Below are 72089 nucleotides of genomic sequence, written 5' to 3'. Positions count from 1 at the left end.
CTGCTCCTCCAATCATGTTTCAGTTCAGAACCAGAACCAAAGAACTAGAAACAGAACCAAACCCCGGAACCATCATCACTGCTGAGAGAAACTGAAGAAACCAAAAACACAACAGAGCCTCCATGTTCTGTTTTATGAGCCGACAGCACAGAGCAGCTGTGTGTGTGTGTGTGTGTGAGAGAGAGAGAAGTACTGTTGCCATGGCGACAGGCTGACCCTAAATGAGTTGGGGAGCTCCGGGTCTTCCATTTTATCTCCCTCTGCCATCGGACCAATCACATGACCCCACCTGAGAGAGATCAACTGTGTGGTTGGTTAAAGGTTTACTTTAGTTTGACTTTAAAGGGAGACTTGAGCGCCCCCTGCTGCTGACAACCAGCCTGAGAAACAGAGGATCTAAGTCTACGACACCTTTAGAACGTGTTCACGTCTTTATCTCACTGTGAACCACTCACTCTCATAGAGAAAGTCAGTGATTTTAACACACACACACGGGAGCTGCTGGTCTTCTGCTGCCTCGTGTGGTCACTTTGTGTCACTGAGTTAAGTCTAAATGAAAAAATACTTAAATGCCAAATTCACTAAAATACGACAATAGAACTTAGTGATGGAGGCAGCAGTGGATCAACAACTCCTGTGTGTGTGTGTGTGTGTGTGCGTGTGTGCGTGTGTGAGTGTGTGTGAGTGTGTGTGTGTGTGTGTGTGTGCGTGCGGGTATTACTAATGTTGTGGGGACCTAAACCTGTTTACACACTCACATTATGGGGACTTGTCTTCCTTGTGGGGACAAAAATCAAGTCCCCATAATGTAAATGACTACATTTTAAGGTGAAGATATGTTTTAAGGTTAGGCTGAGGTTAGGATTAGGATTAGGTCAGTAGTAATTGTGGTTAAGGTTAGAGTAAGTCTCCAGGAAATTAATGTAAATCAGTGCAATGTCCCCTCAAGTCATGAATGTCCAACTGTGTGTGTGTGCGTGTGTGTGTGTGTGTGTGTGTGTGTGTAAACTAGGTCAGCTAGTTCTGGTTTTGTTTGATTTTCCAATTATAATAATATAACACACACACACACACACAGTGCTTTGACCTAGTATTACTAAGATGCAGATTCTTTCAGCTCATTTTTCTTGTTAATATTAATTAAATCCAGTCATTCTTTTTATAAACAAACCCATGAAACTGCTGCTCAACACCAAATAGAAACATGAAACCACTCACACACACACACACACACGCACATACACGCACACACACACGCACACACGCGCACACACACACACTCACACACACACGCACACACGCAGGAGTTGTTGGCCTGGTGCGTTTCACTTCAGTGACCTGAGGGAAAAAAAAAAAAAAAGGAGCCTGAAGCTTCTGTGGAAACAAACGTCACCAAAATAAAAGACTTTGACATTCAGAGAATTATCTTTCTTTAGTTTTTTACATGTAAATATATACTGTTTATATGTGTGTGTGTATATCTATATCTATATACATAGATATAGATATCTATATATATATATCTATATATAGATAGATAGATAGATATACACACATACGATACAATATATCTTTATTGTCCCACAATGGGGAAATTCCCATTATTACATAGAATAGAGCATGTACATACACATATGTGTGTATTTGATTTAATGTGACTGTGAATCATCTTTGATTAATTGCTTTCCATGTTTAAGTTTTATTGTTTCTTAATGAGAACTCTCTGCTTTTATTCAGATGACAATCAATGAATCAATCATGAGCTTTGATAAATAAAAATGTCTGTAACTGTCTGCACAGTTTTACATGTTCACACATGCTGCCAATGATGTTGCCATGGTGACGACAGAAAGCCTAATGAGGAGTTGTCGGCTCTCGTCATGTTCACTGCTGGTGACAGAAAAACTACGACAGAGAATGTGTGAGATTATTTCCCATTAGAGAAGAAATACAAATATTATACATGCACACACGCACACATACACACGCACACACACACACAGACACATACACGCACACACACACACATACACACGCACACTCACACATACATGCACACATACACACGCACACACACATACACGCACACACATACACGCACACATACACACGCACACACACACATACATGCACACATACACACGCACGCACACACATACACACACACGCACACGCATGCACGCACGCACACACACACGCACGCACACACACACGCACACGCACATGCACATGCACACACGCACACACACGCACACACACATGCACACACACCCATACACTCACTCTCTCCAAACCTGCAGCCCCTGGGGGTCGCCACACACGTCACTGGTGTAAAAATCACAGAGATTCTTTAATTAAAGACTGAACAGAAAAGAAGCAGAGAAATCTACAAATAACCAGCAACACCTGTGTGTGTGTGTGTGTGTGTGCTGGAGGCTGCACAGGTGCATCATGGGAACAATGATGGTTGGATTCCTGCAGGTGAAGAACACAAGTTAATTCAGTTATCAGGTGTTAAATCCTCTACAGAGCTGTGAACCACTGCACTCTGTCACAGATGAGAAATGACTGAGTGAACGAGGACAAACTCACTTTCACACTCTGATGCCGTAAATGTCAGGAAAGAAAGAAATATCCTAGCAAAGGTTTTCCAGCTGATTGTGACGCTCTTTGTTTGTGTCTGTTCATTAATCACTGCTTCACTTCCTGCTTCACTTCCCGCTTCACTTCACTTCCTGCTTCACTTCCTGCTTCACTTCCCCCGTCGTCTCCTCGTTACATTTGTCTGTTTATTAGTTTAAAAACAAGCCGCAGAGAAACATGTGTCACCTCACTATCTGTTTACCACAAACTAGTTCATGTACTCACTCACTCACTCACTCACTGTTTAATGAACTTGTTATGAGTCGAAAGCTTTTGACACCTTTTCACCTTTGATGTCTCGCTCATTTACATAGGGTCCAAAATGGACGCCAAAATTCAGTTGGTTCCATGGTTACTGTGGATGTTTTTGTTGGTCTTGGTCTAGAACACCTTCCTGTCATATCTAGGAAGTTGTGTTAAGTTATGTTTAGTTTATGTTAAGTTTTGGCTGAAGAAACATAACCCGCACATTGACTGGAGTACTGGGAGGGTTTTGAACTGGGCAGAAGAATGTAAAACCAAGTGTTTAAAGTCATGTCATGATGTGAATGTGAAAACTGGTGATAACATTGTCTCTGTTCATGTCACAGACTCTGAAACTCCCGACCTGACTTCAGTCCCAAGATGTTACCACAATTTGAGTGAAGTATTTATTAAAAAGAAGGCAACTTCCCTTCCTCCCCACAGGCCTTATGATTCCTTATGAGGGCGGTTTGGGAGTATGTGGAGGCGTGTTCCATCTGTGCCCGCAACAAGACCTCCTCCAGAGCGCAGATGGGGTTGCTGCAGCCACTCCCTGTTCTGCGCTCGTCCGTGGGCTGAGATCTCACTCGACTTTGTCACGGGCTTGCGGTCTCTGAAGGAAACACCACTGTGCTCACAGTGGTAGACAGGAGTCGTGCTATTGGGTTCAAATCCTTGTTCGTTCGTGACACTCCCACCAAGCTTTGTGAAATCCGGTGGAGCTCGATGTGTGCTGAAGTCATAGGGCACTATCTGTTTCGTGACGAATGGTTGAAATTCGCCAAAACACAGAGGGTTGCCATGGCCACGCCGTTTTGAATCCGCAAAAACCTTTTGACACCTTTTCACCTTTGATGTGAGACACATGGGTTAGGGGTTAGCTAGCTAAGACGGCTTCTACTTACCCTAACTAGGACGGCTTCTACTAACCCTAACTAGGACGGCTTCTACTTACCCTACCTAGGACGGCTTCTACTTACCCTACCTAGGACGGCTTCTATTTACCCTAACTAGGACAGCTTCTACTTACCCTAACTAGGACGGCTTCTACTTACCCTAGCTAGGACGGCTTCTACTTACCGTAACTAGGACAGCTTCTACTTACCCTAACTAGGACGGCTTCTACTTACCCTACCTAGGACGGCTTCTACTTACCCTACCTAGGACGGCTTCTACTTACCCTAACTAGGACGGCTTCTACTTACCGTAACTAGGACAGCTTCTACTTACCCTACCTAGGACGGCTTCTACTTACCCTAACTAGGACGGCTTCTACTTACCCTAACTAGGACGGCTTCTACTTACCCTAACTAGGACGGCTTCTATTTCCCTATGCCAATATTGCATTTCACGGACCCGACCTGGGAAGTGTTTTTATTCACGTTAACTCCGCGCTGAACATCACGTCACAGTGATGTTCAGGCTGCTGACGGCAAAATCAACTCTTTGTTTCTCTCTTTTTTCGTGTGGTTTAAGAAGGGCGGTGCCCCCTATGGGCCAGCTGCCCCTGAACATTAGCAACACATCATTAGCTTTGCAAGCGAATTTAGCTGCAAAATCAATGATAGCCGCGCGTTATTTACTGTGTTTTAAAATAGAAAAATGTTCCATAAATATCATAAATATCATCTTTGCCAACAGAGGGAGCTAAAGATTCTATCTGAGTACTGTGAGCGAGTAAAACACCTTAACTATACTATATATATACATATACGTATATACGTATATGTATATATATACACAGTGGTGGGCTGTCAGGGCCAGCAGGGCCTTCTCTGCTGGCCCTGACAATATCAAAAAAGTATTTTTATTATTATTATTATTATTATTTTATTTTTTTAATAATCAAATGAATGTGTGTCTGAACATGTCTGAATTCAATTACTTTTTCAGTATGTTATGATTATATTTCCAGAAAGAATATGGTTATTTTTTGTGAAGCTGAGCTGGATTTTCCTGGATGTCATTAAACGCATCATAGCTCCGTGGACCTGCTCTAGTATCATTGCTGGCCTTTCGTTGAAGCTGCCATTTCCTACTTGGTTATAACTTTGACTGACGTGTGTCGTCAGCCAATCAAAATGTGATGCACAGTGACAGAACGCCCCAGGCCCAGTGATGTGTCTGGCGCTAGCCCCCGCTGTTGTCATCAACGACGTTTGAACCTTGGGCGGGTTTTGAAGTAAGCTATGGCCACTGCATTAACACCACCGATCCATCATGTTTCTGATCTCCTTCGTGTGAACTTTTCACGACGATCGTTTGGAGAAAAGAAGGAAATTATTTCAAGAGGAAGACCTTCACCGAAGAGGTACATCATCTACGGTAGTTGGAGTGTTAATGATAAATGTATAACATTTTTTAAAAGTGGTGAGGACAAAACTGTTGATCATAAATAGTACGGGGACGTGTTCCCCGCGTAGCTGACACCTATGCTTATGTGGAAGCTTGTTTTGTGTCATATGGTGGCTTGTGAAACTGCGTTTGCTGAGTGACATAACAGAAGATGTGGTGGTAATGATGCAGCAGCCTATAGATGCACAGTGGTGTGCGTGTGCGCTATGGTTGTTGCACATCAACTGTCTCGTCAATATAGTCGGTGTTTGTGCGTTTTTTTTTTTTTTTTTTTCTGAAGGCCCTGACTGAAACCCCACGGTACGCTACTGCATATACATATATATACATACGTATATACGTATATATATATACGTATATACGTATGTCAGTATACGAATATTTATATATATACGTATGTACGTATATGTATATTTACTCGCTCACAGTACTAGAATCTTTAGCTCCCTCTGTTGGCAGAGATGATATATATGTATACTGTATATGATCATGTTTTTGTTTATTTTTAATAAAGGAGGAGTGTGTGTGTGTGTGTGCAGGATATTATTGTCATAAATCACGTCTGCAGGCTAGTAACACACACACACACACACACACACACACACACACATGGCACCTGAAGAGAGATAACACATTCAAGGTTTTTATGGACTCGGTTGCCATGGTTTCCACTGAAATATCATTATGCTGAGGGGTTTTGATTCTGCACCGCAGTATTATGGGATATCACAGCTGAAAAACACTTCTGTTACTGTGTGTGTGTGTGTGTGTTTGTGTGTGTGTGTGTGTGTGTCAGAGTCTGAAGGACTGAACCATTCTAATCCACCATTCATCCAAAACGACTGCTTCACAAGTCGCTAGTTTGTGTCGCGGAGAAAACCCCGTCACCACAGTGATGTGATGACTCCGCCCACACAGAGGAGGAGGAGCTATGAAGTCATGGAAAACAAGGTGATGAAACTAAACTGAGTGGAGTTAGAAGTGTGTGATGGTTAGGGAATGTATTGTGTGTGTGTGTGTGTCTGTATGTTGTGCGTGCACGTGCGTGTGTGTGTCTGTGCGTGCGTGCGCGTGCGTGTGTGTGTGTGTGTGTGTGGACAGCTGGTGATCAGAGTTTGGTAAACGTCCAAACAGACGGAGGCAGCAACAATCTGCTGCGTTTCCAGAGGAAATGGTTGGTTATTTCTGAGCCTGATTTCACACGTTTGTTCTCAGTGAGAGAAACAAACGAATGTTCAGTTAAAAACACACGGTGGACAAACTCCCATGAGCCTTTGCAGCAGCAGCAGCAGCGGAGAGCGAGGTTTAGATTCAGGAAACAGAAACTTGATCAGTGATCAATTCACTTCATCTCAACATTGAGTGGTTTGACCTTTGACCTGCCACGCTGTAACGCTGAGGAAACCCATCATGCTAATTATCCACAGAGAGAAGGACGCACGAGACAGCTGAGGAAGGAAAGAGGGGAGGGGTGTTGCCATAGCGACTGTTCCCCACCCTCACCCTCTTACCTGTCATGACGCAGCTCACAGTTTACAGCAGTAATGAGATGCTGGCTCTGTTCTTAAACACTGTGAACGCCAGTCCTCCACCACTCTGCAGGGGATTGTGGGTAATGGGTTGGTAACAACATGTTTCACTGAGTGAGAAACTGTTACTGTTAACAACCACCGCTACAAGCTCAGCTATCTCAAACACAGTTTCAGTCTCACTGTAAAGGTCAAAGGTCAAAGGTCTCCATCAGAGTCTGAGGTCAGTCTGAACGAAGGAATTCAAACGCTCAAGTGCCAAAATATTCAAGACTACCGGCATATTGGTCACATGGTCTGGCGAGCTCAGTAATATGACATATGCACTGTGTGAGCAACTCCATAGGAATGAACGGAGCCAAAGGGGCGGAGCTCTATCCAGTTCTTATAATACATCCATAACAAAACCTCACTCCGTCACAAGTATCCATTCTTACGACACACAGAAGTCACATCTGAGCGTTCATGGTGTCATTTCCAGGTCACTCGCAGCAGTTTGGACGTTCTCTTTCTGTAAGAACTGTGGCTTTTGTTCACTTGTTTTGGTATTTGTAAAAGTGTTTTGTAATACTGGTTTGCACTTCCAGGCCACCGTAGTAAACCACTCACTCTCTCACACCAAACCTCATAGAGAAAATCAGTGATTTTAACGTCACACACACACAGGAGTTGTTGATCCACTGCTGCCTCCATCACTAAGTTCTAATGTCTTATTTTGTAAAATTCAGCTTTTAAAATATTTAATTTAGACTTACTTCAGTGACACAAAGTGACCACACGAGGCAGCAGAGTACCAGCAGCTCCTGTGTCCCTGCAGCTAAAATCACTGGTTTTCTCTCTGGACTTTGGTGTGGGAGAGTGAGTGGTTTACAAACTTCTGTCTCACAGTGAGATAAAGACGTGATCATGTGACGCAGACAAACTTAAACTGATGTGGATTTTATGACAAAAGTCTTTTGTTCAGAGGCTAAAACTTGCAGCCATGTTTTCACTGAGCTTGAGCGCCCCCTGGCTGCAGAGTGCAGTCATTAGTCATCATAACATAATTCCTTCATATACTTTATATTAGATGCTTCTGCTCCTCAGTAATAATTATGTATAATGAAAAGATTCACTGAGTTGTTTGTCACCTGCATGCTATGAATTGTGGGTAATCCCCTCAGGAAGAGTCTAGTGAAATGGTGACAAAATGGCTGCTGTCGTCACACACACATCTACTGCTCTTCCAGCAGGTGGCGCTCACACTTTGTGTCGCTGCAACTTCTTCATGACGACACAGTGTGTTCGGCCTAAAAGAGTCCCCGTGCCACAGAGCAGCAACTTAAACGCTGTGTTTGTGTGTGTATCTGCGTCATGACCTCGTTTATGAAACCCTAAAGTTTCAGAACAAACACTTCAGCCACTGCTGAGAAAATAGGCTTTAATTGTTTTCCTGGACTCAGTATACCTCACCACTCCTCCCAGTCCGGGCACACTCAGTTGCATACATTCAACCGCAGAAGAAGAAGAACTACTCTCGTTGTAGCTGCTGAGATGCAGAGCATCCACCGTGCCAGAGGGGGAGCTGTGTATCTGAGAGCTGGCCTATCTATTACGTCACTTCCAGGTACCTGGCCAATCACAGTACAGTAGGAAAGCTCTCGTTGGCTGGCCAATCACAACACAGTCCACATTCTAGGGGTGTGGTTTTGGTCTGAAACAGCGCGGCTGACGAGAGCGTCAGTGAGGAGATATTTTGATGGGCTCGTTTGCAGCGATTAGGAGGTTTTTAACCATGAAAACAAGTTTATATATGTAAGTAGACCTCCATAACTAACATATATGTGACCATGAAAACAAGTTAATATATGTAAGTAGACCTCCATAACTAACATATATGTGACCATGAAAACAAGTTAATATATGTAAGTAGACCTCCATAACTAACATATACGTGACCATGAAAACAAGTTAATATATGTAAGTAGACCTCCATAACTAACATATATGTGACCATGAAAACAAGTTAATATATGTAAGTAGACCTCCATAACTAACATATACGTGACCATGAAAACAAGTTAATATATGTAAGTAGACCTCCATAACTAACATATATGTGACCATGAAAACAAGTTAATATATGTAAGTAGACCTCCATAACTAACATATATATGTGACCGTGAAAACAAGTTAATATATGTAAGTAGACCTCCATAACTAACATATATGTGACCGTGAAAACAAGTTAATATATGTAAGTAGACCTCCATAACTAACATATATGTGACCGTGAAAACAAGTTAATATATGTTAGTAGACCTCCATAACTAACATATATGTGACCGTGAAAACAAGTTAATATATGTAAGTAGACCTCCATAACTAACATATATGTGACCATGAAAACAAGTTAATATATGTAAGTAGACCTCCATAACTAACATATATGTGACCATGAAAACAAGTTAATATATGTAAGTAGACCTCCATAACTAACATATATGTGACCGTGAAAACAAGTTAATATATGTAAGTAGACCTCCATAACTAACATATACGTGACCATGAAAACAAGTTAATATATGTAAGTAGACCTCCATAACTAACATATATGTGACCATGAAAACAAGTTAATATATGTAAGTAGACCTCCATAACTAACATATACGTGACCATGAAAACAAGTTAATATATGTAAGTAGACCTCCATAACTAACATATATGTGACCATGAAAACAAGTTAATATATGTAAGTAGACCTCCATAACTAACATATATATGTGACCGTGAAAACAAGTTAATATATGTAAGTAGACCTCCATAACTAACATATATGTGACCGTGAAAACAAGTTAATATATGTAAGTAGACCTCCATAACTAACATATATGTGACCGTGAAAACAAGTTAATATATGTAAGTAGACCTCCATAACTAACATATATATGTGACCATGAAAACAAGTTAATATATGTAAGTAGACCTCCATAACTAACATATATATGTGACCATGAAAACAAGTTAATATATGTAAGTAGACCTCCATAACTAACATATATATGTGACCATGAAAACAAGTTAATATATGTAAGTAGACCTCCATAACTAACATATATGTGTGACCATGAAAACAAGTGAATATATGTAAGTAGACCTCCATAACTAACATATATATGTGACCATGAAAACAAGTTAATATATGTAAGTAGACCTCCATAACTAACATATATGTGTGACCATGAAAACAAGTTTATATATGTAAGTAGACCTCCATAACTAACATATATGTGACCATGAAAACAAGTTAATATATGTAAGTAGACCTCCATAACTAACATATATGTGACCATGAAAACAAGTTAATATATGTAAGTAGACCTCCATAACTAACATATATGTGACCGTGAAAACAAGTTAATATATGTAAGTAGACCTCCATAACTAACATATATGTGACCGTGAAAACAAGTTAATATATGTAAGTAGACCTCCATAACTAACATATATGTGACCGTGAAAACAAGTTAATATATGTTAGTAGACCTCCATAACTAACATATATGTGACCGTGAAAACAAGTTAATATATGTAAGTAGACCTCCATAACTAACATATATGTGACCATGAAAACAAGTTAATATATGTAAGTAGACCTCCATAACTAACATATATGTGACCATGAAAACAAGTTAATATATGTAAGTAGACCTCCATAACTAACATATATGTGACCGTGAAAACAAGTTAATATATGTAAGTAGACCTCCATAACTAACATATACGTGACCATGAAAACAAGTTAATATATGTAAGTAGACCTCCATAACTAACATATATGTGACCATGAAAACAAGTTAATATATGTAAGTAGACCTCCATAACTAACATATACGTGACCATGAAAACAAGTTAATATATGTAAGTAGACCTCCATAACTAACATATATGTGACCATGAAAACAAGTTAATATATGTAAGTAGACCTCCATAACTAACATATATATGTGACCGTGAAAACAAGTTAATATATGTAAGTAGACCTCCATAACTAACATATATGTGACCGTGAAAACAAGTTAATATATGTAAGTAGACCTCCATAACTAACATATATGTGACCGTGAAAACAAGTTAATATATGTTAGTAGACCTCCATAACTAACATATATGTGACCGTGAAAACAAGTTAATATATGTAAGTAGACCTCCATAACTAACATATATGTGACCATGAAAACAAGTTAATATATGTAAGTAGACCTCCATAACTAACATATATGTGTGACCATGAAAACAAGTTAATATATGTAAGTAGACCTCCATAACTAACATATATGTGACCATGAAAACAAGTTAATATATGTAAGTAGACCTCCATAACTAACATATATGTGTGACCATGAAAACAAGTTAATATATGTAAGTAGACCTCCATAACTAACATATATGTGACCATGAAAACAAGTTAATATATGTAAGTAGACCTCCATAACTAACATATACGTGACCATGAAAACAAGTTAATATATGTAAGTAGACCTCCATAACTAACATATACGTGACCATGAAAACAAGTTAATATATGTAAGTAGACCTCCATAACTAACATATATGTGTGACCATGAAAACAAGTGAATATATGTAAGTAGACCTCCATAACTAACATATATATGTGACCATGAAAACAAGTTAATATATGTAAGTAGACCTCCATAACTAACATATATGTGTGACCATGAAAACAAGTTTATATATGTAAGTAGACCTCCATAACTAACATATATGTGACCATGAAAACAAGTTAATATATGTAAGTAGACCTCCATAACTAACATATATGTGACCATGAAAACAAGTTAATATATGTAAGTAGACCTCCATAACTAACATATATGTGACCATGAAAACAAGTTAATATATGTAAGTAGACCTCCATAACTAACATATATATGTGACCATGAAAACAAGTTAATATATGTAAGTAGACCTCCATAACTAACATATATATGTGACCATGAAAACAAGTTAATATATGTAAGTAGACCTCCATAACTAACATATATATGTGACCATGAAAACAAGTTAATATATGTAAGTAGACCTCCATAACTAACATATATGTGACCATGAAAACAAGTTAATATATGTAAGTAGACCTCCATACTAACATATATGTGTGACCATGAAAACAAGTTAATATATGTAAGTAGACCTCCATAACTCACATATATGTGTGACCATGAAAACAAGTTAATATATGTAAGTAGACCTCCATAACTAACATATATGTGACCATGAAAACAAGTTAATATATGTAAGTAGACCTCCATAACTAACATATATGTGACCATGAAAACAAGTTAATATATGTAAGTAGACCTCCATAACTAACATATATGTGACCATGAAAACAAGTTAATATATGTAAGTAGACCTCCATAACTAACATATATATGTGACCATGAAAACAAGTTAATATATGTAAGTAGACCTCCATAACTAACATATATGTGACCATGAAAACAAGTTAATATATGTAAGTAGACCTCCATAACTAACATATACGTGACCATGAAAACAAGTTAATATATGTAAGTAGACCTCCATAACTAACATATACGTGACCATGAAAACAAGTTAATATATGTAAGTAGACCTCCATAACTCACATATATGTGTGACCATGAAAACAAGTTAATATATGTAAGTAGACCTCCATAACTAACATATACGTGACCATGAGAACAAGTTAATATATGTAAGTAGACCTCCATAACTAACATATACGTGACCATGAAAACAAGTTAATATATGTAAGTAGACCTCCATAACTAACATATATGTGTGACCATGAAAACAAGTTAATATATGTAAGTAGACCTCCATAACTAACATATATGTGTGACCATGAAAACAAGTTAATATATGTAAGTAGACCTCCATAACTAACATATATGTGTGACCATGAAAACAAGTTAATATATGTAAGTAGACCTCCATAACTAACATATACGTGACCATGAAAACAAGTTAATATATGTAAGTAGACCTCCATAACTAACATATACGTGACCATGAAAACAAGTTAATATATGTAAGTAGACCTCCATAACTAACATATATGTGACCATGAAAACAAGTTAATATATGTAAGTAGACCTCCATAAATAACATATACGTGACCATGAAATCAAGTTAATATATGTAAGTAGACCTCCATAACTAAAATATATGTGACCATGAAAACAAGTTAATATATGTAAGTAGACCTCCATAACTAACATATACGTGACCATGAAAACAAGTTAATATATGTAAGTAGACCTCCATAACTAACATATACGTGACCATGAAAACAAGTTAATATATGTAAGTAGACCTCCATAACTAACATATATGTGACCATGAAAACAAGTTAATATATGTAAGTAGACCTCCATAACTCACATATATGTGTGACCATGAAAACAAGTTAATATATGTAAGTAGACCTCCATAACTAACATATACGTGACCATGAAAACAAGTTAATATATGTAAGTAGACCTCCATAACTAACATATACGTGACCATGAAAACAAGTTAATATATGTAAGTAGACCTCCATAACTAACATATATGTGTGACCATGAAAACAAGTTAATATATGTAAGTAGACCTCCATAACTAACATATATGTGTGACCATGAAAACAAGTTAATATATGTAAGTAGACCTCCATAACTAACATATATGTGACCATGAAAACAAGTTAATATATGTAAGTAGACCTCCATAACTAACATATACGTGACCATGAAAACAAGTTAATATATGTAAGTAGACCTCCATAACTAACATATATGTGACCATGAAAACAAGTTAATATATGTAAGTAGACCTCCATAACTAACATATACGTGACCATGAAAACAAGTTAATATATGTAAGTAGACCTCCATAACTAACATATATGTGTGACCATGAAAACAAGTTAATATATGTAAGTAGACCTCCATAACTAACATATTGTTATGTGCAGATCTGCTCCTTGTTTTGCAGTGCTCCTGGAGCTCCTCCTTCAGCCCCTCCTTCTCCTCGTTACCTGGCACCTGCTGCTGCCTTAAAAGCCTGGGAGGCTTCACTCATGGCTCTCTCTAGGCAGGGCCGGCCGCATGGCTCCCATTTACCAGTCTGATTACCATTCATAACAATAAACCCAGTTTTCTTATATTTAATCCTTGTTTGTCTACTTTATGTTACTTCCGTCGAGCCGGGTTGTAACATATTGGGGGCTCGTCCGGGATCAATCTGGATGAGTTTTGCAGAGTTATTTTTTTTTCTATTTTTCCCCTAGACAGAGTGGAAATGTGGAAATGCTTTGGTGGTGTTTGGTAGTGTGGCTGTGAGCAGCTTCTTGTCATGGTGAGTATGGTGAGCATTGAATCTGAGTGCTTTGATTTGAAGTTGTGAGTGATCTCCCTGGTTAGTTAGGGAGTGTGCCAGCTGGGCAGAGCAATCTGTCCTTCCATCGGTGCACTATTTGTTATATTTATTTATTTTATTTTATTTTTTTTTTTTTCTCGAGGTAATCCTGGGTGGAGACTTGTTCTCTGGTGGGGGCGAGCATTTCAGGGCCTTGGTCACATGGCTGAGGTTAACTGAGCTTTGCTTTAAAGAGGCCTCGAGCCCGGCACGCCTCAGAAGACAGTTAGGGTTAGTTTAAAGTTAGGCAGGTACCAGGGGGCTTGCTTAGATGATCATTTGCACTCGGAGGCTTGCTCACTGTGCTCAGCAGTGATTGATTTGTAAAGTTATTTGAGTTAGTGACTGCTTTATGGGAACAGTGTGGTAACATGTCCAGGGTCCTAACTTCGTTTTGTATAGCTTGTGGATGTGTCAGGTGCGGTGTGTGTGGTGTCTAGCTTGACTTTGTGGGCTAGTTCTCCCGGAGGTTGTTGTTGCCTTGGTCTTGATTACCAGCAGGGTCCATTTTGGTAATGGGTTTTTATGGGTAAAATTTTGTGCTACTTAGTAGCTAGATGGGAGTTACTAGGCCTATCTCTGTGATCATGGTTTCAAGAATCATTTAGTAGAGAGAATTTGTGATAAGCTGTAGTGTTGGATGAGGTGTGTACTGGTTTAAGTTGAAACCTTGGGTAACATCGATTGGTGTATTTTGATATGTTTGGTTACTGAAGTTATCTAGTATGGAGGCTATCGATGACTTTATTAGTGCACCCTCGGAGGAGTTGCTTTGTCAGCTCACTAAAGAACAGCTCCTTAGCCTTGCCAGCCATTATGACATTGAGATTGCCAGTGGTGATAAACGTCTTAAAGATAATTTAAGAGAAGCACTTAAGGCTAGCTTAGCAGAAGGAGGCGTCCTAAAGCCGTCTGCTTTACCAGCATATCAGCATCAACTTGATCTTCCTCAAATGTCAGATGCTGTGCTGGAGTTCAGGTTGAAGGAGTTGGCGTTTCGAGAATTAGAACTAGAGGATAAAGAAAAAGAGCGTATCCTTAAGGAAAGACAAATGCACCTAGAACATGAGCGTTTCCTAAAAGAGCTTGAATTTAAGCATGCTGCTTTGAGCTCATCCAGTTCTGCCTCGGCTCAGTTTAATGTAGCGAGCAACATCAGACTAGTACCTCCATTTGCTGAGAAAAATGTTGAGAGGTACTTCGCTCATTTTGAACGAGTGGCTACTGTTTCAGACTGGCCAATACATGCCTGGACATCGCTTTTGCAAAGCGTTCTGGTGGGAAAAGCACAAGACGCTTACACTGCTTTAAACATTGAGGATATCAAGGACTATGAAAAAGTTAAAGGTGCTATTCTAAGAACTTATGAGCTCATTCCTGAGGCGTACCGCCAGCGTTTTAGAGGCCTCAGTAAGCTGGATGAACAAACTTATGTTGAGTTTGCAAGAGAAAAGGAGATCAGTTTTAGCTCTTGGTGCAAGTCACAGAAGGCGGAAACTAAGGAAGATCTTAGACAATTAGTTCTGCTGGAGGACTTTAAAGATTGTCTGCCTACTGCCGTGTGTACTTATCTCAATCAGCAAGAAGTGACCACTCTTGATAAGGCTGCTGTTCTAGCAGACAAGTTTGTATTGACGCTCAAGGTAAACTTTGATAACGACCAAGGTGAGCGAAAAGGAAGGACTGGTTTTAATAGACCTCGGTTTCCAACCACTTCCTCACCAGCTCAAAACCTCCTCCCACCGTTTCTACAGCTTTCACTAGAAGATCGGCTACTGTGAGTACTCCGTTAGAGAGGACTTGTTTTTATTGCAAGAACAGTGGTCACTTCATTGCAGATTGCCCTGTCTTGAGTAAGAAACAAGAGTCTTATAAGCCTGTTGCCTTACTAAAAACTGTGAAAAATAGTGCTGTCATCCAAAACATCGACCAACCCGCTCAAAAGAGTGAGCTGCCTGGTTCTTCGTCTTTCCTTATGGATGGTTTTGTGTCTCTTGTCACTGATCCTTCAACCAAGCAACCGATTAAGATTTGGAGAGATAGTGGAGCTTTTCAGTCTTTGATTCTACAGGACCTCCTACCGTTTTCTGACCAGTCTAAGTTGGGTTCCAGTGTCCTCGTCCAAGGGTTTGGGGGGGGGGGTATCTGTCTCTGCCTATGCATAACCTTACACTTGAAACTGGTCTTGTTTCTGGGGAAGTAGCTGTAGCTGTGTGTTCAAGCATTCCCATTAAAGGGGTGTCCTTCATCTTGGGAAATGACCTAGCCGGTGGTAGGGTGCTTGCGGCTCCTGAGGTTGTTCCTTTTCCTGTAATGTCAAAATGCCCAGATGATCTTGAGAAGCAATACCCAGAAGCATTCCCTGTCTGTATCACTACCCGTGCCATGTCAAAGAAGAAGAAACAAGACAAAGAAGCCGATTCTGATATTGCACTGTTTGACACATTTTTGGCGAAGGGTGACATGTTGGGATTTGGTAAAGTGTTTCCCTCTTGTAACGAGCTCAAGTGTGAGCAGGGGGGAGATGAAACCTTATCTTCTCTTTTTGACCAGGTTGTTCCTGATGATGAGATGACAGCTGTGTCTTGTTGCTATTTTGTAAACAATGGTGTGTTAATGAGAAAGTGGAATTCTCCAAAACTGTCCTGTCATGATGATTGGAGTAGTGTGTTTCAAGTGGTAGTGCCAAGTGTCTATCGTCAGGATGTCTTGCAGTTGGCTCATGATCATTGTCTTGCTGGTCATATGGGGATTAAGAAAACTTTAGACAGAGTGCTGAGACATTTCTTTTGGCCTGGTGTGAACTCTGATGTTGCTGAGCATTGTAGAACATGTCATGTCGTGTGCCAAACTATTGGTAAGCCCAACCAGAAGATTCCCCCAGCTCCTTTACATCCTATCCCTGCCATAGGAGAGCCTTTTGAGCGTATTTTGATTGATAGTGTTGGTCCCCTTCCTCGTACCAAATCAGGTAACCAGTACTTATTGACAATCATGTGTACAGCTACCCGGTTTCCTGAAGCTATCCCTCTACGTAGAATCACTGCTTCAGCCATTTCCAAGGCCCTTATTAAGTTCTTTACAGTGTTTGGCCTGCCAAGAGTTATTCAGACCGACCAGGGTTCGAATTTTATGTCCCGTGTGTTCTCTCAGGTTCTCCAGCAGTTGTCTATTGAGCACCAGACTTCATCTGCTTACCATCCAGAGTCTCAAGGGGCCCTTGAGCGGTTTCATCAGACCCTAAAGTCCATGTTACGAGCCTACTGTAAGGAGTTTGAGAGAGATTGGGATGAGGGAACCCCTTTGCTCCTCTTTGCAGCTAGAGAGGTCACTCAAGAGTCCCTTGGCTTTAGTCCAGCTGAACTGGTGTTCGGTCATACTGTGAGGGGCCCTTTGAAACTTTTGAAAGAGAGATGGTTGGCAAACCAGTCCCCCGCCACAAATTTGCTAGACTTTGTTTGTCATTTTCGGTCAAAGCTGAACAAGGCATGTGAGCTGGCGAGGCAGAACTTGGGGGAAGCCCAAGGACGGATGAAGGGGTGGTATGACCAAAGGGCAAAGCATCGAGCGTTCTCTCCTGGTGACAAGGTGTTGGTGCTGCTGCCACTTCCGGGGTCTGCTTTGCAAGCTTGATTTAGCGGTCCATATGTGATTGAGCGTCGGGTGGGTGAGTTGGATTATTTGATAAAGACTCCAGAACGAAAGCGTAAAACACGTCTCTGTCATGTTAATCTGTTGAAACAGTACTGTGAGAGGAGCCAGGCTGGGCTCTCAGGGGTGAAGACGGTTGCTGTGCTGAGCACTTCGATTCCTGTGGGTGAAAAGGACATTGATGGTGTTGTTGAACGTGGGGTCTCTCGTGCTAGGCTTCCGAACTCAGAAATTGTAGCCAATTTGGAGGTCCATCTGTCTTATCTCGAGTCATCACATCGGTCCGACGTTATTGAGGTTATTTGTAAATATCCTGCCCTGTTCTCTGATGTGCCTACTTGTACCAATGTTCTCCAGCATGACATTGATGTAGGGGAGGCTGCACCTATTAGGCAACACCCTTACAGGGTAAATCCTGAGAAACGCCAGCTGATGAGCAAAGAAGTGGATTACATGTTGCAGCATGGCATTGCAGAACCTAGTGCTAGCCCATGGAGCTCCCCGTGTTTGCTGGTTGATAAGTCAAATCGCACACCTCGATTTTGTACTGATCTTCGCAAGGTAAACTCTGTCACAAAGCCTGATTGCTATCCTCTTCCCCGTCTAGATGATTGCATTGACAGAGTAGGGTGTGCAGCTTGTGTCACTAAGTTAGACCTCCTGAAAGGCTACTGGCAGGTCCCTCTTACTCAGAGAGCTCGTGAAATCTCTGCCTTTGTGACTCCAGATGACTTCTGTCAGTATACAGTTATGGCTTTTGGAATGCGAAATGCACCTGCCACATTCCAGCGGCTTGTTAACCTGGTGTTGAAAGGGGTTGCAGATTGTGAAGCATACCTTGATGACATAGTTATTTATAGCTCCACCTGGTCTCGGCACATAGCTCAGGTGGAGGAAGTATTTGGTAGGCTGGCTGCTGCCAATTTGACTGTGAACCTTGCCAAGTGTGAGTTTGGACAGGCCACTGTGACGTATCTAGGGAAGGTTGTTGGGCAGGGGGAAGTCTGTCCTATCGGCGCTAAAGTAGAGGCCATTTGCTGTTTCGGTGTTCCTACTTCTCGGCGTGAGCTGAAACGGTTTCTTGGCATGACCGGCTATTACAGAAGTTTTTGCAAGAACTTTGCTACTGCGGCTGCCCCCTTGACTAGCTTACTTAGCCCAAAGGTCCATTTTGTGTGGACAGAGATGTGTCAGTTGGCATTTGAGAATCTGAAGGCCCTGTTGGTCAGTGCCCCAGTCCTGGCTGCCCCTGACTTTAACAGGCCATTTAAACTGGCTGTCGATGCTAGTGATGCTGGGATTGGTGCTGCCCTACTTCAAGACGACTCGTCAGGGGTTGAGCATCCTGTTTGTTATTTTTCAAAGAAGTTTGACATTCATCAGATGCATTATTCTACCATTGAGAAAGAGGCCTTGGCTCTTATTTCTGCTCTGGACCACTTCGATGTGTATGTCTCTTCCAGTCAGGTCCTGGTGGTCTACACCGACCATAACCCACTTGTGTTCATCGGCAGAATGAGGAACTCCAACCACCGGCTGATGCGATGGAGTCTGTTTCTGCAGGGCTTTAACCTGGAAATAAAGTACATCCGTGGAAGGGACAATGTGCTCACAGATGCCCTTTCAAGGTCATAAGTGTCAGAAGCATATGGATGCAACATTTCATTTTATTTTGGTGTTAATTTGTTGTGTGTAACTTGGCGGTTGCCTAGAGCAACCGTTTTAAGGGGGGGGGGGGGGGTGTTATGTGCAGATCTGCTCCTTGTTTTGCAGTGCTCCTGGAGCTCCTCCTTCAGCCCCTCCTTCTCCTCGTTACCTGGCACCTGCTGCTGCCTTAAAAGCCTGGGAGGCTTCACTCATGGCTCTCTCTAGGCAGGGCCGGCCGCATGGCTCCCATTTACCAGTCTGATTACCATTCATAACAATAAACCCAGTTTTCTTATATTTAATCCTTGTTTGTCTACTTTATGTTACTTCCGTCGAGCCGGGTTGTAACACATATATGTGACCATGAAAACAAGTTAATATATGTAAGTAGACCTCCATAACTAACATATATGTGACCATGAAAACAAGTTAATATATGTAAGTAGACCTCCATAACTAACATATATGTGTGACCATGAAAACAAGTTAATATATGTAAGTAGACCTCCATAACTAACATATATGTGACCATGAAAACAAGTTAATATATGTAAGTAGACCTCCATAACTAACATATATGTGACCATGAAAACAAGTTAATATATGTAAGTAGACCTCCATAACTAAAATATATGTGACCGTGAAAACAAGTTAATATATGTAAGTAGACCTCATAACTAAAATATATGTGACCATGAAAACAAGTTAATATATGTAAGTAGACCTCCATAACTAACATATATGTGTGACCATGAAAACAAGTTAATATATGTAAGTAGACCTCCATAACTAACATATATGTGACCATGAAAACAAGTTAATATATGTAAGTAGACCTCCATAACTAACATATATGTGACCATGAAAACAAGTTAATATATGTAAGTAGACCTCCATAACTAAAATATATGTGACCATGAAAACAAGTTAATATATGTAAGTAGACCTCCATAACTAAAATATATGTGACCATGAAAACAAGTTAATATATGTAAGTAGACCTCCATAACTAACATATATGTGACCATGAAAACAAGTTAATATATGTAAGTAGACCTCTATAACTAACATACATGTGACCATGAAAACAAGTTAATATATGTAAGTAGACCTCCATAACTAACATATATGTGACCATGAAAACAAGTTAATATATGTAAGTAGACCTCATAACTAAAATATATGTGACCATGAAAACAAGTTAATATATGTAAGTAGACCTCCATAACTAACATATATGTGACCATGAAAACAAGTTAATATATGTAAGTAGACCTCCATAACTAACATATATGTGACCATGAAAACAAGTTAATATATGTAAGTAGACCTCCATAACTAACATATGTGTGACCATGAAAACAAGTTAATATATGTAAGTAGACCTCCATAACTAACATATATGTGACCGTGAAAACAAGTTAATATATGTAAGTAGACCTCCATAACTAACATATACGTGACCGTGAAGACGTTAATATATGTAAGTAGACCTCCATAACTAACATATATGTGACCGTGAAAACAAGTTAATATATGTAAGTAGACCTCCATAACTAACAAATATGTGACCGTGAAAACAAGTTAATATATGTAAGTAGACCTCCATAACTAACATATATGTGACCATGAAAACAAGTTAATATATGTAAGTAGACCTCCATAACTAACATATATGTGACCATGAAAACAAGTTAATATATGTAAGTAGACCTCCATAACTAACATATATGTGACCATGAAAACAAGTTAATATATGTAAGTAGACCTCCATAACTAACATATACGTGACCATGAGAACAAGTTAATATATGTAAGTAGACCTCCATAACTTACATATACGTGACCATGAAAACAAGTTAATATATGTAAGTAGACCTCCATAACTAACATATACGTGACCATGAAAACAAGTTAATATATGTAAGTAGACCTCCATAACTAACATATACGTGACCATGAAAACAAGTTAATATATGTAAGTAGACCTCCATAACTAACATATACGTGACCATGAAAACAAGTTAATATATGTAAGTAGACCTCCATAACTAACATATACGTGAGATACGAGCATTCCATGTCATCTTTAAAGGTTCCGAGTGGAAGAAACATCTGCTTTTCAAAAGGGGCGGGGCGTATGTAGAACCTTATAATGTAATAAATCCCTGATAATGTAATAAAAATTTGCACTTGAGTCCACTGAAAATGTATTAAAACCTGATAATGTATAACTTCCCGATAATGTAAGAAAGTGCATTTCCCAATAATGTAATACACTTTTTACCAAAAATGTAATAAGGTATTACATTAACGGGAGGTTATTACATTATCAGGTTATCCTTCATTTCGCAGGTCCTGATAATGTAATAATTCCCCAATATTGTAATAATTTAACAGCAGACCACCCGTTACTTGGGTTCAAGTGGTGATACTGTGTAAGCAACACAAGCCCGAGAGCTCTAGCGCCATCAACAGGACAAAGTAGGACATGCATGTATGTACATTAACGTTTGACTTGTTCATCCGTTTTTCACAAACAATGTATCACTGGAACCCTTGGGCCAAGCCGAGTTCAACGCATCCTTAATGTTTTTTTCTGCCATCTTTGATTTGATCCATAACCTTTCAAAGGCTTCTCTTGTCACACATTTTGTGTAATCTTCTCAAAACATCGTTCAGATGATCTTCAGACCATGCCACACGAATGCATTCAACATCTTGAAATTCAAAGGCACTTGGCCGTGGCAGCCAATCACACATGACGTTGAGGTCACCAAACAGGAAGTAAGCCAATTTCTCTGCAACCCTTTAACATATTTTAACCAAACTTTGTACATAGATTCATGACATCATCATTTGGTGACCTTTGACCTCTGGGAGGATGTTAAACAGGAAGTTAGCTCATAGCTCTGCAAGGTTTTTATTTATCCAAACCAAACTTGGCACATAGTCTTATGACCCCCATCCTGATGATGCACGAATAACTTGGTGACCTTGACCTCTATAAGAGCATTATAATCACAGTGAGTGTGATCATATCACAGTCGATCTATTACTTATTAATTATGAAACTGATGTTAGCATGTTCCATCCAGTTCAAATGCTTGTGCTTGGAGACCACAAGGAGTGGTGGAGGCCTGGATGCTGAAAGAAAGTTCAAATCCATGTTAAAAATAGTCATGATGAAGACATCAACCATAGAGTTCTAAGTTCTAAAATGATGGCTTTAAAATGAGGTTGCTTTTCTGGATATAAGTTATATAAGTGTGTTGTGTGTGTGTTGAAATTAAAGGGGACATATTATGCAAAATCTACTTTTTAACCATTTCAATACTTATATTTGGGACTCTGGAGGCCCTACCAGTCGCCAAAGTGTGGAAAAAAAATACTCAGTCATGTTTTCGTGGTCCCCTTTAGTGTAAGTGCTTATGACGGCAGCATGCGCATTTCACCGCGAATTTTACCGCCCCACCAGTAAGTTTACCTCGAGAGCTCCACCTTAGCTCCACCTTAGCTCCACCTTGTCCCTATATAATGCCAGAGTGCAGGCGAAGGAGGAAGAGCGGTATTATGTCAACGTGGAGGGACAAGTGTGCTGTTGGTGGCTGCACAGTGGAGCACAGTGTTTTACACAAACTTCCAGCCTCAGAGGATTTTATATATGAAGCTAATGTGCCGGATAAAGTCAGCAAACGTGTGTTCGTGTGTTCGCACCACTTCACATCAGACTGCAGCCAGCGGTCGCCGTATTTAGTCAGCGACCGTATTTCACCGACGTACAAACACATTTTTAAGAAAAGGTCAAATAGAGGTCATAACTGACCATTCTGACACGTCCTAATTAAACATATTTGTTCAGTACGTCCTCCATGACCGGAGCACAGACTCAGTCTGATACAGTCACATACAGCGGCAGTTTATGCAGCTCGCCGCTCACCGCTGGCGATCATGCACACCGGTGTATACATTCTGGTGTAGGGTATGCAAGGACCTCTCAGCATGTCTCGAATACACCATACCACCTTCCCCCACGCTATGCATACTGGGTGATTTAAACGGAATACATAAAGACATGAAAAAATCACACATATTAATCACTAGCCTAAGCATCGCCAAGAAAACTGACCTCCTGAATTGGATAAACAAGAAAAACTTGAAATTTAATTTTAGATCACATCTCTATGGAGAGAATGTCTGCTTCCATAAAGAAACAATTACCTATCTTTGATTTTACCTGGGCACCTCTAATTGATTATATATCCTAGGGCGGGTTGGTGACTGTGTCTTCTCTGGTCGGTCTGTGGTGCTGCGGGCCGTGCATCTGGGATGCCGGGGTTGTCTGGTGGTCTGTGTGGGTTGGTGGCCCTGGGCCTACCGTCCCTCAGTGGCTGTTGGTCTGTCCTGCGGGGGTCGGGGTGGATCTGTGGGGGGGCAGCCGTGGGGGTTGGGGGGGGGGCCTGTGGGCTCGGGCTGGGCTGGCGCCGTGCTGTGGGTGGGGGTAGGGGTTCTGGGTCTCTGCACGCAGAGCGCTGGAGGGTGAAGTTGGCCCCTAACGGGGGGGGGGGGGGTGTGATCCCCCCTGGGATCTGCCCTCCGGGGTGGCGGGGTGGTGCGTGCTGCTATGCCCCCGCTGCACTCTGGGGCAGACTTGTGCGTCCTCTGTCCCTTGGGAGGGGCCCCGATTCCTGTTGTCCGGGAGGCATGGCTGTGGCCCATCATGACGCACCTCCCTGAAGGTGCTGTGGTGGGCGGCGGTCTGCTTACCCGGTGGGGGTCGTCGGTGGGCGCAGACGCTCCTGGATGTTGGGGGACCCCTCTCTGGGGCACCGCAGGGTTGGGCGCAGCAGGTCCTTGGACCACTGGCCCTGCCTCTACCTGGGGAATCTGCCCTGGACCGGCTCAGGGGTCTGCCTCTCTTTCGTCTCTGGGGGCCCCCCTTGGCTGGTGGCCCTACGTGGGCCTCCGCCTGTCCCTCCCTGGGCTGGGGGGCGTGCGGTCGGCTTCTGGGGGGCGGTGGGGGTGACTGTGGTGGGTCTCTCTCACACTAACACACTAAGATAAATTAAACTTAACTGATATAACTGTTGTAAACTCGGACATAATCTCTTGATGTGGTTGTTAACAATTACTATAGAAACTGTACCTGAATATCAATCTATCATTGTCCATGTTTTGTCTTGCCAAGTATGTTCTGTATACGCTAAATAATTTCAACTGTTTAATGTTATTAACCTGTTATTAACACACTAATGTCATTCTAAAGTTGTCTATGTTCAGTCTTATCAAGTATGTTCTATTTTATATTATTTCAATTCAATGTTACTAACCCATGCATTATCGCTCTCTTTCTCTCTTTTTTTCTCCCTCTCTCTCAAGGCATGCAGTCAACCATATTACATGTCCTGGGTACTGGACAGGACAGGTTAAAAAACCCAAAAACAAAAACCCAAAGAACTTCAGGCCGCCGTCGTCACACTTTAAAGGATCAGAAGGTCAACCGTCTGCTGAAGCTCCGAGGATTCTGGGAAATCCTGATGTGTGATCTTCTTCTTTGTCAGTGAGCCACGAGCGGCGACTCTCTGTTGCTAGGCAACAGCAGCGCCTTCTGAAGTCAGGGCAGAGGATTGTGAAGTGGAACCAGGAAGCAGCAGAGACACCACCGTCCAATGACCTCAGGCTAAGAGGAGCGAGGGGGCGTGTCCATGACATAATTCATTCAGAAAAACAAAATAAAATAAACAAATCAATAACAAATAAATAAATAAGTTTAATTGACAAAGCCACTGAGACAGAGGGAGGAGCTACAGCTGATGACTGATCATGAAACATGAACTCTGACCTTCAACCTGAGGCCACCTCATTCCGTTTACAATCTTTTATGTGGTCAAGTAATCAGATTACAAACGACATACTTATGCAACCAGATTCCAATCATTAAATGCATAGTCAGGTAATCAGACTATATTTACATGTGATCAGGTAATCAGATTACAACATTTAGATGTGATCAGGTAATCAGATTACAACATTTACATGTGATCAGGTAATCAGATTACTATAATTTCAAAGTGATCAGGTAATCAGATTACAATATTAATACATTTGGGGATGTAATCAGATTACAATAGCACATTAAACACCAGGACCAGAATTAAAACCAGGACCAGAATGAAAACCCAGGACCAGGACTAGAACCAGGACCAGGACCAGAATGAAACCAGGACCAGAGGAGCCCCTCCTTCATCAGTTCTCAGAATAAAGCCAAATGATTTGTGAGCTTTATTTTCCATCTTTATCTGAACCTGAACTCTGAAGTTTGTATGAGTCAACGCTGCCATCTAATGGCATGTTACAGAACCGTTTCCTCCTCACACCAAACCTCAGAGAGAAAATCAGTGATTTTAGCTGGCGGGGACACAGGAGCTGCTGGTCCTCTGCTGCCTCATGTGGTCACTTTGTGTCACTGAGTTATGTCTTAGTGAAATATTTCAAAAGCCGAATTCACTAAAATCAGACATCTGAACTTAGTGATGGCGGCAGCAGTGGATCAACAACTCCTGTGTGTGTGATGTTAAAATCACTGATTTTCTCTCTGAGGTTTGGTGTGGGAGAGTGAGCGGTTTACAAACTTCAGTTTCCTGTTGGAAAAGTTGTCACAGTGAGATAAAGACAAGATTATTTTCTGTTATTATTCTGTGAAAACATCTTTTTTTCCCTTTGATTTTGTTTGACACAAACTTGACAGACACAGACAGAAATGGTGCAATGGGCCTTTAATTTACAACATGCAAAAAAAACACAACACAATTTGTACTTTAAACAAATGTTCTTAATAAAAGATAAAACCAAAAAGCACAGGTCATGTGATCTCTTTGTTCATGTGACTCATGGTTTAAGCGATAATTCAAAACAACAGTTAAGGCACTTTGAAGAAAAAGTAAAAAAGCAGATTCACGTTGTTTTATCTGTGTAATCTTTAATGAACGCACGTTATTAATAACACGTGTTCATTAATAACGCAAGCGTTCACGTCTCGGCCTTCGTGTGGATCAGAGCTTCAGTTTCAGAATTTAAAGAAAAGAAAATTAATAAATGATGTAAACAATCAGGTTTTGTGTCACCCGGAGACACAATGACTTTAAGATAACTCTACGATAACAGACATTTACCCGATTTTTTTCTGCGTCTTAACGTAAAAAAAATTTGTATTTTATTTCACAAGAATAATATAGCATGATCAGGTAATCAGATTACAACCATAAACACATGATCAGGTAATAAGATTACAACCATAAACCTGTGTTGAGGTAATCAGATTACTATCATAAACAAACACATGGTCAGATAATCAGATTACAATCATAAACACATGTTCAGAAAATCCGATTACAACCATAAACACGTGTTCAGGTAATCAGATTACAACCATAAACACGTGTTCAGGTAATCAGATTACAACCATAAACACGTGTTCAGGTAATCTGATTACAACCATAAACACATGGTCAGCTAATCAGATTACAACCATAAACACGTGTTCAGCTAATCAGACTACAACCATAAACACGTATTCAGGTAATCAGATTACAACCATCAACATGTATTCAGGTAATCAGACTACAACCATAAACATGTGTTCATGACTTTTTTATAATGAAACGTAGAATCGTCCCGATGTCTTTGAGAACTTGAACAAACAAAAAACGTAAACACATCGTTAGTTGATTGAAACGCTTCACACTGGATTTTTCTCACAAAAACTGCGATACAAATGTGTACGACTGATTAATGGTAAAAATCGCAGTGTTTGTGCGAGTGGTGGCCTTCTTGGAATCCTACATTGGGGTTTGTAAAGTGGCCCCGACTTTCAGAAACAGAAAGTCCCACTTCCAACTACAACTGGAACGCAGTGCGACATTTGTAATTACATTGTATTGCTATAAACATTTAACCATTGACTGTATAAACTTGTAACTTGATACAGTTGTTGTGTATCTGCTCCTGGTCTCTCTCTCTCTTCTGTCTCTACCTCATCTCCCTCTTGTCCTTTCCCTCCCCCCTTTCTGTCCCCCATCTCTCCTCTGTCCCCCATTTTTCCTTTCACCCCGATCAGTCGAGGCAGATGCTTCACATATCTGAGCCTGGTTCTGTTAGAGATTTCTGGGAGTTTTTTCTCTCCACTGATGCCTAGTGTTTGCTCATAGTGTGAACTGTTGTGTTTCTCTGCTCTCCTTGATGTTGTCTATGTACAGTGCCTTGAGATAATGTATGTTATGATTTAGCGCTATACAATAATAATTGAATTGAATTGAATTGTATGACGTCATCAAACGCACAACATTCACTGAGGTAAAATAAAAAAAATAAAAAAGATTCAACTAACATTTCAGTCATGTTTGGTGACGTCATGTAAAGTAGCGTCGTGATCGCTAACACTTGCAGATGTCACCAATAAAAGTGCAATTTTTATGTAAAAGCTTGAAATTGTACGTAAAGTTTCAGGTATCGTAGCTTTTCTTCATTAACGTTTGTTATTTTTGATTTGGAAAATGATTTCTTACTTTGTTGCATATTTAAATATCTGCAGCGAATATTTACACAAAGTTTGGTAAAAATTTGCAGTAGTAAAAAAAAAGAAAAAAAACCGCAGGAAAAACAAAACTTTGTAAAAACATGAATCCATTATGAAAAGAAACAAAAAATGCTAACTCAGCAGTTTTTTCCACCGATTCATTCAGTCACAAAGGTCACAGCAGACGTTAAGACAAAGATCATAATAATAACAACAATAATAATAATAATCTGAATACAGATACATGTGTTCACAGTTCAAAGTTTTTCAGTCCAATTAAGTTTCATTTGTGAAATGTTTGTTTGTTTTGACGTGTGCTTGCATGGTTGATTGACGGACAGGCAGTGATGTGTTTGTTTTCAGCACCATTTAGGATTTAAAAAAAATAATAAAATGGAAATAAATGTCAAAAATGTTCCGAGCCTTTTAAATATTTAGGTTTTAAACGTTATGATAAATGCGACATGAATGATCTGTCATTCAGATTAATGACATGTTATTATTTATTAACTTTGTTTTCAGTTGTAAACACAAACACGTTTAAAACAGGTGAACATTCGCTAACGAGGTGTTGTGTCGAAAAAAAGACCTTTTATGTTTATTATTGATGAAATGTGTGGGTTTTTTTTTAAATCGTTAAATGAGTGATTTTTCTGCTTCTAAAAAACTGAGAATATTTGAATGACGAATAACAAATGGTTTAATTCATTGTTGCAGCTCCTCAAAGATTTGACCTTTTATTGTATATATTTGATGAATCTAATCCAAACTCCAAACTCTATTCATTAATCTGTGAGAACGTTATGATTTATTAAAACTTTTTATTACCAAGTTCATGTAATTTATTTGTTAGTCAATCTGTGAAGAAGATTGTTCTTTTATTAAATTTAAACACATTTCATTTATCAGTCTGTGCACGTTAACTTTGACTGATTTTATGTGTCATGTAAACTTGATCAGTCTGATCATAATCTGATAATAATCTGCATGTGGTTTTATAATCCACAAAGACATGATGTGTTTCTATGACATGAACCTATTTCTCTCATCATCAGTGTTTAGGACGTACAAAAGAGGATTAGGGACACGTGTAAAATAAATAAAACAGCATGAATTCTAAAAATGGAAGTCGCAATTCTCCTACTTTATTCTCAGAATTCCAATTTATGTAAATCTCAGAATTCCGACTTTAATCTCAGACTTCCAATTTAAATCTCAGAATTCCGACTTTAATCTCAGAATTGACTTTGTACTCAGAATTCCGACTTAATCTCAGAATTTATTTCTCAGTATTCCAATTTTATCTCAAAACTCCAATTTAAATCACAGAATTCCAACTTTAATCACAGAATTCCAACTTTAATCACAGAACTCCAACTTTAATATCAGAATTCAAACTTTAATCTCAGAATTCATGATGTTTTCTCACGTGTCCTCTTCCATAGAGATGTGCTTTCTGAGTGAAGGAAAATAATTCAGATATTTAACAGTTTTGTTTAAAGCACCAAGGACATTTAAATATGTCCTGAATATATTTTAAACACGTTGGAAAGTCAGTGGAATAAAATAAAATAATTTTTCTGTTACAAATTTACTGAATGTAAAGACTGTGTTTTTGTTTGTTTTGTTTTTTTAAATGACCAACTAACCCCAGACATGCAGAGTAAAAGCAACAGTGTGTGAGTCAAAACCCGCCCTACCACTGATCCACCGCGGCTCAATCATAACTCCTCACTTTTTTAATACTTTTAATTTTACTTTACTTTTACTTTTGATAATTAAGTAAATGTCATACATTTGAAGACTTTTACTAAAGTCATATTATAATAAGTGTCAGCACTAAGGCAGCCTAAACAAATATATATACATATAAACAATATATCTATATATCTCTCTATCTCTCTCTCTCTATATATATATATATATATATATATATATATATATACATATATATGTATATATGTATATATGTATATTAGGACTGGGACTTTATTGCGTTAATTACAATTAATTAATTACAGAAAAATGAACGCGATAATAAAATAACACATTTAATCGCAATTTATTTTTGCACTCCAAACAGCACGGAACGCTGCTCATTGCACGAGTTCCCGGCCGGAATACCAATGCACAGGACAAAACACGAGAGAAATGGAAGTTGTTGCTGGGTTCCGTGGGCGGAAATTTTAGTTTTCAAATTCTACTGAGTGGAAACATGGATAAAAGGACAGTTGTGTGCAAAAGTGACAACCACCAGAGCACTGCAGCCTCCGCTACCACCTCGCGTAGCTGTGTGTCTGCGTGCGTGATCATGCGTGTGCACAGTGTGTGTGTGTGTGTGTGTGTGTGCGTGCATGACCATGCGTGTGTGCATAGTGTGTGTGTGTGTGCGTGCGTGCGTGATCATGCGTGTGTGCATAATGTGTGTGTGCGTGTGTGTGCATGCAGCTAGCACAGACAACGCTCCTCGTTGGAGCAGCAGTGTCGCCAATCCACACTCGACAAGATGACAGGGTTCAGAGCCAAAATGAGTAAGTTACTTGAACAGAAAAGTTACAGAACGTTTACAAAAAACTCCTGAAAAAGCTTGAATATAGCTAACTTGAATTTAAGAATTTATGAAAAATGCAATTATTTGGCACTTTATGTTAACACTCACTGATGAAAATAAACACAATGTTGTTTAAGCTCATTTATGTGTCTATTCATTGATTAAGTCATATACCAAAGTCCATTTAAATTGCAAAATCTTGCTTTTCGTGTCAAATATTCATATGCGATTAATCGCGATTAATTTTAATGGAGTCCCACCACTATTATTATGTTATGTATGTTATTATATTATTATGTGAATTTCTCTGTGAGATGAATAAAGTATCTATCTATCTATTAAAAATGCAACAATAGTAAAAATGTAAACACGAGGAAACCCGAACTATTTTCACTCCATTGCTGTTGTTTTTTCTCTGCACATGAAATGTTTGTTAGCATCGTTAATCCTAAACTTTAACCTTAATTTATTTCCCCTCAGAGACAAATGAATGAATGAATGTATGAATTAATCTGTCTATAATTTTTTTTAGCATGCTTTTGTTTTTAGCACGTTAGCCCCTGAGTGATGTTTTAGCATGCTAACAACGACATTAGCATGCAAGTGTTTATTTGCACATCAGAGTCAGTGTGAATGTTTTAATGCACTTAGCAACATTATCTTAGCAGGATAACCGAGTAATTTTGATTTTATTGATTTGGACTGAAAACGTTTTACTGAACTCTGTGAAGTCAAAATAAAGTGAAATAAACGTGTGAAGAGTGATTTATGGCACGTGACAGGAAGGGGGCGTAGTCTTATACAAGCAGGTTTGTTTGTTTAAGCTTAAGGGTCAAAGGTCATGTCGACAGCAGGAATGATGGGTAATGTAGTCATGACAGAAATACTGACTGTTTGCACCACAGTGACGATCACATGGTGGAAAATCGATGGCTGAGCCAATCACGTTCATTGTCCAGGTGGTTGCCGGGCAGAAAAACAGACCAGGACGCAGCCGTCGATTTCTTCAGAAATGAAACGATGTTTACACGGATGAACCTGGAGGGAGGGAGGAGAGAAGAGAGAAGAGAGAGAAGGAGAGAGGAGAGAAAAGGAGAGAGGAGAGAGGAGGGAGGAGGAAAGAGGAGAGAGGAAGAGAGGGGATAGAGGAGGAGAGAGGTTTGAGGTTTTCAAAGTCCCTTTATTACACACTTCAGGAAGGCCACCTACATCACTGTCCAATCAGAACAAAAAAAACGGGAACAACAAAATAACAGCAAAACAACAACCAAATGAGAACTTTCCCCAGATCACAAATTTACAAATAATCCCTTCCCACTGAACACAAAGCCCCCCCCAGAGAACACACACAGTTGAAATTTTCCATATTGTCTGTCACGTTATAGAAGGCATGTTCCACCCTCAGTCGGGCCTTCAATAGACCCTTCAGAACTGACACCGTGTCCACACTCCCAGAACCCTGGGCCCTGTTTCTGCGAGTCAGCCAAATAGCCAACTTGGCAGAGCCAGACAAAAGGTTCAACAATGTCAAAATAGGTTTTCTTTTTTCAGGATACTTTGGGCCAAAAATAAACAGAACAAAAGAAAAAGTCTCCCCAAGATCCTGAAACAACTTTTTAAGTAGAATAAACAAAGACACAAACCTATGACACTCAACAAACAAATGTGTGAGGGTTTCAGTCTGAAAACAAAACAAACACTCATCCCTAACCCCAGGATCGATGTGTGCTCTGTATCTGTTTGTAGCTATTGCTCCATGTACGATCCTCCACTGGAGGTCAGCCGTCCGCTTTTCAATGGGCAGCTTGTACAGAGACCGCCAGCTGCCTTTCGGAGAAGAGTCCGGGCCAAAGAACTCAGTCCACCTCGACTCCCGGACTTCCGACAACGACCGAAGATGAAGTAATTTGACACAGGCTTGATAAAGTTCCTTCTTGCCTACATCCTGAAACTTGCCAAGATGTGGTGTCGTGAGAGACAGCAGCTTACCCGCTCCTTCCTGCCACTCCCCCACAGCTGGGGAGACAGACAGACAGACAGAGATGGGAAGCTGTACTCACTGCCCTCACTCCACTGTTCACACAGAGTTTGGTCTCTCGCAAATGCTCCCAGATGTTGTGGCAGAGCAGCGCAGACTTCTTCTACCACCCTGTTGATCAGTCTGATGGAGGGGATTTTTCCTCTCCCCCTCAGGACGTCTTCAGATGAAGTGGTCCACTTCATTAGATGGCCCAGTTTGGTGCATCCTCCCTCTCTGATCCCCAAGCTGGCAGACTGAAGGGTTAAAAACCTGTTTGAAACCAAAGGCTCCTCAAAAACCCACATACCTGGAGTCTCAATGGCTTCACATTCAGTCTTTAAAATCTGCCAGGCCTGTAGTACAGAGCTGTAAAAGGAAGTTAGTCCTGTGTAATCCAGATCCTCTGACTGCATCAAAAAAAGTTGTTTTTCAAAGCCCAAGCGGCCGGCTCTCATGAGCAGTCGAGCCATTTCCAACCAGCTTGGACCATAGTTGTACAGAAATCTCTGTACTGTCTGCAGTCTGAAAGAGTCGATTCTAGACTGGAAGTCAACTGATGTCAACTCTCTATCTGCCCCCATTCAGCTACAGGCAGATAGAAAGTTGCTGCCTTGACTCAGTGTTTGCCGAACCAGAAAAACTCCAAGATGGCCTTCTGGATATCCTTTATCAAACCTCTTGATGGTCAAAGCTATAAATCTGTGCTAGAGGGTGGAAACAGCCAAATTGTTCGCAACCAAAACCCTCCACCTATAAGACAACTGGGGTAGCAACCATTTCCACTTAGACAACCGAGCGCACACTTTCTCCTTAACTCCCTCCCAGTTCTTAACTTTAAAACCCTCAGTTCTGAAAAAAAACTCCCAACACCTTCAACCCCTCCCTCCCCCAATCAAGTCCTCCTGGCAGACTGGGAATTGCCTGATCTTCCCATTGACCCAACAACAGTGCCTCATTCTTCTCCCAATTCACCCGTGCAGATGTTGCCTTCTCATACCAGGATAGAGTGTCCTGCAAACGTTGAACATCCCCCTGGCTGGACACATGGAAACATTTACATCATCCGCATATGCAGAAAGGGTTGGGGAACACTCAAGTCCACAGGACACTGGCAAAGACAACCCGCTGAGTCGTCCCTCAACCTGCACAGTAGAGGCTCAAAGGCTAAACTATACAGCTGGCCAGAAATGGGACAGCCCTGTCTTACCCGGCGCCGTGCAGGGAGTGGCCGACTCAGTCCTCCCCCTATCTTCACCAAACACTGTGCATTGTGATACAGCAAACCAAGCCAAGACACAAACCCATCACCAAAACCAAAAGCCCTGAGTGTAGAAAACAAATAAGAATGATCCACCCTATTAAATGCTTTCTCTTGGTCCAAAGAAATAATCACATTATTACATTACATTATAGCATTACACACATCAATGACATCTCTAATGAGAATCTATAATTGTCCTGTCTGAAATACAATAGTTCTGATCTGTATGTATGATATTCCCGAGAACTTCCTTGAGTCTGTTTGATAAAGCTCTGGAGAGTATTTTGTAGTTCGTACATAGTAAGGCAACTGGCAAGACTGAGTTTATCTCTGGCTTTGCTACTGAGCAATGCCTGGACTTCCTGGCTCTCACTGAGACTTGGATAACACCCTACAACACAGCCACCCCTGCGGCTCTCTCCTCCACCCACTCCTTTTCCAACACACCCAGATCCACTGGAAGAGGTGGCGGGACAGGTCTGCTCATCAACCCCAACTGGACTTTCACTCTTTACCCACTGCCACACTTCTCTTCACAGTCGTTTGAATTTCATGCTGTAACTGTAACTCACCCAGTCAAACTAATCATTGTTGTCATCTACCGTCCACCAGGCCCATTGGGACACTTCTTGGAGGAACTAGATGTCCTCCTCTCAAACATCCCAGAAAATGGACCACCACTTGTTCTTCTTGGTGACTTCAACATCCAGTCAGAGAAGTCATCTGATCTACTTCTTCTACTTTCGTCTCTTTCTCTCTCACTTGCTCCCTCTCCACCAACTCACAAAGCTGGCAACCACCTTGACCTCATCTTCACCAGAAACTGCTCCACCTCCAACCTCAAGGTAACTCCACTTCATGTCTCTGACCATTTCTTCATTTCCTACTCTCTCCCACTCTCCCAATCTGATGGTCTCATCTCATCAGATATTGTACTTGTCCGTCGTAACATTCGCTCTCTCTCTCCCTCCTATCTCTCCTCAACTGTTCTATCGGCACTTCCTTCAGCTGACTCCTTCTCCCTCATGCATCCCAACTCTGCGACAGACACCTTCCTCTCTACTCTGTCCTCCTATCTTGACTCTCTCTGTCCTCCTACTTCACGGCGGGTTCGTAAGTCCTCCCCAGCCCCGTGGCTGTCTGACTCAGTGCGCGCTGAGAGAGCCATGATACGGGCAGCAGAAAGGAAATGGAGGAAATCAAAACACCCTGACGACCTGCTTTCCTATCATTCTCTTCTCTCCACCTTCACTGCCTCCATCTCTGCAGCCAAACAAGCTTTCTATCAGACTAAAATTCAATCCTCTTTCTCTAACCCCAAAAAACTTTTCTCAATCTTCTCTAACCTCCTTGACCCCCCCACTCCCCCTCCTCCTTCCACCCTTCTACCAATTCACTTTGTCAACTACTTCACAAAAAAAGTAGATGACATTCGCTCTTCTTTCTCAACCCCACCTCCTGATCTCACCACTCTACCAACCACAAATTCAGCTCCTTCTCTATCCTCTTTCACCCCTTTATCTCATGATCAAATTCTTTCCCTGCCATACGACCTCTGCAACTCATCCAGAATGCAGCAGCTCGACTGGTCTTCAACTTACCAAAATTCTCCCAAACTACACCGCTCCTCCACTCCCTTCACTGGCTTCCTGTAGCTGCTCTCATCCGCTTCAAGACTCTAGTGCTTGCGTTCCATGCTACAAACGGATCCGGTCCAGCCTACATCCAGGACATGATCAAAACCTACACCCCAGCCCGCCCACTCCGCTCTGCATCAGCAAACCGGCTCGCTGCCCCCTCACTGAGAGGATCGCAGAGGCATTCGCAGAACTCGAGACTGTTCACTGTCCTAGCTCCCAAATGGTGGAACGAGCTCCCCATCGACATCCGGACAGCGGAAAGCCTCCACATCTTCCGCCGCCGACTAAAAACACATTTCTTCCGACTCTACCTTGACTTAGACGACGACAGGGAAAAAAAAACAAAAAAACAAACGTATACATCGCACTTATGACTAGCACTTCATAGTTTGGCTTACTTGAAGCTCTTTCTTACCTCTAGCTCTTATTTGTACCCAAATGTTTAAATGCACTTATTGTAAGTCGCTTTGGATAAAAGCGTCTGCTAAATGACATGTAATGTAATGTAATGGCCTCCAGTTCTTTAATAGTGCCAATTCACCTTTTTTGGGCAACAGGGAGAGTATTGCTCTTTGACAGGACACTGGGAGAGATTCTGTTCGCAACACTCCATCAGCACAATATGTAAGTCATGTCCCAGTATATTCCAGAAACATTTGGATAATCCATCGATTCCCGGTGCTCGCCCTGATGCCATCTGTTTTTACAGCCATAGTTAGCTCCTCAAGTGTCAGTTCACTATTGAGAGCAGTTTTTTCTTCCAGGCTTAGCTGGGGCAGTAGTGGCATTGGTGTTTCTATTCAACCTTTCCTCAATGTTTTTAAGTTCAGACTCAAGGTCTTTTATTTCAGTTTTTACTCTGGCAGAAGAGTGAGACGTGTACTGCTGACAGAAAACACCAATCAGGGCTTGTCTGACCTCCCACCACAATTTAAGGGAAGGGAATCAAAATCCTTTTAATTTTCCATTTTTTCCAGAATACTCCAAAACTTTGGCAGAAAGTTCTGTCTTGCAGTAATTTATTATTAAAACTCCAGCAGGACTTCACCGAAAATTACAAGTTCCGCTGTTAATAAGTGACGATCTGTAAAACCAACTGGTTGTATATTGCACTTGAGCAATCTGGGACTGACAGCTTTTGAGACTTAAAATATGTCCAGTCTCACGGCACACACCTGGTTATTGCAGACCCTGACCCATGTGTACTGTCGAGATTGTGGTTGACTGTGGGTGGGGTTAATACGATTAAAAGACGAGCATTTACCAAAAAGATCAGCAACCCCTGCACTGAAGTTTGTTCCATGGCTAAGGTTATAAGAACCATCACACCATATTCCCCAATCTGTCTCATCGGATGTATTTGTGTGTTTCTTGTACAAAACAACATCCCTTTTTGATTTGAGATCTCTGCAATAAGTGCCCTTTTCTGCCAATCCCTTCCACCATTTATGTCTTTTTTGCAGTTTACCTTTTCTTAGCGCGGTGATATGCTTTTTGAGACGGAAGTGCTTTTTTTCATCTAGGAGGTCAAAACCAACTTGTCTTTTCAGTACAGATCTGGTGAATTTTTCGGTGTCACTGAAACAATCACTCAAGTTTACTGATTTTTTTAAGTTTCACCAGCCACCGCCCCGATGTCTGCGGAGGCGCCCACCGGGCAGCCGGACACGGAGCCGGCCTCAGCCTCCACCACGCCGGACGCGACCATGTAAGTCTCACTCGTTGCAGTGGAGCCGCCTGTCATCTGTCCCGAACCGGCATACACGATATAGTAGCCTTCACAGTGCTTGACTCTGAAAGATATCCAGAGTCTGTGCGGGTGAGTCCAAAAACATCAACACCTGTCTCCGCAGAGACTGCACATGCTTAAGTTTAGGGTCTTTACACCCCAAAGTGACAGTTTTAAATGTGCTCGCAAATTTCTGGAACCGACGGAGCTCATTATCGAACAGCTCCCTAATAGATCCGTAATGAACACACCACTCTCTAACAGCTCGTAAACCAGTGGCTCAATCTTAAGGAACACAACCACAACTTTGTTCATACGAGATGCAGAAACCACATTGTCATGCCCTACCTGCTCACCTGCAGCCAGCAGAACTTCCTCGACAGTAACAGTACCATCCGGAGGGACTATCCGCACTCCGAGGACGCCATTCCTCCTGAACCACCCGACAGCAACGCCGATAATCACACCAACAACTATTAAAATACTATTTAAAGCAGCTAACCTGATCATGCAGTTAGAAACAGTGGAAGAACAGTTGAAAACCAGACACAAAAACCAATTCAATCTCCGCGCTACCCACACGTCCACCACCGTCACTCACGCTCACACTCACCGGAAACGGGAGGAGAGGAGAGGAGGTGAGAAGGAGAGGAGAGGAGAGGAGAGGAGATGTGTGTGTCATTAAAGTGACAATGTAAACCTAACCTAAACCAAAGGTTGTGTTTGTTCTTCTCATGTTGTTGTGTTAGCTTGTTAGCTTGTTAGCCACACCGTGAAAAACTCCACACTTTCATGTCAACCCTCTGCTCAAAGATCCGCCCCCAAAACACAGAAAGCCATCAGGTCACTAAAAATCGTTTCAGTGACTCAGACGTCTAAACTCATCACTCTCAGTTTGGACTTCGGAGTTCCGATGTAAATGTAACTGAGGTGGGGGCGCGGCCTTACCTGTCGGGTGAGGGCCACAGGTGACGCTGTAAGACGTCCACAAACTAACGGCCATCAGGAATGTTGTGATGAAACCAAACACCTGAGGAGAAAAAAAACACCTTTTTCTCCTCACAGTTTCTTTCCAAACAAAGAATCCATTTAGTGAATGAAGTGTGTTTGACTCCACTGCACTAGGTGGCGATATGTTCCTCAGTGTTAGGTTTTTGCTGATTGACCTTGTTGCGGTCTCATCTGTACTTGAAGACTTCGGCCCTTTCTCAATACTCAAGTACGCAAGTATGTACTTGCATACTTGAGAAGTGTTAAGCCTCATTACCGCCACCTACAGTGTTGATAAATGAATATATGAAATACTATCATACTGGGTAAAAATGGGCGGAGAGAGAACACTTCTGGGTTTGAGAACCGTCCTCGTTGTTCGCTTATTTAAGAATTGGAACAGAACTTGGACTGTAAGTACGTAAGTACAGACAAGTACAGACAAGTACAGACAAGTACACACAAGTACGCACAAATATGGATATTGAGAAACGGCCCTGATTTGTTCTGCACATGTCTGAACTTCCTGTGAAATTTTTGTTTACATTGGTTTCTACGATTTTTAAATAAAACGTGAGTTTTCATCACGTGATTGAACATTTATGTCGCGGACGCTCTTTTTTCAACATGTCTGTACCACTTGCTTTGATCCTGGCCTTCAAAATAAGAGCCAATGACTTTGGCTTTTTACTACTTCCTGTGCCGATGTTTCACCACAACACTTGGCGATAAATATATTCTGACTTTAATCTCAGAATTCTGACGTGTGTGTGCGCGTGTGTGTGTCTGTGTATGTGTGTGTGTGTGTGCGTGTGTGTATGTGTATGTGTATGTGTGCGTGTGTGTGTGTGTGCGTGTGTGTATGTGTGCGTGTGAGTCTGTGTGTGTGTGTGTGTGCGCGCGTGTGTACTCACTGAAGCAGCCACCAGTGCTGAAACTGATCCACTCTTCACTGCAGCGATGATGGAGGCGATGAGGATGAGGACGGTCCCAACTGAGTAATGAAAAAACTCCTGACAGACAGAAACAGAGAGAGAGACAGACAGACAGACAGAGAGAGCGAGACAGACAGAGAGAGAGGGACAGAGAGAGAGAGAGACAGACAGACAGACAGACAGACAGACAGACAGAGAGAGAGAGACAGACAGAGACAGACAGACAGAGAGAGAGAGACAGAGAGAGAGAGACAGACAGACAGACAGACAGACAGAGAGAGAGAGACAGAGAAAGACAGACAGAGAAAGAGAGAGGACTCAGCAACATTTATTCACTTAAAATAAATCACTGACATCACAATGTATCATCTCCACGTCTTTATCTCACTGTGAGACTTTTCTTTGTGTAAACTCAACTTTAAAAACCACTCTCCCTCCCACACACACACACACACACACACACACACACACACAGCAGTTGTTGATCCACTGCTGCCTCCATCACGAAGTTATAATGTCTGATTTTGTAGAATTCAGCTTTTAAAATATTTAATTTAGACTGTGACACAAAGTGACCACACGAGGCAGCAGAGGACCAGAAGCTCATGCTGCAACTGTTACTGTTATTGTTACTGCTGCTGTTACTTTTACTGTTATTGTTACTGCTGTTGTTACTGTTACTGCTGCTGTTACTGCTATTGTTACTGTTATTGCTGCTGTTACTGATGCTGTTTTTACTGCTGCTGTTATTGTTACTGCTGTTGTTACTGTTATTGCTGCTGTTACTGATGCTGTTTTTACTGCTGTTGTTACTGTTACTGCTGCTGTTGTTACTACTGCTGCTGTTACTGTTACTGCTGCTGTTGTTACTGTTACTTCTGCTGTTACTGTTACTGTTACTGTTACTGCTATTGTTACTGTTATTGCTGTTGTTACAGCTGCTGTTTACCGTCAGTGGCCAGTTGATGCAGGGCATCTTTTCTTGCAGCCTGCACAGGTGCATTAGGAAGAAGACGAGGAGGGCGATGAGGAACCACAGCGCCACCACCTCAAAGAACTGGAACGCCGCCCAGCTGGGCCAACCCCGAGCACAGTGCACGCACAGGAAGACGATGAGCAAAGCAAGCTGGGAAAAAAGACATGATCACTTTGATGGTTCATACAGCTGGGGTTTAATGATAAAAAAATTATTATTTTTATTATTATCTATGATTTTTTTAATTGACTTTTTACACAAAAAAACTTAAAAATTAAATAGTAAAGCAAATCATTATTAATATTATTATTACTGTTTTTATGGTAGACATTTGAACAAATAGTCTTATTTCACTGAAGGAACAAACGGTGAAGTTATTAATATAAACATTAGAAATTAATGAATGAACGTTTAACGTGTTCGAATATAACATTTGTTAGTTTTGATTTAAGGTCAAAGTTTATCACCAAAAAAAACACTTTACCATAATTCAGTCAATTCAAAGTCTCGGTTAACTCCAGCTTAACTCTAGTTTTAAATCCAGTTTAATTTTGGGTTAAATCTGGGTTAAACCCAGTTTAACACTGGGTGAAATCCGGGTTAAATGCGGTTCAACTTTTGGTTAAATCTGCGTTTAAATCCAGTTTAACTCTGGGATAAATGTGGTTTAATTCTGGGTTAAATCTGGGTTAAATCCAGGTTAAATCCGGGTTAAATGTGGTTTAACTCCGGGTTAAATCCGGATTAAATGTGGTTTATCTCCGGGTTAAATCCAGGTTAAATGTGGTTTAACTCTGGGTTTAATCCAGTTTAACTCCCGGTTAAATGCAATTTAACTCAGCATTAAATCCGGGTAAAATGTGGTTTAACTCTGGGTTAAATCCAGTTTAAATCCAGTTTAAATCCGGGATAAATCCGGTTTAACTCCGGGTTAACTCCGGGTTAAATGTGGTTTAACTCTGGGTTAAATCCGGGTTAACACCAGTGTAATTCCGGGTTAGATGTGGATTAAATTCAGTTTAAATCCGGTTGAACTCGGAGTGAACCTCCGCTACATTTCTCACCATCTGTCCCATCTTCAGCAGTCCCGGGATGGTCCGGGTGTAGCCCATGTTGAGGACACTGTCACCGGAAGTCCTGGTCGTCGTGCTCGTGGTCGTGATGACGGTGTGCGACATCTTTACGGTAAAAAACAAACAAGTAACGCGGTGTAAACAACAGAAGCGCGAGTTTAGTGCGGGTTAAACTGCGGCTGTGATGATAACACAGCAGTCAGTGTGTCACAGAGCCCCGCCCCGTCAACACACACCGGAAACTAATGCCCACTTCCTGTGACGGACTTCAGAATAAAATGAGTTCAGGAGGCTCAACGAAGAATTTGAATGTAATAAAATAAAACTATACAAAGAAAATAAGATGAATATTTCTTCAAATGTTTAATTCATAAAAGAAATTACAAAGTACATGTTGGGTTTTTCACAAAACAAATCCCTGGTTTTGAGTAAACCTTTACCTCAGGTAATTAATTTAACTGAATAGTTAATGTTGTTTGTTATGTTCTGAAACGTTCACCCAAATAAAGAAACAAAAACAAAAAAAACGTTTTTAATGATAAAATCCACCGTTTATTTTATGGTTTCTTTGTTTCTTTTATTTTGAAGGAAACATCCTCTACTTCCTGTTTCATTTTGGAGCGTGTGCGCTTTGATAAGTGTGTGTGTGTGTGTGTGTGTGTGTGTGTGTGGAGGTGTGGTCTCTGTCAGGAAAACACTGCAGAGGTGAGGTGTGAAGTTTCCGAGACACACAGACACGCACACACGCACGCACGCACACACCCACCCACACACACACACACAGACACACAGACACGCACACACGCACGCACACACCCACCCACACACACACACAAACACACAGACACGCACATACACACACACAGACAGGCACACAGACACACACACAAAATTACCTGTTTGAAAGATCAGCAGCTTCTTTTTTTTTTCATCTGTTACCATGGAGACATAAAAACACATGTGTGCAGCCACTTCCTGTGTGGCACCCCCACAAACAGGAAGTGAACTTGAAACCTGCAGCAGAGAACAGGAAGTGTGAGCGGTCACAGTGAAACCTCCGCTGATCCACCGCGCTCACCAAACCACTAAGGGTTACCGCTTCTCTCTGATTGGCTCCTCTACACTTCAGGGGGCGGAGACACAGAGAGGAGACATACTTCCAACGATTATTGATCAACATGATTTATTTCATTTATTGTTAATAATCATTGTTTCTTCATAGTAACAGCAGATTTGTCAGTGTGGAACAGTCACAGGTGAGTACAGCACATCTGAGGACAAAACAAACAAAAACAACCTGATTAAACTGTGTTAAAATAAATGTATTTAAGTCAATGTTATAAAGAGTCATAAATATATTCTAAATCAAAATACATGTTTTTTTTACCCACAAGCCATTACTACACTGAACACAAACAAACACTGACACACACACACACACACACACGCATGCACGCACGCACGCACGCACACGCACACACACACACACACACACACCACCCAAGAACAATGTGCATATATTGTAACAAGCACTGTACATACTATCTATTTATCTATTTTATATACCTTTTGCACTGAACACCTTGTTCCTTTTTTTATTGCCTGTACTTTTTTACGTACTTTGACACTCGGTTGCTGCTATAATTTCGTTGTACATGTGCAATGACAATAAAAGGATTCTGATTCTGATGTTTACATGTTACATGTTTACAATACCTGGGCCCACCCACTCCAATAATGTCCATTCACACCACGGTGTATACAGCAAAGTATACAGTGAAATACATCTATTTTTGCATTATCATGACATCATACTGAGAATATCACCATAATATCACATTGTGATACAATTGTGATAATATCGTATTATGATCATTTCGTATCGTGATAATATCGTATTGTGGCTTGTGTGTGTGTGTGTGTGTGTGTGAGAGGACTCACAGGAGGCGGGGCTTGGCAGAGTGACAGTTGAATAAACCAGCGACGTCTCATTATCTCCGTTGTCTGAGGTTTTTGTTTTTTATTTTGAACATGAAAACAAACGTGTGTTAAATGTCTTTGTTTCTGTCAAACATCACAAGTGTGTGTGTGTGTGTGACTGTGTGTGTGTGTGACTGTGTGTCTGTGTGTGTGTGTGTGTGTGTGTGCGTGACTGTGTGTGTGTGTGTGTGAGTGTGTCTGTGTGTGTGTGAGTGTGAGTGTGTCTGTGTGTGTGTGTGTAAGTGTCTGTGTGTGTGCGTGCGTGCGTGTGTGTGTGTGTGTGTGTGTGTGTGTAAGTGTCTGTGTGCGTGTGTGTGTGTGTGTCTCACCTGCTTCAGTGTTTTCATAAACATCAGCAGAGTTTCCTTCAGCTGAGGACAAATCACACATATTAAATTTTACATGATGATGATGACGATAATGGTGATGATGTCATTGTCCTGGTCAAATCTAAATCTTTGATCTCACCTCTGTTCCTCCTGCAGTACACGTTGCCTCCTGTAGAGAGCAGCAGCAGCACCACGACGCCACAAACCACCAGTGTTATCATCAGGGTCATGTGACAGGGTGGGTACATCCTCTCTGCGTCACCCAGCGCATTCTCCGCCCTGCAGATTAGCTCCTCCCCCTCCTTGGGATACGGCACAGAGCTGACGAGTCCGTACTGACCCGACTGCGACTCCGCCCCCTGGTTTTCCATCATTCGTTTGGAGGACGAGAGCCACACGATTTTGGGCCTCGGGTTTCCCTGCGCCTCACACCGCAGCCTCCGGGCGGCGCCATCAGGAGAAGAGTGAGCGTCCACCACTGAAAGACTGAGGATCTGAGGCTGGGCTGTAAACAGGAAGTGCTCTGACAGCTCAAATAATAACAATAATAATAACGTACATGTGTTTGGGGTTGTATGAATTTTAGAGGCGATCGGTCATAGGAGCCCCAATTCTCCGATGGTTGCCCGTTTTGCCTTTGATGCGTCTCGTAGAAACGGACAACATTCAAAATGGCTGACTCCCTGTTGAGTTGAGGCCGTGGTTACGTCGACCTTTTCCTGCGTCCTTGGCGATAACATCTTCCCACTAAGTTTCGGGAAATTGGGTGGAACTCACGGATCGTTTTCCTTCAGATTATTTTTATTATTCCATGTCCTGGTCATTAATGTGCGTAAAAAACTCTGGAAACTCAGGTTTGGCCAAAATGCGATATTGTCATAGTGCTCAGACTTGGTGTTGCACCTCTGTAGCGCCCCCTAAGGTGGAAACACGCCACAGCTCAAGATGAACAAAGAAGTCCACAAAACCTCACCTCAACAGGAAGTCAGCCATTTTGAGCAGTGTCGTTAAAATGAACAAACTCGTCAGGGCGTTGCTATGGAGACACTGAAAGGACTCACCTTTGACCTGAAGCTCTATCTTCTTGTAGGAAGTGGAGTCTTTCAGTTCCACTGTGCAGAAATATGAACCCTCATCGCCGAGCTGTGTGGTCCTGATCAGGAGGGACACGTCTCCTCGCCGCGGGTCTCCATTGAGAGAAAATCTGAATTCAGGGATTAAACAGCTGGTAAATCCCGGAGTGGAGTCTTTTATACCTGAGCAGGTGAGGAATGGAGCAGCATTTTGTTTTTTGGCCGACCAGTGGACTGTGATCTGTCCTGAATAATAACGCTGCTGTCTGGGGTCAGTAAAGGAGCAGCCGAGGACCGCGTCCTCTCCTCTGAGGACGGTGACGTCCGGAGACACCACCACCTTCACACGTCCTGACACACACCCTGAAAAACACGGCAAAGACAATGAAACCTAATGATGTAACAATGATCAGGTGTTACGATCATAACACCTCACCTGTGACGACCACACACACAATCAGCTCCAGTGTCTGTGGAGACATCATCCAGAAAAGTGAAGAGGAAGCAAATGTTTGAAGTCAAACAGAAACTTTTAATAAAGCGTGTCATTTCCTGTCACTGTCAGAAAAGTAGAAGTAGTGGAAGCTGCTGCTGCAAACACACACACATACGACGTCTTCACATGATCACGTCTTTATCTCACTGTTAGACAGACTGTCTTTGTGTAACCTGGAGTTTGTAAACCACTCACTCTCCCACACCAAACCCCATAGAGACAATCATTGATTTTAACATCACACACACACACACAGGAGTTGTTGATCCACTGTTGCCTCCATCACTAAGTTCAAATGTCTTATTTTGTCACTGCCGAAATATTTCATTTAGACTTAAGTCAGTGACACAAAGTGACCACACGAGGCAGCAGAGGACCAGCAGCTCCTGTGTCCCTGCAGCTAAAATCACTGATATACTCTCTGAGGTTTGGTGTGGGAGAGTGTCAGACAGTGGTGAACATGAGTCAGCATGAACTGACATGACTCAGCATTACCTGACATGACTCAGCATTAACTGACACGAGTCAGCATTAACTGACACGACTCAGTATTAACTGACACGAGTCAGCATTAACTGACACGAGTCAGCATTAACTGACATGAGTAAGCATTAACTAACACATGTCAGCATTAACTGACATGACTCATCATTAACGGACACGTGTCAGCATTAACTGACACGTGTCAGCATTAACTGACATGAGTCAGCATTAACTGGCATGAGTCAGCATTAACTGACATGACTCATCATTAACTGACACGAGTCAGCATTAACTGGAATGAGTCAGCATTAACTGACATGAGTCAGCATTAACTGACATGACTCAGCATTAACTGACATGAGTCAGCATTAACTGACTTGACTCAGCATTAACTGACACGAGTCAGCATTAACTGGCATGAGTAAGCATTAACTAACACATGTCAGCATTAACTGACATGAGTCACCGCCTCATATATAAATATAAATTGCAGCACTTTGGGCTGCAGTTACAGACGTCACAGATTAATTTGGGATTAGGGAAGAACCTGTGTGTGACTGACTGTTTCCTCATGATAAAAAAGCCCAAACATTCAGAAGTGGGAAGAAGCACAGTGAGACACTGAGTCACACACACACACACACACACAGACACACACACAGTCGCATCATGGACGCTGGTCTGACCTGCAGGACCAGGACCAGGACCAGGATTCTGACTCTGCTGTTCTTTGCTGTTGCAGGTGAGATGATTTATCTCATGTGACTGATGTTTGTGTACAATAAGATGATCACATGTTCACTGTTATACTTAACTGAATCAGATTATGAGGAACAGAGAAAGGTAAAGTCCAGTGTAAACCTCAGAAATATCACTAAACCAGGTTTCTTACATGTTTCATTGTCCACTCTAACAATGTCTGTTTGTAATCAGATTACAGAACATTCACTGACAGTTAGGTTATCCGATTAGAATCATAATCACATGTTCAGATAATCCCACTACAGCCATAAAACCATGTTAATGTAAACAGATTACAATCATAAACATGTGTTCAGATAATCAGATTACAACCATACACACGTCAGATAATCAGATTAAAATCACAAACACAAGGTCATGTAATCAGATTACAACCATAAACACATGGTCAGGTAATCAGATTACAATCACAAACACATGTTTAGGTAATCAGATTACAATCATAAACACATGGTCAGGTAATCAGATTGCAATCACAAACACATGTTTAGGTAATCAGATTGCAATCATAAACACATGGTCAGGTAATCAGATTGCAATCATAAACACATGGTCAGGTAATCAGATTGCAATCATAAACACATGGTCAGGTAATCAGATTGCAATCATAAACACATGGTCAGGTAATCAGATTACAATCATAAACACATGGTCAGATAATCAGATTACAACCATAAACACACGGCCAGGTAATCAGATTACATCAGTTATCTGCTCTCAGTTTTCACGACATCGCGTTTTGCAAACAACAATCTTTTCACGTCTCCTCGACGTCTGACCTGACTCGTCCTGAGGTCACCTGACTCAAACCCCTCCCCATCTCCCTCCCACAGGCCTCAGCTCTGGAGATGACGGCTGGTCCATAAACGTGCAGCCGGAGGTTCGAGCGATGGACGGTTACCCAGTGGTGCTGCCCTGCACCTTCAGCCACCCGCAGCACTCCCAGCATGCCTCGCTGCAGGTGCTGTGGCGTCTTGGTCACGGGCCGAGCGCCACCGTCCTGTTCCGATGCACCTGCCGCGCAGGGGCCCCCACCTGCGAGCCGGGGCCCCAGCAGGACCAGCGCTACCGGCTGGAGGGAAACCCCCGAGAACACGACCTGTCGCTGCGCATCAACAGCGCCACCCTGCAGGACAGCGGGCGCTACTTCTGCAGGGTGGAGGTCCAGGGACGAGAACACGTCAGCTTTGAGGACAAGATGGGGACAAGACTCAGAGTGGAGGGTAAGATGATGTGCTACGACTTTTCTAAGCATTTTAAGTAACTATGGTGACAAAAATCGCAAAAAACTGCAAATAATTTCCACATACACACAAATGGAAAACAAGTGGAAAAACGATCAGAACGCAGCCCTCGTTGGAGCCTCACAGTGTCGTCAAACTTTAACGTAGAGGCGTGGTTCAAACTTTAAACTTCTCACAAGACTGGAGACTTTTCTCACCTCAATTCCTCACCTTCATACATATTAAGATTTTTAAACAATCACAGTTTAAGTTTTGCACTTTTTTTTTGGACGTTTTCAGATTTGATAATGACTGTGTGTTGCGTTGTTAGAGTGGTGATGTCACTCACTCATTTCCTGGTAACATATTTGAATGCTTACTCAAGTTTCACTTTAAAGTACTTCATACAAACCTGGCTGTAAATCCACACGAGTGCTGCTAACATGAGATAAACTGTGTCTTAATTAATGGCCTTTTCCTGATTATACTCAGCATTATTTGTGTGTGTGTGTCACGCAGCGCCTCCAAAGATCCTGGCTCTGTCAGTAGAGGGCAGCGTTGAGTCCGGGTACACGGCTCTGTGCAGGGTTCAGGGTTCACCACTGCCGGACGTCCAGTGGCTCGGCCCGGATGACCTCCTGCAGGGGTCGCTGCTCGGCCCGCCGGTCCACCCGCTGGGTCAGGGCGCCGCCACTCACTACCACACCGTGAGTCAGCTGAGAGACGTGGAGGCGGGGCAACAGTACACCTGCAGCGCCTCCAACCCTCTGGGCAAAGAGCAGGCCACACTGTATGTCCTGACCCCGCGACCCCCGCCATCCGTGGGCGGGGCTTCACCCACTCTCCTTCTACTCCTGTCTGTGTCTGTGGGGGCAAAGGTCGTCCTGCTGGTGGGGATGGGGGTGTGGCTTGTGCAGGGCAGAACTCTGCAGGGGGTCAGCTGCTGGAGGAAGTGACATCACTGTCACTGTGTTCAAATGTTGTTGGGGATTTTTAAAAGTGTGGTTGTATGAGCGACTGACACATTTTCACTGTAAGGTGAGCGCCCCCTGCTGGCTGCCAGTGGAGACACAAGGAACACAGATTTTGGCCACTTTACAAAAGACTCTCTCACACCAAACCGCAGAGAGAAAATCAGTGATTTTAGCTGCGGGGACACAGGAGCTGCTGGTCCTCTGCTGCCTCATGTGGTCACTTTGTGTCACTGAGGTCAATCTGAACAAAGGATTTCAAACACTGAAGTGACAAAATAAGACATTAGAACTTAGTGATGGAGGCAGCAGTGGATCAACAACTCCTGTGTGTGTGTGTGTGTGTGATGTTAAAATCATTGATTTTCTCTCTGAGGTTTGGTGTGAGAGAGTGAGTGCTTTACAAACTTCAGTCTGTCTCACGGTGAGATAAAGACGTGATCATGTGACGTAGATATCGTAGACTTATACTGACGTAAATTTGGTGAATTTAGTGGCTAAAATCACAGTGTCAGCCTCTGTGTTAGTGTGACTGTGTCAGTTCCTCATATATCACAAATCTATCCCTCCATGTTTATTTATATTCTGTTTGATTTTCTTCAAATGTGATGAATTATTACAACATTATTATTACAATAAAAATATGTTGATGTCTTGGAAACTGTGCTTCTTATCTATTGTTGTCTATCTTCACACCTGGGAACACCTGGGAACACCTCAGGATGCCTCTGGAGGAGCTGGGTCGAGGACAGTCTGGGCTGATGTCCTCCACAAAGACAACCAAATGGAACGGAACATGTTGTGTTGTTTATATACTGCTGGTTATAAATGTCTCTGGATGTGAACAGCGCCAGCTACTGCCAAAATGACCTCATGTCCAACAAATCACAAACAGCTGAAAGTGACAAACGCACAGTGGTGTCATTTTACGACAAGTAACAACCTCAACCAATACAAAATACAATACAATACAAAAGGAATAAAAACAACAAAAACATGTTAAAGGAATAAAAATATCAAAAACATCTCCATTAAGGAATAAAAACATAAAAAAACATGTTAATAAAGTAATAAAAACATCAAAAACATCAATAATAAAGGATTACAACATCAAAAGGGCACCCTGTGGCCAAGTGAAAAGGGAACTTGGCTTGTAACCGGAAGGTCGCCGGTTCAAGTCCTCACCAGGTCAAAAGGGCTGGGGTACCTGAGCAAGCTCCATTGCTTCTTGGGTGCTACTCAGTGTGGCAGCCCACTGTTCCTAATTCTAGGATGGGTCAAATGCAGAGAAACAATTTATAGATTAAAATGTCAAAAACATCTTAATAAAGGAATAAAAATATCAAAAACGTGTTGATAGAAGAATAAAAACATCAAATACATCTTCATTAAGGAATTAAAAACATCTTAATGAAGGAATAAAAACATCAAACACATCTTATAAAAGGAATAAAAACATCAAAAACATGTTAACAAAAGAATAAAAACATATTAATAAAGGAAAAAAAACATCAAAAACATCTTAATAACGGAATAAAAACATCTAAAACATGTTCACAAAGGAATAAAAACATCAAAAACATATTAATAAAGGAATAAAAACATATTAATAAGGGAATAAAAACATCAAAAACATCTTCATTAAGGAATAAAAACATCAAAAACTTATTAATAAAGGAATAAAAACATTAATAAAGGAATAAAAACATCAAAAACATCTTCATTAAGGAATAAAAAACATATTAAAGGCGACATAGAATGCTTGTATCACACATATATGTTAGTTATGGAGGTCTACTTACATATATTAACTTGTTTTCATGGTCACATATATGTTAGTTATGGAGGTCTACTTACATATATTAGCTTGTTTTCACGGTCACATATATGTTAGTTATGGAGGTCTACTTACATATATTAACTTGTTTTCATGGTCACACATATGTTAGTTATGGAGGTCTACTTACATATATTAACTTGTTTTCATGGTCACATATATGTTAGTTATGGAGGTCTACTTACATATATTAACTTGTTTTCATGGTCACGTATATGTTAGTTATGGAGGTCTACTTACATATATTAACTTGTTTTCATGGTCACGTATATGTTAGTTATGGAGGTCTACTTACATATATTAACTTGTTTTCATGGTCACATATATATGTTAGTTATGGAGGTCTACTTACATATATTAACTTGTTTTCATGGTCACATATATGTTAGTTATGGAGGTCTACTTACATATATTAACTTGTTTTCATGGTCACATATATGTTAGTTATGGAGGTCTACTTACATATATTAACTTGTTTTCATGGTCACATATATGTTAGTTATGGAGGTCTACTTACATATATTAACTTGTTTTCACGGTCACATATATGTTAGTTATGGAGGTCTACTTACATATATTAACTTGTTTTCACGGTCACATATATGTAGTTATGGAGGTCTACTTACATATATTAACTTGTTTTCATGGTCACATATATATGTTAGTTATGGAGGTCTACTTACATATATTAACATGTTTTCATGGTCACGTATATGTTAGTTATGGAGGTCTACTTACATATATTAACTACTGTTCACGGTCACGTATATATGTTAGTTATGGAGGTCTACTTACATATATTAACTTGTTTTCATGGTCACGTATATGTTAGTTATGGAGGTCTACTTACATATATGAACTTGTTTTCACGGTCACGTATATGTTAGTTATGGAGGTCTACTTACATAAATTAACTTGTTTTCATGGTCACGTATATGTGAGTTATGGAGGTCTACTTACATATATTAACTTGTTTTCATGGTCACATATATGTTAGTTATGGAGGTCTACTTACATATATTAGCTTGTTTTCATGGTCACATATATGTTAGTTATGGAGGTCTACTTACATATATTAACTTGTTTTCATGGTCACGTATATGTTAGTTATGGAGGTCTACTTACATATATTAACTTGTTTTCATGGTCACATATATATGTTAGTTATGGAGGTCTACTTACATATATTAACTTGTTTTCATGGTCACATATATGTTAGTTATGGAGGTCTACTTACATATATTAACTTGTTTTCATGGTCACATATATGTTAGTTATGGAGGTCTACTTACATATATTAACTTGTTTTCATGGTCACATATATGTTAGTTATGGAGGTCTACTTACATATAATCAGAATCAGAATCAGAATCAGAATCAGAATCAGCTTTATTGGCCAAGTATGTAACACATACAAGGAATTCGACTCCGGTTTTTCAAACACACGCTGTACATGAAACGTAGACATTAACATAACTTAACATATATTTGACAACAGTGAATAAAAAAGGTGACCAGAGGTCCGGTTTATTTTTTAAATATATACAGTATATATAAACGATAAGGTGCAGATAGTGAATAAATAAACAAATAAACAAATAACCAAATAAACTGGTCAAGTGTTCTGTAGTGCGACGGCCTGGGGGAAGAAACTGTTCTTGTGTCTAGCAGTTTTGGTGTACAGTGTTCTGTAACGCCTGCCAGAGGGAAGAAGAACAAACAGGTTATTTCCGGGATGTGATGGATCAGCAGAGATACTACCTGCCCGTTTCTTGACTCTGGATGTGTTCAAGTCCTGGATGGTGGGCAGTTTAACACCAATGATTCTCTCTGCAGTCCTGATGGTGCGATTCAGTCTGTTTCTGTCCTGTTTGGTGGCTGATGCAAACCAAACGATGATGGAGGTGCAGAGAACAGACTGGACTATTGCTGTGTAGAACTGGATCAGCAGCTCCTGGGGCAGGTTGTACTTCCTGAGCTGTCGCAGGAAGTACAGCCTCTGCTGGGCCTTTTTGACTATGGAGTCAATGTTTGGTGCCCACTTTAGGTCATGGGAGATGGTGGATCCTAGAAACCTGAAGGTTTTCACAGCAGACACAGTGTTATTGAGGATGGTGAGGGGGGGCAGAGCAGGGGAGTTACTCCTGAAGTCCACTGTCATCTCCACAGTTTTGAGCGTGTTCAGCTCCAGGTTGTTCTGACCACACCAGAGGACCAGTTGTTCCACCTCCCGTCTGTATGCAGACTCGTCACCGTCCCGGATGAGGCCGATGACTGTTGTGTCGTCTGCAAACTTCAGGAGTTTGACAGATGGGTCACTCGAGGTGCAGTCGTTAGTGTAGAGGGAGAAGAGCAGTGGGGAGAGCACACATCCCTGGGGGGCGCCAGTGCTGATTGTCCGGGTGCTGGAAGTGATTTTCCCCAGTCTCACCTGCTGGCTCCTCTCTGTGAGGAAGTTTGTAATCCACTGACAGGTGGGGGCTGAGACGGAGAGCTGGGTGAGTTTGGAGTGCAGGATGTCCGGGATGATGGTGTTGAACGCCGAGCTGAAGTCCACAAACAGGATCCTAGCATATGTCCCTGGGGAGTCGAGGTGATGCAGGATGTAATGCAGACCCATATTGATGGCATCATCCACTGACCTGTTTGCCCGATATGCAAACTGCAGGGGGTCCAGCAGGGGGCCTGTGATGTCCTTCAGGTGGCACAACACCAGTCTCTCGAAGGCCTTCATGACCACAGACGTCAGGGCCACGGGCCTGTAATCATTTAGACCTGAGATTGCTGGTTTCTTGGGGACCGGGATTATTGTAGAGTGTTTGAAGCAGGAGGGGACTTCACACAGCTCCAGTGATCTGTTGAAGATCTGGGTAAAGATGGGGGCCAGCTGGTCGGCACAGACCTTCAGACAGGAGGGTGACACGCCGTCTGGGCCTGGAGCTTTCCTGGACTTCTGTTTCCTGAAGAGCTGACACACATCTTCTTCACAGATCCTGAGTGATTGTGGGGGGTCAGGAGGGAGGGGTGATGGTGGTGCAGGGGGAGATGAGGGTTGTTTGATGTTGGATCGGGTGATGGGTGTGAATGTTGGCTTCTCAAACCTGCAGTAGAAGACATTCAGGTCGTCAGCCAGTTCACGGTTCGCTGCTATGTGGGGGGATGGTCTCCTGTAGTTGGTGAGCTCTTGTAGACCACTCCACACCGACGCAGGATTGTTAGCTGAGAACCTGTTTTTCAGCTTCTCAGTGTAACACCTCTTTGCCACTTTGATCTCCTTTGTCAGTGAGTTCCTGGTAGTATTGTACAGGACTCTGTCCCCATTTCTGTAGGCCTCCTCTTTGGCCTGACGAAGCATCCTAAGTTTAGCAGTGAACCAAGGTTTATTATTGTTGTATGTGCAGAAGGTTTTGGTCGGCACACACATGTATATTAACTTGTTTTCACGGTCACATATATGTTAGTTATGGAGGTCTACTTACATATATTAACTTGTTTTCACGGTCACATATATGTTAGTTATGGAGGTCTACTTACATATATTAACTTGTTTTCATGGTCACATATATATGTTAGTTATGGAGGTCTACTTACATATATTAACATGTTTTCATGGTCACGTATATGTTAGTTATGGAGGTCTACTTACATATATTAACTTGTGTTCACGGTCACGTATATATGTTAGTTATGGAGGTCTACTTACATATATTAACTTGTTTTCATGGTCACGTATATGTTAGTTATGGAGGTCTACTTACATATATTAACTTGTGTTCACGGTCACGTATATATGTTAGTTATGGAGGTCTACTTACATATATTAACTTGTTTTCATGGTCACATATATGTTAGTTATGGAGGTCTACTTACATATATTAACTTGTTTTCACGGTCACATATATGTTAGTTATGGAGGTCTACTTACATATATTAACTTGTTTTCACGGTCACATATATGTTAGTTATGGAGGTCTACTTACATATATTAACTTGTTTTCATGGTCACATATATATGTTAGTTATGGAGGTCTACTTACATATATTAACATGTTTTCATGGTCACGTATATGTTAGTTATGGAGGTCTACTTACATATATTAACTACTGTTCACGGTCACGTATATATGTTAGTTATGGAGGTCTACTTACATATATTAACTTGTTTTCATGGTCACGTATATGTTAGTTATGGAGGTCTACTAACATATATTAACTTGTTTTCACGGTCACGTATATGTTAGTTATGGAGGTCTACTTACATATATTAACTTGTTTTCATGGTCACATATGTTAGTTATGGAGGTCTACTTACATATATTAACTTGTTTTCACGGTCACTTATATGTTAGTTATGGAGGTCTACTTACATATATTAACTTGTTTTCATGGTCACATATATATGGTAGTTATGGAGGTCTACTTACATATATTAACTTGTTTTCATGGTCACATATATGTTAGTTATGGAGGTCTACTTACATATATTAACTTGTTTTCACGGTCACTTATATGTTAGTTATGGAGGTCTACTTACATATATTAACTTGTTTTCATGGTCACATATATGTTAGTTATGGAGGTCTACTTACATATATTAACTTGTTTTCATGGTCACGTATATGTTAGTTATGGAGGTCTACTTACATATATTAACTTGTTTTCATGGTCACATATATATGTTAGTTATGGAGGTCTACTTACATATATTAACTTGTTTTCATGGTCACATATATGTTAGTTATGGAGGTCTACTTACATATATTAACTTGTTTTCATGGTCACATATATGTTAGTTATGGAGGTCTACTTACATATATTAACTTGTTTTCATGGTCACATATATGTTAGTTATGGAGGTCTACTTACATATAATCAGAATCAGAATCAGAATCAGAATCAGCTTTATTGGCCAAGTATGTAACACATACAAGGAATTCGACTCCGGTTTTTCAAACACACGCTGTACATGAAACGTAGACATTAACATAACTTAACATATATTTGACAACAGTGAATAAAAAAGGTGACCAGAGGTCCGGTTTATTTTTTAAATATATACAGTATATATAAACGATAAGGTGCAGATAGTGAATAAATAAACAAATAAACAAATAACCAAATAAACTGGTCAAGTGTTCTGTAGTGCGACGGCCTGGGGGAAGAAACTGTTCTTGTGTCTAGCAGTTTTGGTGTACAGTGTTCTGTAACGCCTGCCAGAGGGAAGAAGAACAAACAGGTTATTTCCGGGATGTGATGGATCAGCAGAGATACTACCTGCCCGTTTCTTGACTCTGGATGTGTTCAAGTCCTGGATGGTGGGCAGTTTAACACCAATGATTCTCTCTGCAGTCCTGATGGTGCGATTCAGTCTGTTTCTGTCCTGTTTGGTGGCTGATGCAAACCAAACGATGATGGAGGTGCAGAGAACAGACTGGACTATTGCTGTGTAGAACTGGATCAGCAGCTCCTGGGGCAGGTTGTACTTCCTGAGCTGTCGCAGGAAGTACAGCCTCTGCTGGGCCTTTTTGACTATGGAGTCAATGTTTGGTGCCCACTTTAGGTCATGGGAGATGGTGGATCCTAGAAACCTGAAGGTTTTCACAGCAGACACAGTGTTATTGAGGATGGTGAGGGGGGGCAGAGCAGGGGAGTTACTCCTGAAGTCCACTGTCATCTCCACAGTTTTGAGCGTGTTCAGCTCCAGGTTGTTCTGACCACACCAGAGGACCAGTTGTTCCACCTCCCGTCTGTATGCAGACTCGTCACCGTCCCGGATGAGGCCGATGACTGTTGTGTCGTCTGCAAACTTCAGGAGTTTGACAGATGGGTCACTCGAGGTGCAGTCGTTAGTGTAGAGGGAGAAGAGCAGTGGGGAGAGCACACATCCCTGGGGGGCGCCAGTGCTGATTGTCCGGGTGCTGGAAGTGATTTTCCCCAGTCTCACCTGCTGGCTCCTCTCTGTGAGGAAGTTTGTAATCCACTGACAGGTGGGGGCTGAGACGGAGAGCTGGGTGAGTTTGGAGTGCAGGATGTCCGGGATGATGGTGTTGAACGCCGAGCTGAAGTCCACAAACAGGATCCTAGCATATGTCCCTGGGGAGTCGAGGTGATGCAGGATGTAATGCAGACCCATATTGATGGCATCATCCACTGACCTGTTTGCCCGATATGCAAACTGCAGGGGGTCCAGCAGGGGGCCTGTGATGTCCTTCAGGTGGCACAACACCAGTCTCTCGAAGGCCTTCATGACCACAGACGTCAGGGCCACGGGCCTGTAATCATTTAGACCTGAGATTGCTGGTTTCTTGGGGACCGGGATTATTGTAGAGTGTTTGAAGCAGGAGGGGACTTCACACAGCTCCAGTGATCTGTTGAAGATCTGGGTAAAGATGGGGGCCAGCTGGTCGGCACAGACCTTCAGACAGGAGGGTGACACGCCGTCTGGGCCTGGAGCTTTCCTGGACTTCTGTTTCCTGAAGAGCTGACACACATCTTCTTCACAGATCCTGAGTGATTGTGGGGGGTCAGGAGGGAGGGGTGATGGTGGTGCAGGGGGAGATGAGGGTTGTTTGATGTTGGATCGGGTGATGGGTGTGAATGTTGGCTTCTCAAACCTGCAGTAGAAGACATTCAGGTCGTCAGCCAGTTCACGGTTCGCTGCTATGTGGGGGGATGGTCTCCTGTAGTTGGTGAGCTCTTGTAGACCACTCCACACCGACGCAGGATTGTTAGCTGAGAACCTGTTTTTCAGCTTCTCAGTGTAACACCTCTTTGCCACTTTGATCTCCTTTGTCAGTGAGTTCCTGGTAGTATTGTACAGGACTCTGTCCCCATTTCTGTAGGCCTCCTCTTTGGCCTGACGAAGCATCCTAAGTTTAGCAGTGAACCAAGGTTTATTATTGTTGTATGTGCAGAAGGTTTTGGTCGGCACACACATGTATATTAACTTGTTTTCACGGTCACATATATGTTAGTTATGGAGGTCTACTTACATATATTAACTTGTTTTCACGGTCACATATATGTTAGTTATGGAGGTCTACTTACATATATTAACTTGTTTTCATGGTCACATATATATGTTAGTTATGGAGGTCTACTTACATATATTAACATGTTTTCATGGTCACGTATATGTTAGTTATGGAGGTCTACTTACATATATTAACTTGTGTTCACGGTCACGTATATATGTTAGTTATGGAGGTCTACTTACATATATTAACTTGTTTTCATGGTCACGTATATGTTAGTTATGGAGGTCTACTTACATATATTAACTTGTGTTCACGGTCACGTATATATGTTAGTTATGGAGGTCTACTTACATATATTAACTTGTTTTCATGGTCACATATATGTTAGTTATGGAGGTCTACTTACATATATTAACATGTTTTCATGGTCACGTATATGTTAGTTATGGAGGTCTACTTACATATATTAACATGTTTTCATGGTCACGTATATGTTAGTTATGGAGGTCTACTTACATATATTAACTTGTTTTCATGGTCACATATATGTTAGTTATGGAGGTCTACTTACATATATTAACTTGTTTTCATGGTCACATATATGTTAGTTATGGAGGTCTACTTACATATATTAACTTGTTTTCATGGTCACGTATATGTTAGTTATGGAGGTCTACTTACATATATTAACTTGTTTTCATGGTCACGTATATGTTAGTTATGGAGGTCTACTTACATATATTAACTTGTTTTCATGGTCACATATATATGTTAGTTATGGAGGTCTACTTACATATATTAACTTGTTTTCATGGTCACATATATGTTAGTTATGGAGGTCTACTTACATATATTAACTTGTTTTCATGGTCACATATATGTTAGTTATGGAGGTCTACTTACATATATTAACTTGTTTTCATGGTCACATATATGTTAGTTATGGAGGTCTACTTACATATATTAACTTGTTTTCACGGTCACGTATATGTTAGTTATGGAGGTCTACTTACATATATTAACTTGTTTTCACGGTCACGTATATGTTAGTTATGGAGGTCTACTTACATATATTAACTTGTTTTCACGGTCACGTATATGTTAGTTATGGAGGTCTACTTACATATATTAACTTGTTTTCACGGTCACGTATATGTTAGTTATGGAGGTATACTTACATATATTAACTTGTTTTCACGGTCACATATATGTTAGTTATGGAGGTCTACTTACATATATTAACTTGTTTTCATGGTCACGTATATGTTAGTTATGGAGGTCTACTTACATATATTAACTTGTTTTCATGGTCACGTATATGTTAGTTATGGAGGTCTACTTAAATATATTAACTTGTTTTCATGGTCACGTATATGTTAGTTATGGAGGTCTACTTAAATATATTAACTTGTTTTCATGGTCACGTATATGTTAGTTATGGAGGTCTACTTACATATATTAACTTGTTTTCATGGTCACATATATGTTAGTTATGGAGGTCTACTTACATATATTAACTTGTTTTCATGGTCACGTATATGTTAGTTATGGAGGTCTACTTACATATATTAACTTGTTTTCACGGTCACGTATATGTTAGTTATGGAGGTCTACTTACATATATTAACTTGTTTTCACGGTCACGTATATGTTAGTTATGGAGGTCTACTTACATATATTAACTTGTTTTCACGGTCACGTATATGTTAGTTATGGAGGTCTACTTACATATATTAACTTGTTTTCACGGTCACGTATATGTTAGTTATGGAGGTCTACTTACATATATTAACTTGTTTTCATGGTCACATATATGTTAGTTATGGAGGTCTACTTACATATATTAACTTGTTTTCATGGTCACATATATGTTAGTTATGGAGGTCTACTTACATATATTAACTTGTTTTCATGGTCACATATATGTTAGTTATGGAGGTCTACTTACATATATTAACTTGTTTTCATGGTCACATATATGTTAGTTATGGAGGTCTACTTACATATATTAACTTGTTTTCATGGTCATATATGTTAGTTATGGAGGTCTACTTACATATATTAACTTGTTTTCATGGTCACGTATATGTTAGTTATGGAGGTCTACTTACATATATTAACTTGTTTTCATGGTCATATATGTTAGTTATGGAGGTCTACTTACATATATTAACTTGTTTTCATGGTCACATATGTTAGTTATGGAGGTCTACTTACATATATTAACTTGTTTTCACGGTCACTTATATGTTAGTTATGGAGGTCTACTTACATATATTAACTTGTTTTCACGGTCACATATATATGGTAGTTATGGAGGTCTACTTACATATATTAACTTGTTTTCACGGTCACATATATGTTAGTTATGGAGGTCTACTTACATATATTAACTTGTTTTCATGGTCACATATATGTTAGTTATGGAGGTCTACTTACATATATTAACTTGTTTTCATGGTCACATATATATGTTAGTTGTGGAGGTCTACTTACATATATTAACTTGTTTTCATGGTCACGTATATGTTAGTTATGGAGGTCTACTTACATATATTAACTTGTTTTCACGGTCACGTATATGTTAGTTATGGAGGTCTACTTACATATATTAACTTGTTTTCACGGTCACGTATATGTTAGTTATGGAGGTCTACTTACATATATTAACTTGTTTTCACGGTCACATATATGTTAGTTATGGAGGTCTACTTACATATATTAACTTGTTTTCACGGTCACATATATGTTAGTTATGGAGGTCTACTTACATATATTAACTTGTTTTCACGGTCACATATATGTTAGTTATGGAGGTCTACTTACATATATTAACTTGTTTTCACGGTCACATATATGTTAGTTATGGAGGTCTACTTACATATATTAACTTGTTTTCACGGTCACATATATGTTAGTTATGGAGGTCTACTTACATATATTAACTTGTTTTCATGGTCACATATGTTAGTTATGGAGGTCTACTTACATATATTAACTTGTTTTCACGGTCACTTATATGTTAGTTATGGAGGTCTACTTACATATATTAACTTGTTTTCATGGTCACATATATATGGTAGTTATGGAGGTCTACTTACATATATTAACTTGTTTTCATGGTCACATATATGTTAGTTATGGAGGTCTACTTACATATATTAACTTGTTTTCACGGTCACTTATATGTTAGTTATGGAGGTCTACTTACATATATTAACTTGTTTTCATGGTCACATATATGTTAGTTATGGAGGTCTACTTACATATATTAACTTGTCTTCATGGTCACATATATGTTAGTTATGGAGGTCTACTTACATATATTAACTTGTCTTCATGGTCACATATATGTTAGTTATGGAGGTCTACTTACATATATTAACTTGTTTTCATGGTCACATATATATGTTAGTTGTGGAGGTCTACTTACATATATTAACTTGTTTTCACGGTCACTTATATGTTAGTTATGGAGGTCTACTTACTTATATTAACTTGTTTTCACGGTCACGTATATGTGAGTTATGGAGGTCTACTTACATATATCAACTTGTTTTCACGGTCACATATATGTTAGTTATGGAGGTCGACTTACATATATTAACTTGTTTTCATGGTCACATATGTTAGTTATGGAGGTCTACTTACATATATTAACTTGTTTTCACGGTCACTTATATGTTAGTTATGGAGGTCTACTTACATATGTATATTAACTTGTTTTCATGGTCACATATATATGGTAGTTATGGAGGTCTACTTACATATATTAACTTGTTTTCATGGTCACATATATGTTAGTTATGGAGGTCTACTTACATATATTAACTTGTTTTCACGGTCACTTATATGTTAGTTATGGAGGTCTACTTACATATATTAACTTGTTTTCACGGTCACATATATGTTAGTTATGGAGGTCTACTTACATATATTAACTTGTCTTCACGGTCACGTATATGTTAGTTATGGAGGTCTACTTACATATATTAACTTGTTTTCATGGTCACATATATGTTAGTTATGGAGGTCTACTTACATATATTAACTTGTCTTCATGGTCACATATATGTTAGTTATGGAGGTCTACTTACATATATTAACTTGTTTTCATGGTCACATATATGTTAGTTATGGAGGTCTACTTACATATATTAACTTGTTTTCATGGTCATATATATGTTAGTTATGGAGGTCTACTTACATATATTAACTTGTTTTCATGGTTAAAAACCTCCTAATCGCTGCAAACGAGCCGATCAAAATATCTCCTCACTGACGCTCTTGTCAGCTGCGCTGTTTCAGACCAAAACCACACCCCCAGAACGTGGACTGTGTTGTGATTGGCCAGCCAACGAGAGCTTTCCTACTGTCCTGTGATTGGCCAGGTACCTGGAAGTGACGTAATAGATAGGCCAGCTCTCAGATACACAGCTCCCCCTCTGGCACGGTGGATGCTCTGCATCTCAGCAGCTTCAACGAGAGTAGTTCTTCTTCTTCTGCGGTTGAATGTACGCAAAACCGGATGTGCCCGGACTAGTGCCCGCACCAGGAGGCGCTACGGTGGTGAGAAGAGTGGTGAGGATTTGTGATGACAACATCAAACTACGGAAGTGTCGATCCGCTTCGCAGAGCCCAGGAAAACAATACAACACTATTTTCTCAGCAGTGGCTGAACTGTTTGTTCTGAAACTTTAGTGTTTCATAAACGAGGTAATGACGCAGATACACACACAAACGCAGCGTTAATTGAATCTTCCGGTTATGTGGCCTTTAATAAAGGAATAAAAACATATTGATAAAGAAATAAAAACATCAAAAACATATTAATAAAGGAATAAAGCATCACAAACATCAATAAAAAGGAATACAACATCAAAAACATCTTAAAGGATAAAAACATCAAAAACATCTAAAAGGAATAAAAACATCAAAGCAGAGACCAAAAGGAAACATCAAAGAACCTTACTGTTACCGTTTCATCATCATGCATGTGACGCACTGGCATCTTCCATATATGGTCATAAGCAGTTAGGCAGAAGGGAGGGGTGTGTCAGGTCGGGCAGGTGAGAGCTGAAGGGGCGGGGCCTGGCACATATAGCTAAAACAGGTGCTGGTTGTTTTAAAAGTCAGTGAAAAGAATCAATAAAAGACGTGTGATGGTTTGATAGTTTTAATAGTCATGTGATCACACATTAAAGGGACAATTGCGGAATATTAAGTTAGGTATTTGTTAAAAAACAGCTTACTGCACTGAGAGCGCCCCCTGTTGCTGAGACTCAGGCGCTCTGTGTGAAACAATCTTCGTGTCACAGTCTACGTTATCTACATTACATGTTCACGTCTTAATCTCACTGTGAGACTTTTCCAACAGGAAACTGAAGTTTGTAAACCACTCACTCTCTCACACCAAAGTCAGATTTAGCTCAGTGACACAAAGTGACCACACGAGGCAGCAGAGGACCAGCAGCTCCTGTGTCCCCGCCAGTTAATAATCACTGATGTGTTAGGGTTAGCACTTAGGGTTATTAGAGTTATTATGATTAACAGTTACCAGGATGTAAAGATTATGTTTCTAAATGCTTTTGCACAAACCTCACAGCTACATGACTACCACAGGTCACATGACATCACTCATGGCATGACTGACGCCGTGCCGGACTGTACCACTACAGAGGGAAGAGGAGGGGCTTCCTGTAGCAGACAGGACGTGCAGCTATGCAGCAGTCGTCGTCCCTCAACCGAAGGTTATTGCCACTCTTCAGACTCATGATGGCGCACTGACCGGCATTCATGGCGCCGGGTTCTCCGTCGTCCCATTTGACGTCGTCGACGTCCTCGCCGTTCAGCCAGTACCACTCGCCGTTGTGGGAGCTGCGGCGCAGGCCGATCCACGCGTCCTCCTCACTGCCGTTCTTGGCTTTTTCTATCTCTGTGTAGATGTGTGTTATGTTTTCAGAGCTGGAGAGGCTGACCAGCTCCAGGTCTCTGTCCCGGCAGAACTTCACCGACTCACGCCAACCGGCCGCCACGTCTCCGATTAACAAGACCTCTGGAATCACGACACAACCTCTGAAATCTGAGGGTCAAAAGACAACACACTTAATCTGTCATCTGTAATCTGGATTATGCATAACAATACGTCCTCTGAATGAATGAATGTGAGCGTGAGTGAATGAGTGAATGAATGAATGTGAGAGTGGGTGAATGAATGTGAGAGCAAATGAATGTGAGAGTGAATGGTTGAATGTGAGAGTGAATAAATGAATATGAGAGTGAATGAATAATGTGAGAGGGAATGAATGAATGTGAGAGTGAATGAATGAATGTAAGAGTGAATGAAGGACTGTGAGAATGAATGGTTGAATGTGAGAGTGAGTGAATGAATGTGAGAGTGAATGGCTGAATGTAAGAGTGGGTGAATGAATGTGAGAGTGGATGGTTGAATGTGAGAGTGAATGGTTGAATGTGAGAGTGAATGAATGGTTGAATGTGAGAGTGAATGAATGAATGTGAGAGTGAATGGCTGAATGTGCGAGTAAATGAATGAATGTGAGAGTGAATGAATGAATGTAAGAGTGAATGAAGGAATGTGAGAGTGAATGGTTGAATGTGAGAGTGAGTGAATGAATGTGAGAGTGAATGGTTGAATGAGACCCTCATGTGGAGCACAAAGTCATGGACCAGGACATACTTGATGTGAGACAGTAGAAGTTTGATTGACAGTGTTGGGTTCTGACCTGGGCTGGTGCTGATGGCGGCTGCTGGATTACCATACGGAACGTCACTTTTGCTCCCTAAAAAGTAGACGGCCATGTTGGCGTACGTGTGCCACACGACGTGCTTCCCTGGCTCCACAACGACGTCTGTTGACATGTAATCGGTTCCTTGCAGCTTCTGCCAGCCCGGACTCGACAGAGAAGCGTCTCCAAGTCGAACCCCGTCTGTGAAATCCTTGTGGATTACAATCACAATGGAGTTCTCCATCAAACTGATGCCATTGACCACAAAGCAGGAGGCGAAGTCCGTCTCTGGGATCAGGTTGAGGAGTAAACCCGGGCGGTAGAGGATGGCTGCACCGCTCGTCTCCAGCAGTGGGGAGGTTGGGTCATAGTCCACTAATAAGGAGGAACTCACAAGAATCGATGTGTTGCTTGTACTACTGGCCAGAGCAGGAGGAATGAAGAACCTCAGGGTGTGGTTTTTAGCGGGCGACAGCGTGCTCTGCAGAAGTCCACAAGTGCAGCTGCTTCTCAGAACACAAGCATGAGAGAGAAGGACGGCCACCGGATGGTCAGTTTGCACTTCTTTTAGTTTGTCCTCCTTTTTGACCAGGATCTGAGCCACCTGCTGAGGCTGAAGTGAGAATTCTTGGGGGTTTTCTCCGACCACGGACACTGTAGTCGGTCGGTCGCCACTGATTATGACCAGCTTGAACGGTCTTCTCTCGGTCACAGCCAGTGAGGTGTCTACTGTGGCTCCTATGATGTTGGGCAGAGGCGGGATCAGGTACCTGGTGCTCAGTTTGTCTGTGGGTATGACCAGAGCTGTCTGCACACTGTTGTCTTTCAAGGTGATGGCGTTGACTACGATGTCCTTGTTGCTGAGGACGACCACAGATTTGTTAGACATGTTTGTTTTCTTGAGTTCCAGTGAGACATCAATGAAGACATTCCTGGTCTGTCCAGCTGTCAGTGTCTCCAGCCAGAATGCCTGATTGTGCATCTTGATCTGGACCTTTGTCTGGTCGTACAGGGCGGTGACTTCGATGCTGTTAAACGGCAGAATGGGATGATAATAGGCGATATTCTCCGGAAACGCAACAATGAATTTCGTACCAATGTTGTTCTTCTGTTGATCGGTAGAAAAGTCTGAAAAAATAAAAACGGAAAGGAACATCTTTACCTGGTTCATCTTCTTCCCATCTTTTACTGCTGCTGCTAACTAACCCTGACCTACGGGGGTCTGGAAGTGCAAACCATTATTACAAATCCTGGAACACTTTTACAAATCCCAAAACAAATGAACAAAGGTTGAATGGACGCTTGCAGCATTTGGTATATTTCCTATTTGTTTCAGGATTTGTAAAAGTGTTCTCAGGATTTGTTAAAGTGTTTTCAGGATCTGTAAAAGTGTTTCAGGATTTGTAAAAGTGTTTTCAGGATTTGTAACAGTGTTCCAGGATTTGTAAAAGTGTTTCAGGATTTGTAAAAACGTTTTCAGGATTTGTAAAAGTTCTTAAGGATTTGTAAAAGTGTTCCAGGATTTGTAAAAGTGTTTTCAGGATTTGTAAAAGTGTTCAAGGATTTGTAAAAGTGTTTCAGGATTTTTAAAAGTGATCCAGGGTTTGTTAAAGTATTTCAGGCTTTGTAAAAGTGTTTTCAGGATTTGTAAAAGTGTTTTCAGGATTTGTAAAAGTTCTTCAGGATTTTTAAAGTGTTTTCAGGATTTGTAAAAGTGTTCCAGGATTTGTAAAAGTGTTTCAGGATTTGTCAACGTGTTTTCAGGATTTGTAAAAGTGTTTCAGGATTTTTAAAAGTGTTTTCAGGATTTTTAAAAGTGTTCCAGGATTTGTAAAAGTGTTTTCAGGATTTGTAAAAGTATTTCAGGATTTTTAAAAGTTTTTTCAGGATTTGTAAAAGTGTTTTGTAAAAGTGTTTTTAGGATTTGTAAAGTGTTTTCAGGATTTGTAAAAGTTTTTCAGGATTTGTAAAATTGTTTCAGGATTTGTAAACGTGTTTTCAGGATTTGTAAAAGTGTTTCCGGATTTGTAAAAGTGTTTTCAGGACTTGTAAAAGTGTTCCAGGATTTGTAAAAGTGTTTTCAGGATATGTAAAAGTATTTCAGGATTTGTAAAAGTGTATTTAGGATTTGTAAAAGTGTTTTTAGGATTTGTAAAGTGTTTCAGAATTTGTAAAAGTGTTTTCAGGATTTGTAAAAGTGTTTTGTAAAAGTGTTTTTAGGATTTGTAAAGTGATTTCAGGATTTGTAAAAGTTTTTCAGGATTTGTAAAATTGTTTCAGGATTTGTAAAAGTGTTTTCAGGATTTGTAAAAGTGTTTTTAGGATTTTTCAAAATGTTTCAGGATTTGTAAAAGTGTTTTCAGGATTTGTAAAAGTGTTTCAGGATATGTAAAGTGTTTCAGGATTTGTAACAGTGTTTTCAGGATTTGTAAAAGTGTTTTCAGGATTTGTAAAAGTGTTCTAGGGTTTGTAAAAGTGTTTTCAGGATTTGTAAAAGTGTTTCAGGATTTGGAAAAGTGTTTTTAGGATTTGTAAAAGTGTTTTTAGGATTTGTAAAGGGTTTCAGGATTTGTAAAAGTGTTTTCAGGATTTGTAAAAGTGTTTTGTAAAAGTGTTTTTAGGATTTTTAAAAGTGTTTTCAGGATTTGTAAAAGTATTTCAGGATTTGTAAAAGTGTTCCAGGATTTGCAAAAGTGTTTTCAGGATTTGTAAAAGTATTTCAGGATTTTTAAAAGTTTTTTCAGGATTTGTAAAAGTGTTTTGTAAAAGTGTTTTTAGGATTTGTAAAGTGTTTTCAGGATTTGTAAAAGTTTTTCAGGATTTGTAAAATTGTTTCAGGATTTGTAAACGTGTTTTCAGGATTTGTAAAAGTGTTTCCGGATTTGTAAAAGTGTTTTCAGGACTTGTAAAAGTGTTCCAGGATTTGTAAAAGTGTTTTCAGGATATGTAAAAGTATTTCAGGATTTGTAAAAGTGTATTTAGGATTTGTAAAAGTGTTTTTAGGATTTGTAAAGTGTTTCAGAATTTGTAAAAGTGTTTTCAGGATTTGTAAAAGTGTTTTGTAAAAGTGTTTTTAGGATTTGTAAAGTGATTTCAGGATTTGTAAAAGTTTTTCAGGATTTGTAAAATTGTTTCAGGATTTGTAAAAGTGTTTTCAGGATTTGTAAAAGTGTTTTCAGGATTTTTCAAAATGTTTCAGGATTTGTAAAAGTGTTTTCAGGATTTGTAAAAGTGTTTCAGGATATGTAAAGTGTTTCAGGATTTGTAACAGTGTTTTCAGGATTTGTAAAAGTGTTTTCAGGATTTGTAAAAGTGTTCTAGGGTTTGTAAAAGTGTTTTCAGGATTTGTAAAAGTGTTTAAGGATTTGGAAAAGTGTTTTTAGGATTTGTAAAAGTGTTTTTAGGATTTGTAAAGGGTTTCAGGATTTGTAAAAGTGTTTTCAGGATTTGTAAAAGTGTTTTGTAAAAGTGTTTTTAGGATTTTTAAAAGTGTTTTCAGGATTTGTAAAAGTATTTCAGGATTTGTAAAAGTGTTCCAGGATTTGCAAAAGTGTTTTTAGGATTTGTAAAGTGTTTTCAGGATTTGTAAAAGTGTTTCAGGATTTGTAAAAGTGTTTTGTAAAAGTGTTTTTAGGATTTTTAAAAGTGTTTTCAGGATTTGTAAAAGTGTTCCAGGATTTGCAAAAGTGTTTTCAGGATTTGTAAAAGTGTTTTTAGGATTTGTAAAGTGTTTTCAGGATTTGTAAAAGTGTTTCAGGATTTGTAAAAGTGTTTTTAGGATTGGTAAAAGTGTTTCAGGATTTGTAAAAGTGTTGTTATAATGGTTTGCACTTCCAGCCCACAGTACTGACCTGTTGCATCCTGCTACAGTTGTGTGTGTGTTTATGTCAGAGTGAGGTGTGGTCACCAGAGTCCTGAGCCATCACCGTCAACGTTGCCGTCAGCGACAGCAGGAAGAGAAGCATCACAGGAAACATGGCGACACCACGATGACTTAAAACGAGTGCTCACAACCTGGAAACACCTGCAATGAAGCGACTGAACATTTATTAAGTTTTACTTCGACTCACAGGTCGTCATTAGTTAAAAGTATCACGTTGTATCAAGTGGAGCGCCCCCTGCAGTTGTAATTCTAACTCAGCTTTGAGTGTGAACAGTTTTACTGTTATCTTAACACATTTACACTGACCCCTAGTGGTGTCAGTGCACATGCTGCTTAAAACACACGATAACCTCAAAACGAATCAAATGATTTTTCTCTAAAACTCTAAATATTAAATCAGAGAAATTCAAAGTGAGACAAATAAAGAAAAACACTAGTAAACACAAGTGAAGAAAACAAATAAAAATACCTTATTTTACACTGAATAAAAAACTCTGATGGAACCAATTATGAATATTAAATATGAAGAAAATAAATTAATGACCATTAGAAACAGAAACACGAGGGAATTTACAAAAGAGAAGCAGGAAGTTTGATTTAATAAAACACACGCTGGTGTGATGATGACCTCTGACCTCTGACCTGCTGCAAATCTTCAAATAAAAATTATATTTTTCTTCTTTAAAGTAAAAAAAAAATCAGTCTCACCTGCTCGTCCGTCCTCGTCCTCCCCGCCGTTTCCTTCAGTCCTGAAATGAAAAGACATTTGTCAGTCAAACAAAGGCGTCCGAGGACGTTTGCATGAGGAGGGCGGGGTCAAAGGTCACAGGTTTGAAAGTCAAATGAGCCTGTCCTTCTGTCCACATCACACACACACAACCTTTGGCTTTAAAATGTGCTTTATAAATAAAAGTAAAGTTTATTTAGAATGTATTACTTTATTCATGTTTAAAGTCAGACACATCTAGGGCAATGAAAATTTCCGAGATAATCGATTTCAAACCTAGACAGTTCGATTGAAGATTTATTTTTATTGATGACTTCTTTGATGGTCAAACCCTGAAATCATTTAACCATTTACAGGAAACATTTGGTTTGTTACCCACAGATTTCTACAGGTTTTTGCAGCTGAGCTCTGACTTCACACAAAGAATGGCAGTCTCTTATATTACAGCCCTCTGATTTTCAACTTTTCTTCATCAAGATCATGAAGAAAGGGGATGGTAAAAAAAATGGTATCGCATTTATATAAATGACAACAGACAATTGTGATGGGGAGTTCTCTTGGAGTAAAGGAAAAGTTGAAATTGGAAATGAATGTTGTGATTGAAGTTCAAATTTGGGAACAAGTGTGTGAGAATGGGCATAAACGACCAGCAGCCCCTCATGGAAAGTGAATCTCTGCTTTTTCAGAACTCCATTTATCATCTGCAAATTTGACAAAACAAAGACAAATCTCTGCTGGAGACAATGCGGACAAATTGGAGATCACACACACATTTTTTGGGATTGTCCTAAACTGAAGATGTACTAGGAGGGGATCCGGGCGGAACTTTCTAACATCTTACAAATTAGCATAAATAATGACCCGCTGGTCTGTGTTCTTGGAGTGCTTCCCTATGACTTTTTATGTAAAGAAAAAATGTACCTACTCGAAATCCTCATAATGGTGGCAAAAAAGATGATAACTATGTCCTGGTGTTAGCCACTGCCCCCGACCGTAGACCAATGGAAAGAGCGACTACACAATGGAAAAAATAATGGCAAAGCTCAACCTTGACTTGGTTTTATTCAAGAACAGGTGGAACCCACTAATTACTTACTTTAGACTAACATTACAGGACACTTAGGTGATTCAGCTCATATTACGCACCTACAGGCCTGGACTCTATTCTCGAAAGTATAGGGTGTGTTTTTGTTTTTGTTCACTTGTCTTCACTTCAGAAGTATCCATCACCATGGTAATTCTACTCAATCTTGTTTAGACATATTTGTCAATATCATTATTTATCCTATTATTTATTTTAACTCTCGGATCTCTGACACGGTCATAAGAATATGGAAGCACCTTGCTGATAGGTTCTCTGTTAACGCTCTTTGCCTTTTTTTTTTACTCAGATATGGAACAAAAGAATTTAAAGCTTTTAATAAGAAAACATCTGTAAGTGTGTTTAAATACGTAAAACTTGAAACTTCAATAAACACATTTGTTCAAAAAAACAATGTCAGACACACGGTGGTGCTGTGGGACCATCTTTTGTTGCCTAGCAGCAGGAACTGAATGGAACCTGTGTGCAGTGAGTATGGAGGGTGATTAATGCCACACGAGCTGGAAACATCACTTCTTTTTTTTTTAAAGGTAAAATCCTATTTTACAAAGTGACCTATCACAGGACAGAAACATCAACTGACTCCGCCTCCACACACTCAAAAAACATACATGTGCTTGCAGTACCACTGTCGTACAGGTGGAGGAGACGCGTTCACACAACATTTTTACCAACTGGAAACACAATGTTTTTCTATGTATGTGAGTGAGCGGTGTGTGTGTGTGTGTGTTAGCATCAGGCTAACATCCTTTAGTTGCATGGATGCATTATAAGACCTGGATATAGCTCCACCCCTTTGGCTCCGTTCATTCCTATGGAGTTGCTCACTCACACATAAAGTGAACTTATCATTATAATTACAATTTATGGTAAATATAATAATCATCAAATATTACAATAAACCTGCAGACTCATGATCAGATTATTAGGAACAATAACAACGTGTTAACTCCAGATTCTTTCACTCTAATTCATGTGTTCATCACATTTATCAGTGAATTTATGAACAGGTAGTGTAATTCATGTGTTCATCACATTTATCAGTGACTTTATGAACAGATAATCTAATTCATGTGTTCATCACATATATCAGTGACTTTATGAACAGATAGTCTAATTCATGTGTTCATCACATTTATCAGTAACTTTATGAACGAATGTGTAATTCATGTGTTCATCACATTTATCAGTGACTTTATGAACAGATAGTTTCATTCATGTGTTCATCACATTTATCAGTAACTTTATGAACGATAGTGTAATTCATGTGTTCATCACATTTATCAGTGACTTTATGAACAGATAGTTTAATTCATGTGTTCATCACATTTATCAGTGACTTTATTAACAGATAGTCTAATTCATGTGTTCATCACATTTATCAGTGACTTTATGAACGATAGTGTAATTCATGTGTTCATCACATTAATCAGTGACTTTATGAACGATAGTGTAATTCATGTGTTCATCCCATTTCTCAGTGACTTTATGAACAGATAGTCTACATTATTACATTACATGTCATTTAGCAGACGCTTTTATCCAAAGCGACTTACAATAAGTGCATTTAAACATTTGGGTACAAATAAGAGGTAGAAGTAAGTAAGAGCTTCAAGTAAGCCAAACTATGAAGTTCTAGTCATAAGTGCGATGTATGAGCAAGTTTTTTTTTATTTTGTCTTAGTCGAGGTAGAGTCGGATGAAATGTGTTTTTAGTCGGATTTATCAGTAACTTTATGAACAAAAGTCTAATTCATGTGTTCATCACATTCATCAGTAACTTTATGAACAGATAGTGTAATTCATGTGTTCATCACATTTATCAGTAACTTTATGAACAGAAGGTGCATCAGGTTTTGCTGTGCTCGTACACAGCTGTGACGTCACTCTGGGAAATAAAGGTTTTCTGGGCTTTTTATGGCCTTTAGGAAGGTTTTAAACATGTGAAACTCCATGTATTAAAATATAGAATATAAATATCTATACATGCCTGTGTCCATGTCTCTAGGTGTCCTGTGAACACTTTTATAAGCGTCTCTTTTACTATTGCGGATTGTCAGATTGTCTGTCTGTGACTGAACTTTGAGTAAAATGTGGCATTAATCACCCTCCATACCTCCACTCATGTAAAGCTGCTGTTTTCTCACAGTCACAGACAGAAGCTGCTGCTGCTGAGGAGGACAAAGACGATGTGAACCGATCCTAATCCTCCGTTGTGATCTTTGTGATCTCGTCT

The 72089-nt window shown here is 40.4% G+C and overlaps 4 protein-coding genes across 6 annotated transcripts; 1 reads left to right on the top strand and 3 right to left on the bottom strand.

Moving 5' to 3' along the window:
- Positions 1-26273: 26273 nt before the first annotated feature.
- cmtm7 (CKLF-like MARVEL transmembrane domain containing 7) lies at positions 26274-41499 on the bottom strand. Of its 3 annotated transcripts, none has more exons than XM_058647938.1 (5): positions 41256-41499; positions 40165-40341; positions 39195-39293; positions 38239-38320; positions 26274-31678 (listed from the first exon to the last, which is right to left on the bottom strand). In XM_058647938.1, exons 1-5 carry the CDS (start codon positions 41367-41369, stop codon positions 31665-31667), a joined length of 486 nt encoding a protein of 161 aa, XP_058503921.1. In that variant the 5' UTR covers positions 41370-41499; the 3' UTR covers positions 26274-31664. The 3 variants fall into 3 exon arrangements, with proteins under 3 accessions (XP_058503921.1, XP_058503920.1, XP_058503922.1); XM_058647937.1 differs by lacking the exon at positions 26274-31678 and adding an exon at positions 31685-32914; XM_058647939.1 differs by lacking the exon at positions 26274-31678 and adding an exon at positions 32854-32930.
- Positions 41500-42500: 1001 nt separating this feature from the next.
- On the bottom strand, positions 42501-45128 carry LOC131471270 (sialic acid-binding Ig-like lectin 15). The gene is made up of 6 exons (XM_058647751.1): positions 45083-45128; positions 44635-45009; positions 43713-44078; positions 43574-43615; positions 43206-43268; positions 42501-42535 (listed from the first exon to the last, which is right to left on the bottom strand). Exons 1-6 carry the CDS (start codon positions 45126-45128, stop codon positions 42501-42503), a joined length of 927 nt encoding a protein of 308 aa, XP_058503734.1.
- Positions 45129-46270: 1142 nt separating this feature from the next.
- Positions 46271-49175, top strand: LOC131471667 (sialic acid-binding Ig-like lectin 15). The gene is made up of 3 exons (XM_058648347.1): positions 46271-46367; positions 47221-47610; positions 48130-49175. Exons 1-3 carry the CDS (start codon positions 46295-46297, stop codon positions 48564-48566), a joined length of 900 nt encoding a protein of 299 aa, XP_058504330.1. The 5' UTR covers positions 46271-46294; the 3' UTR covers positions 48567-49175.
- Positions 49176-62555: 13380 nt separating this feature from the next.
- LOC131471269 (uncharacterized) lies at positions 62556-68766 on the bottom strand. The gene is made up of 4 exons (XM_058647750.1): positions 68733-68766; positions 68049-68165; positions 64139-65269; positions 62556-63477 (listed from the first exon to the last, which is right to left on the bottom strand). Exons 2-4 carry the CDS (start codon positions 68116-68118, stop codon positions 63068-63070), a joined length of 1611 nt encoding a protein of 536 aa, XP_058503733.1. The 5' UTR covers positions 68119-68165; positions 68733-68766; the 3' UTR covers positions 62556-63067.
- Positions 68767-72089: the final 3323 nt, after the last annotated feature.

This window comes from Solea solea, chromosome 13, assembly GCF_958295425.1.
Source record: "Solea solea chromosome 13, fSolSol10.1, whole genome shotgun sequence".
Lineage (NCBI taxonomy): Eukaryota > Metazoa > Chordata > Actinopteri > Pleuronectiformes > Soleidae > Solea > Solea solea.
Note: the sequence above shows the minus strand (reverse complement) of the source record. Positions and strands in the feature narration are given on the sequence as shown.

What these genes read in the sequence shown, in the direction of transcription:
- cmtm7 (XM_058647937.1), bottom strand. Translation starts at nt 41,369, where the DNA reads ATGTCGCACACCGTCATCACGACCACGAGCACGACGACCAGGACTTCC. An exon ending in TGCTGAAGATGGGACAGATG is followed by an intron (nt 40,342 to 41,255) that starts GTGAGAAATGTA and finishes CTTTTTTCCCAG; the next exon opens with CTTGCTTTGCTCATCGTCTT. An exon ending in CAGCACTGGTGGCTGCTTCA is followed by an intron (nt 38,321 to 39,194) that starts GTGAGTACACAC and finishes TTTTCTCCTCAG; the next exon opens with GTGTTTGGTTTCATCACAAC.
- LOC131471270 (XM_058647751.1), bottom strand. Translation starts at nt 45,128, where the DNA reads ATGTCTCCACAGACACTGGAGCTGATTGTGTGTGTGGTCGTCACAG. An exon ending in TGTGTGTGTGGTCGTCACAG is followed by an intron (nt 45,010 to 45,082) that starts GTGAGGTGTTAT and finishes CGTGTTTTTCAG; the next exon opens with GGTGTGTGTCAGGACGTGTG. An exon ending in TTATGAAAACACTGAAGCAG is followed by an intron (nt 43,269 to 43,573) that starts GTGAGACACACA and finishes CAAAAACCTCAG; the next exon opens with ACAACGGAGATAATGAGACG.
- LOC131471667 (XM_058648347.1), top strand. Translation starts at nt 46,295, where the DNA reads ATGGACGCTGGTCTGACCTGCAGGACCAGGACCAGGACCAGGATTCTG. An exon ending in GCTGTTCTTTGCTGTTGCAG is followed by an intron (nt 46,368 to 47,220) that starts GTGAGATGATTT and finishes TCCCTCCCACAG; the next exon opens with GCCTCAGCTCTGGAGATGAC. An exon ending in GACAAGACTCAGAGTGGAGG is followed by an intron (nt 47,611 to 48,129) that starts GTAAGATGATGT and finishes TGTGTCACGCAG; the next exon opens with CGCCTCCAAAGATCCTGGCT.
- LOC131471269 (XM_058647750.1), bottom strand. Translation starts at nt 68,118, where the DNA reads ATGTTTCCTGTGATGCTTCTCTTCCTGCTGTCGCTGACGGCAACGTTG. An exon ending in GGTGATGGCTCAGGACTCTG is followed by an intron (nt 65,270 to 68,048) that starts GTGACCACACCT and finishes TTATTTTTTCAG; the next exon opens with ACTTTTCTACCGATCAACAG. An exon ending in CGCCATCAGCACCAGCCCAG is followed by an intron (nt 63,478 to 64,138) that starts GTCAGAACCCAA and finishes TTTGACCCTCAG; the next exon opens with ATTTCAGAGGTTGTGTCGTG.